This window comes from Momordica charantia (assembly GCF_013281855.1).
Source record: "Momordica charantia cultivar OHB3-1 chromosome 6 unlocalized genomic scaffold, Mcharantia_2.0 BLBB01000006.1, whole genome shotgun sequence".
NCBI lineage: Eukaryota > Viridiplantae > Streptophyta > Magnoliopsida > Cucurbitales > Cucurbitaceae > Momordica > Momordica charantia.
In genome coordinates, this window is record NW_028275164.1 from 20244602 (window position 1) to 20316690 (window position 72089).

General features: G+C 35.7%; 4 protein-coding genes and 1 long non-coding RNA gene across 24 annotated transcripts; 3 read left to right on the plus strand and 2 right to left on the minus strand.

Annotated features, from left to right (window-relative positions):
* Positions 1–1961: 1961 nt before the first annotated feature.
* ZDS (zeta-carotene desaturase) lies at positions 1962–8813 on the plus strand. Its single transcript, XM_022302949.2, has 14 exons — positions 1962–2489; positions 2623–2747; positions 3487–3621; positions 4118–4190; positions 4304–4377; positions 4655–4759; positions 5043–5287; positions 5380–5467; positions 6528–6570; positions 6646–6802; positions 7317–7445; positions 7834–7906; positions 8272–8436; positions 8529–8813. The coding sequence occupies exons 1-14, from the start codon at positions 2333–2335 to the stop codon at positions 8685–8687; spliced, it is 1728 nt and encodes a 575-aa protein (XP_022158641.1). The 5' UTR covers positions 1962–2332; the 3' UTR covers positions 8688–8813.
* A 9953-nt stretch (positions 8814–18766) lies between these two features.
* Positions 18767–22195, plus strand: LOC111025095 (uncharacterized). Of its 20 annotated transcripts, none has more exons than XR_015791996.1 (7): positions 18771–19123; positions 19867–19971; positions 20377–20430; positions 20598–20631; positions 20770–20828; positions 21193–21391; positions 21944–22195. It is a non-coding gene; the product is annotated as an uncharacterized LOC111025095 (long non-coding RNA). The 20 variants fall into 20 exon arrangements; XR_015791997.1 differs by having other exon boundaries at positions 20780–20828; XR_015791994.1 differs by having other exon boundaries at positions 18772–19123; positions 20731–20828.
* Positions 22196–31507: 9312 nt separating this feature from the next.
* DRT102 (DNA-damage-repair/toleration protein DRT102) lies at positions 31508–32818 on the minus strand. Its single transcript, XM_088124801.1, has one exon. The coding sequence runs from the start codon at positions 32787–32789 to the stop codon at positions 31761–31763; it is 1029 nt and encodes a 342-aa protein (XP_087980927.1). The 5' UTR covers positions 32790–32818; the 3' UTR covers positions 31508–31760.
* A 6739-nt stretch (positions 32819–39557) lies between these two features.
* LOC148210898 (uncharacterized) lies at positions 39558–39950 on the minus strand. The gene has a single exon (XM_088125236.1). It carries the CDS (start codon positions 39948–39950, stop codon positions 39558–39560), a length of 393 nt encoding a protein of 130 aa, XP_087981362.1.
* A 14561-nt stretch (positions 39951–54511) lies between these two features.
* Positions 54512–55183, plus strand: LOC111025096 (Calcium-binding EF hand family protein). The gene has a single exon (XM_088126035.1). The coding sequence runs from the start codon at positions 54631–54633 to the stop codon at positions 55024–55026; it is 396 nt and encodes a 131-aa protein (XP_087982161.1). The 5' UTR covers positions 54512–54630; the 3' UTR covers positions 55027–55183.
* Positions 55184–72089: the final 16906 nt, after the last annotated feature.

A 72089-nucleotide genomic window follows, 5' to 3' on the forward strand; every position in this document is an offset into this window, starting at 1 on the left:
AAATAAAGGATGAACTTGAAATAAACAAAGTTTAAAACAATAACAACTCAAGACTTAAAGGTAAAATGTAAATAAGTTGAGAGTATAGTGTCTAAAGCTGAAAATGATCACTTGAAGATGATGAATTAAGAGAGGGAGATGCCCTATTTATAGGGAGCTTCAAGTTGGTTAGGCGGTTGAGGAATTTATGGAGAACCATCCCTTTACAGCATCTTTTAGTTGGTTTGTTGTTGAATTGGCTATCATCAATGCATAGAAGATACGTGGAGGGGCTTGAGGAAGCTTCAAAACACACAAAAACTTTCATTTTACATTAAGGGCATTCTCAGAATTGGACAAGGCGCCAGGTGCCTAGCTTAAATTTTTTCTATACAAAATTTTAATTTCCGTTAGAAATCAACTCTAAATGATGTAAAAATGTCCTATATGCATGTATAATATAAGATAACTCCAAATGAAAGGTTTTGGATACTAAACTAAGCTTAAAATACGGTTTCTGAGTGTAAAACAGTTGAAAACAGCACCTAACTAGTTTCTTTTTACCCTTGTAAATAAAAAAATCAAAGGCTCGTAAGAAATTTGAGAAACAAAAACTAACCAAGAGATCTTTAGTTAAAAAGAAAAATAAAGATTAATGGTCCATTTGGTATTCCTTTGAGGTAACTAAACCAAAATTTCCTAATCAAAATTTTCAGATTTCGAAGGATTTTATAGAATTTCAAAGTAAAGTACTTATTTAACCTATTTTAATTTCTAATTAATAAATTTAGATTAAAATCTAAATCAATAATTTTTTACTTTTTTTTTTTGATTTCCAACGAACATTGAAACAAATAAATTTAATTACATTTATTTCAAATCATTCTCGTTCCAAACAAGATAAATCATTTTAAATCATTTCTCAATTTTCAAATCACAGAATTTTAAGTCATTTGTTTAACATTCTTAACGTCAAACAGAGGGTATGAGAAAATATTGAATTCTATGAACTAAAAAGATTAACTTATCTAAACTAATGTTTTTGGTTCGGTGTGTTACTTCATTTTAAATCTAATCATAAATCTCTCCTCTTTCGGCTAGAAAAACACGCTCATACAATTTGTGACATTTTTTTCGTAGAATCTGAAATCATTAATAACCAAGATGTGACCGTGAAAAAAAAAAGTCCTTAATTTTTTTAAAAACACATGTAGAACTATATGTGACGTTTCTTTAATTTCAAAAATCATGCCTACCATTTTTCAACTGTCATGTAATGTCAGTGTTTTTGACTTTTCTGACATCTAAAAAATGTCATAAATTATTAAAAAGTTCACTGCAAAAATTGCCTCCACCATTTCATGAAAAAATTTAACTCTCATTAAATCAAGATTTTTTTTTCTATTTTTTGATAGTTATTAACGGTCATAAATTTATATAAATTCAAAAATTAGCATTATTCCTGCAAAAAATGTGCCTAAAGCAATTTATAACAATTTTTTCAGACTTTTTTATTGTTCACCATTGTCATAGAAGTCAAAGATTTGTTTGTAGTAATATTATTATGGTATAAATAGTGGAGGTGTACATCGATCCATCGATGCCAATATTAGGCTAAAATCGACACGGACCACCAATAAATCAATCTTCATAAGTCGGAGTTTGTTTTAGAAGACTCTACAACATCGACTAATGGACGATCGATTGGTCTTGACAAAAATGAGAGAGAATGAGGTGGAAGAAGAGAGAGAACGAGGAAGAAAAGAAGAGAGAAAAGGAGATGAAGAGAGAAGGGAGGAAGGAAAAAAAGGAGGAAGAGAGAGAAGTAAGAGAAAAAGGGAGACGAATAGAGAAGGGAAGAAAAGAAACGAGAGAAGAGAGAGTGAAGGTGGGAAGAGGGAAGAAGAATAAATTAAAAAGGAAAAAGTTTTGTTTTTTGTTTTATTTTCGTACCTTCTCTTCAGTCTCCACCGAGCGCGAGTCCCTCGTTTGGTGGCGCATTATCGTTAGCGGAACCACTTCCTTTCCCCGCGCGTCTCTATCTCTTTCTCACAGTCTCCCGCACACTTCTTTTTCTTTCTTTTTTTAAGTCTCAAAACCCATTACCAGAACCACTTTTGGCAACAACACTCGTACCCACACTCAACCCAACTTTGCTGCTTCTTAATCCTCAGTTACAGGACAAAATTCTCACCCAACGCATCTCCATCCCCCGGATACTCTCTTTCCATCGGATTCAGCCTTAAAAAAACAACCCCAATTCCCCCTTTTCCACAACGGGTGCCTTTGATTTTGTAAAATTCAGCCCCCGAAAGCTCAATTTCCGCCCCTTTTCATCTTCGTTTCTTCGACTATGGCTTCTGGGGTTCTGTTTCCTTCTGTTCCCTTTACGGGAAAGCGCGGTTTTGGACTTCCTGGTCGTGGGTCCGTCACGGTGACTCTCCTCAACAGCCCAAGATTCTTGGTTCGCTCGTCCTTGGACAAGGATGTTTCTGATATGAGTGTTAATGGTAGGTAATTCATTTTTTATTTTGCGTTTTTGCTGGAAATTATGCTGTTCGATTTTTAGGTCGAGAGAAATAATGTTAGAGATTTAATCATTTGGCGGTTTTAGTATAATCTAGTTAATGGTTCATCTGACAGCTCCCAAAGGACTGTTTCCCCCCGAACCTGAACGATATCGGGGACCCAAATTGAAAGTTGCTATTATTGGAGCTGGGCTTGCGGGAATGTCCACCGCTGTTGAACTTCTGGATCAAGGCCATGAGGTTCACTTCTTCTATCACTACTTTCTGGAAGCATCGGTGCTTCTCCTAATAGCAATATGTTTTTTTAGGGTGTGTTTGTATTAACTTTCTAAGTAATCTTGGAGGGAAAAATGCGTGTGTGTTCTTTTAATCTAGAGTGTTTGGTAACGAATAAAGATCAGTTTTGTTATAATCAAATTGGTTTTAAATCATATTTGGAGTAATCACTTTAGAGTTGATCCTCCAAAGACGAATTCTAGAATGATTGACTGAGAATCACTTTAGAATCATCGTATAGTAATTTGAGATGGGTAGAATCATTTCTAGATGTAGTGCATGTAAACAAACAACTGATTAGAATCACTTTTAAGACAATGTAACTAAATACACAAGTATTTTAATTAAACCATTTTTATTGGAAGTGTTTTAAGAAGAAATATTTTTTTCAAAAGGGATTAAATTAGAAGGTATGTCAAAATCTCTCTTAGCGTCTTTAGAATTTTCAAAACTACTTTTGATAATTTGACCAAACATTATGAAAATTTTGAAAAGTGATTTTAATGGGATAACAGCACTCTTTCCAAAATTCATTTTAAACTCACCCTTACCGGATAAAAGAAAATAAAAAAACACAATCAAATTTTAGATTCGATTTCAATTTGTGTGAATGTAAATGTTTACCTCTTAACTTAGCATTTTATGATGCTCGAATGATATACAATGCTACGATATTTATCACATGTGCCTTTTATAATTTCAGGTTGATATATATGAATCAAGGACCTTCATTGGTGGTAAAGTGGGATCATTTGTCGATAAACGTGGAAATCACATTGAAATGGGACTACATGTATTCTTTGGTTGTTACAACAATCTTTTTCGCTTAATGAAAAAGGTGAAGACAGTCTACTTTATTGATTAAGAAATGGCATTTGAATATTTATGATTCTTTTTCCCTCGTTAACGTTGACTATTAGGAGAAACTATTAAGCACACCAAGCGTTGGAAGTACAATCTCCTGTTCTATGTATTCTCTGGTCATCCAAGAGGCTTTATGTTCTCTTATAATCCTTATTCAGTATTTCATATTAGTGATCTGTACTTAACTCGAGATGAATTAGTTTTGGTTTGGTTCACATAATAAGTAAAATACCATGTTTGCTTTTATCAAGTTTGCCTTTGGGTTGTCAACTGGAATCTATTTGCATTTAGTTGGTCTATGTAGAACTAAGAACTAAGACTTTCAAGAACATATATGGCAGCGTTTTTTCCGCCCTTCAGCTTGTTTTCAATGATAGTAGATGCAATTCTCCTCACTAGCAATCTTATTTTATATTCTATAATTCAAGACAGAGCGAGCTGAAGTTTCTGTATTCTTTACTTGAGATTAGGTTGGCGCGGACCAAAACCTACTTGTGAAGGATCATACTCATACTTTTGTAAATAAGGGAGGTGAAATTGGAGGTAAGGGTTTATTTCTTATTCTGTATGTCATGGAGTTCAATTTACCACTTGTTAAATCAACTTTATATTTAAACCGTGTAAATATTATTGTGACTTGTTTCTAATAACCTCAGAACTTGATTTCCGCTTTCCCATTGGAGCTCCAATACATGGAATTCTTGCTTTCTTGGCCACAAATCAGCTCAATGTAATGTTTTCCATTGCCACTCGAGTTCTTTTTCCCCATGCCATCGTCTTGTGGAACCTTGAACATCTTTTTAATGCTAGATATGCTTGTTGTTGTGACCTATTTAACTTGGAGTTTCATAAGGTTTTATTTTGCTTAGCATTGATACTGAAGTGATGTCAATATTTAATCATCTCTGTTACTCATAGTTTTTTCAATGATGAATAAAATGATCTCATTGTCTAGCTTCATGGACATCTTTTTCTGACATTTTTTCTAAAACAATCACCAAATGCAGACGTATGATAAAGCAAGAAATGCTGTGGCTCTCGCCCTTAGTCCAGTTGTCAAGGCTCTTGTTAATCCAGATGGAGCAATGAAGGATATCCGAGATTTGGATAGTGTGAGAACGCTCTCTTTCTTATCCTCGCATACCGGATCTTATAATTTCTTTCTGGTTCAACAAATATCATAAATTCTCATAAATATTAAATGTCTTTTATTATGGAAAATACCTCGTTACCTGTCATGGGGAGGAAAGGAACGCTGCTCTCCTCCAGTGTTTCATGAATATATTGGCCTGATTTTTATGTCTTTATTTCCTTGAACCTCATGATAAGTTATGATACAAAGAAAATATTTGATACATCTTTATGATTCTAAATGCTGCTGTTTCAAATATACAGATAAGTTTTTCAGAATGGTTCTTGTCGAAAGGTGGCACACGTGGCAGTATACAGAGAATGTGGGATCCGGTTGCATATGCTCTTGGATTTATTGATTGTGACAACATCAGTGCCCGTTGTATGCTTACTATTTTCTCGTTGTTTGCTACTAAGACTGAGGCTTCTCTATTACGCATGCTGAAAGGTTCTCCAGACGTTTTCTTAAGTGGTCCCATAAGAAAGTATATCACAGATAGAGGGGGCAGGTATGCATGGCTTTAGTTAGGTTTTGTTTCAGTACTTGTGGCTTGTATCTTTGTTGCCTCTCATTTGGACACTTTTTTACCTTCTAGAGCAGATTCCATCTAAGGTGGGGATGTAGAGAGGTACTTTATGACAAATTTGCAGATGGAGAAACTTATGTAGCAGGACTGGCCATGTCTAAGGTCAATTGCTGTTCATGTTTTAATTTTCAAAATCTATACTAACCTTTTAGGTTTTTCTCGATTCGGTCCTTAATCTTTTAAATTTCTCAACTTTATCATGAGGTATTAAAAATTCTCAATTAAGTCCATCCATAAAAAAATGTTAAAAATTGTTAATAAAAAGTTGACGTGTCATTAAATTATTGTTGTGTTAACATATTTGGATATATGGACATGTCTTTTGGTGGACTTTGTTGATGAATGGTCGAATTTTGTTAATGAGAGAGTTGAGTTTCGTGTGTAAGTAGCATCCGAGCGACATATTCATGTGTTCAAAATGTTAATAAAATAACTTTTTGTTAACAAGAGTGACATATTAATGTGTTCAAAATGTTAATAAAACAACTTTTTGTTAATAAATTTTTACAATCCTTTGGTGGAATGACCTAATTGGGAATTTTTTATTCATTAGGGGTAAAATTGATAATTTTAAAAGATTGAGGACCAAATTGAAAAAAACCTAAAAGATTAGGGACCTAGTTAGCAACAAAAAATTTTGTAGGTAGGACTTAGGAGCCTTAAAATGGTGTTCAAATGTAGCAATCTGCATATCACTTTCCGGGGAATCTCTGCACCCGTTAAACACCTTTTGCTTTATCTTCACTATTCTAGATTTATAGGTCGTATGTATAAAAATTAGATTTCAAGTTAAAACTGGGTAGTGTATGAAGATGATGTTTCGGTACATTCTAATGCATCTCAAGTCGCCATTTGTGATCAAAGATGGAAAACCGAAACATGGGAATCTTGTTCACTATTGAAAGAAAATACCTTCTTTCAATAACAAGTAGAAGTAAACCAAACCAAGTGATTTTGCACTAGACATGTCAAAGGGAATGGCCATTTGACCATTTGAGACTCTTTGCCGAAAACATTTACATTCCCTGAATTGTGTTCTTCTCCAGAGAGGAAATTAAAAAACAGACTCGAGTTGGTGAAGAATAACTCTGAGATGTAAAATATAGACAGAATTCATGGGACTGATAATTTTTGCTTAATGAACTCTGTTTTTTTGTCTCAGGCCACAAATAAGAAAATTGTGACAGCTGATGCTTATGTTGCAGGTTTGTGCCTTGCTATATTTCTTCCCTACCTTTTTGTTTTTAAAATTTTAAATAAACTATAGCCCTTGATGACAGCATGTGATGTCCCTGGAATCAAAAGACTGATCCCACCACAATGGAGAGAATGGGAGTTCTTTGATAATATTTATAAGCTAGTCGGAGTTCCTGTTGTCACTGTCCAACTTCGATACAACGGATGGGTGACCGAGCTGCAAGATCTAGAACGTTCGAGGTGATTGTAACTGATTTCGTTGTTTTTGTCTTGTGGATGAAATTTATAAGCTATGTTTGATTAATTTTTTTGTTTTTTCAGATTATCATGCTCGTTTAGTGACATTATTCTGTGTTTTCTAATCTTATTTAAAAAAAAATTTTGAAATCCTTATCAAACCTTGAAAGAAAAAAGAAATAGTTTTTGTTTCTAAAAGGTTCAAAAACACTTTTGGTCATTATACTTTTATTTATTGAAATAACGATTTGGTCCTATACTCTCAAAATGGTAACAAGTTAGTCCATGAACTATCTTTCTTTTTTTTTTTTCTTAAGTTCAAAATTTGTAAAGATTTAGCTCATACCATGTAAAATCTTGTTACTGTTTAATGAGGTTACATTCTTATACACATGTAGATCAATAAACCGCTTAGGAATCAACCGTGTTTATAAACTAAAAGCACTAATTCGTTACGTAGAACTGTAAAAGTTATCGTTCTATATCTTGATGGATGTTCCTTGACTTTTGAGTGTAGGCAGTCAAGGAAAGCTGTGGGGTTGGATAATCTTCTGTACACACCAGATGCAGATTTCTCTTGCTTTGCAGATCTAGCGCTTACCTCCCCCGAGGATTACTACGTTGAGGGACAAGGATCGTTGCTGCAGTAAGACTCTTGTTACTCTTGACAGAATTTTGGTAATTTTTTATTGTTTATTTTATTGGAAAAAAAATAAAAATGTGTTTGGTAATAATTCTTTTCCTTTTTTTTTTGTTCTCTCAAACTTTTAATTAAAAAATTTTAACTATTACATAAAAACTATTATGTTGTATTTAATGTTTTAAATATTTATTTTACTTTTTGTAAGAAAAACGTGAAACCGGGACAGGTTATCAAATGCATGTGTTTCTACAAACTAGAAAACGAGAAACACGGACGTTATTAGAATGATGAACTTGATTTTACTGGTGTGCTTCTGGGAAACTTACTTTGTTTAATCATTAATGTCATTTTGCATTTTATGTTTTGATTTTAAAGCTACCTTAATTTTCAGATGTGTCCTGACGCCTGGGGATCCGTACATGCCATTGGTAAATGATGAGATTGTAGCAAGAGTGGCGAAACAGGTGTGTTATTTTTTCATAGACATAGCCAAAAATTTCTTTCAATTATGTATCCAAATACGTGAGAATTTTCTTTTTAATTGGTTAAAAGCTCTTTTTGATCCTTCAAAAGTTTCCGAACTCTTTAAAGAATTTTTTTTTTCCGTAGAAGTTTAAAAGAACCTTTTGATTATATAACAAAATATCATGAAAATTTTGGAACATGTTCTTAATTAGAAAAAGTATTTTTCGCCCTGAATAACTTTCCTCGAGAACGAGATAATTTTCTATGATTTCTCCAAAGTCTACTTTTGCTATAGATATATATATATATTTGTGTGTGTGTATCAACATAAACATTGTATCGTGATTTTCACTTGTTACATCAGGTCTTGGCTTTATTCCCATCGTCGCAAGGTCTCGAAGTTACATGGTCATCAGTTGTCAAAATCGGACAGTCTCTATACCGCGAGGCACCCGGTAGAGATCCATTTCGACCAGATCAGAAGACGCCGATTAAAAACTTCTTCCTTTCTGGATCGTACACAAAACAGGTATTTCTAAACTGAAACGAAAGTTGATTTTATGACGAGAATGAATCTGAATTCGAATTCCATAATTTTGTTTAAATATTTGTGCACTGCAGGATTACATAGACAGCATGGAAGGAGCAACTTTATCAGGGAGGCAAGCTTGTGCATATATATGTGATGCTGGTGAAGAATTGCTGAGGCTAAGACAGAAGATTGCTTCCATTGATTATTCTGAAGCTCCCAAAATAAGTGATGAGCTAACTCTAGTTTAGCATTAGCTCATCATCATCCCAATTACTTTTGTATGCTCTAAAAATATATGTATAATGTATTATGTAATGTCACACCATAGTCAAATTCTAATCCCCCTCTTAATGCCATTCATACCATTCACCCTCTCTCTTATCTCTAATTGCAAATTGCTTATTACTAATGTAATTGCAATGTCCATTCTTTTGAAGAAGGAATGAGAATGGAAATAAAAGGATGGGGCGGATCCATGTTAGGTTAAATGCACATAAAATATCTTATGATTCGTTGGCTTATACATGCCATTGGATTCTTAATCTCTTGTCCCGGGTTTGAAAGTGTCAAAGATGGTTTACAAAAAAAAAAAGAGTATATATTTGTCATTTTTTAAATTAAAAAGTTTCGAAGTTTTATTCTTTTTCATTTAAAGTAAATAATTTAGACTTTTATATCCACTGAGTTTAGGCCGTAGACCTCGGTTCTTTTAATGATTTCCAATTCATTAGTAATAAAAATATGAAATAGTGATAAATATATAATATTATAATTTTTTGTTTTAGTCTCTCTTTTCATTTTTCAACCATTTATATGAAAAGGAATTTAATTTTATTTAAAAACTTTTGTTAAATATTTCAAGTTTTATTATATTTTTTTCTATATTGATATAGATAATTTAATTATATTTTATTTAATTAAATATTTCTGTTCCCCACCCTTTGATGCAATGTTCATTCATCGAATAATTAGGGGTTTTGGCGTGCGATTCTGGTAGGATCGGAACAGAAAGATCCCCTTGTAATGAGGAACAAATTTCAATTTGTTAATCCCACCTCACCGCAACTCGCAAACCTATCACCCATTTTAAAATCTCATATGGACTCCAAAATTTGAATCACACCGCTTCAATTTTTTTTTTCCATTTTTGTTATTGAAGTCTAATGTCAACGAAAATTGGACGAAACGCAGAAAAAATTGCTTATTCCGTTTAAATCTCTGGTCTGCGTTGTCATTACTTGAAAGGGTGGGAAAGATCTTTGGTTTCTGGTTTCTTTCTTTTCTAAAGCCCTAAACCGACCCATGAACCAATTTGATCTTGAAACAACCCATAATTAGCAGCCACATTATAAAATTCTGTTAAGTTTAACCTAATATTTAACGGCAATGACTAAATTGTAACTAATTTTAGAGTACAAAGACTAAATTGCTACTTTTGAAAATTCAGGACCAAATGTGTTTTTTAACCAAAAATATATTACACAAATAATGTAGATTTCCAAGTAACATCAAAAGAAATATAAATTAATTAAGAAATTTCAACACTAAGGTAGGTATGAAAACTATGGACAAAAGTAGGGTAGGCATCGGTCAAAATAAAAAAATTGCATCATGTTCTGCACAATTTAAAGATTGCCACGTTAGATTGGAAATCGTGTACATTGTAGCCAATTTCCAGAAATTAGAGTATAAGGCAAGTGATTCTAGGGAAATTGCATACAATGTACCTGATTCAATTTTGTAGTTTTTTAATTTAAATTAATATTTATTATGGAATCTAGATTTTATTTATATATTTTATTAGTATTTTAGTTATTTTCAGTAAAAAAATTACATTATTAAAATAAATCATACATAAAGTTATTATAAAAAAAATCATACATAAAGTTGTAATTTTTAATATTCTATTTACAAGAACTTTTAGTATTTACACGGTTCATACAAGATTTTCGGAGAAATCTGGTTCGTAGAGTTAGAACTTTGATTTTGTTCTATGTTTGTGTGGTGGATTCAATCTCTAGTCTTTATTTTTCTAATTCTTTCTCTCGAACTTTATTTGAAGGTTGAGATGTTTGTTCTTTTAATCGAAGTCGTATGTGCTTTGAAAGTCTTCTGCTCTTCAAAGTCTTTGAGTTCATAAGTCTTCAAGTCTTCGAGTTCTTAAGTTTTCAAGTCTTCCAATCTCAAGGGCTTCCGAGAGAATCTTCAATTTGCTTTTGAATTCTTCAATTTATGAACTTGTTAAAAATGGAGAAGACTCTTCTATTTATAAAGTTTACTACAGACTTTAATGGGCTTTTGGCTTGGTAATTTTGGACCTAACCAATAGATTTAACTCGTCATGAGCCCAATTTAATTTTCGAAAATATGGGCTTAGTGATTTTGGACCCAACCTAATTATTTAAGTGGTTTTAGACTTATTCAAATTTCACTATCAATCCACCAAATGGTCTTCTGGTAATTTGGGTTTTGAGTCAAAATATCATGGGGCAACTAGAGGAGTAACTATATTAAATAATTTGATTTGAAAAATGGCCAAAAGAATCAAATATCAGAGAAATAGCTCAAAGGTGGTTAGAGTTGAATTAGAGAATTTTATGTGGATAAATATACCCTCCAATCAAAATAGGTAATTTATCTTGTCATTATCCCTATAAATTTGTAGCGAAAATACCCTTAAAATAAAATAGTGAATCAAAATTATAAAGTTCAAAAATTTTAAATAACATCTAGATTTAGAAATTTTGAAATTTGTAAGATAAAATCTTTTAAATGCATACTTTCAAATTATATATATATATATATATATATATATTAAGATTGAATCAAAATGTAAAATGGACTAGAAAAACATAAAATCAATTTAGAAAAGTGGAAAATGAATAAAAAATAAGATTGAAAAATCAAATACTGTTTTTAAAACTATGAAATGAGTAGCTACATTGGGAGACACAATAATTAATACCAAACTCACAAACCGTCTCATTCTCCCCAAAAAACGTAAACGATAATAAAAGAACCTACAAAATAGGTTACAAATCAAGGTTAGGACAAACTAGAAACATGGTGAAGCACTTGGACGAGGATGAAGCTTAGGTATTTTCTTATTCATACGTTGTATATAATAATACTTACGTGGTACTGAAAGTAGTTTACTTACACCATAACGAGAGACTTGCTTGCATCATTTCATTACTTAGTCTTTACATGGTTAAGGATAATCACTATCTAATATAGGGTAAATTCGTGTATAGACAATAAAAACAGAGTAAGTAAAGAGGCGTATAGAAAGAATAAAGACAGAGTAAGTAAAGAGGCACTAGACAGAATAAAGATAGAGCAAGTAAAAAGGTACAGTGTATAGACAGAATGAAGACATAGTAAGTAAAAATACATACGGTATCTGAATTTTTCTCAATCAGCCCGGCTGCAAAAGACATAATGAGATCATGTGACTGCTCATTATGACTACAATGTCTCGTGGGGAAGGAGACATATTTTCCTTTCCAATCATCTTCTACTACCTTCTCTCAACTCTTAATAATTATATTACCTTAAATATCTATTCATTCAATGTTTGCTTCTAATTTTTGCAAATTAGGATTCAAATGCATAAATTAAAATGGAGATCGAGTGACACATTTTGTGGCAAAAAACTATCAAGGAGAGAAAAAAATTTTCAATTCTTCCATTGTTGAATTGAATTCTTCTTATAATCCGAATGCTTACTAGATGAATTTCGATCACGGAATTGGAGGCTCAAACTTTACAAGTCATTATCTGCTCGATTTGTTGATCCCTCAATGTCTCGAAGAACTTGAGATTGTTGGGTTGATAAAAAATGGGAATTGATGAAACTTTTGTAAAAATATTTAGGAGACACCGTATTTAAGATGATGATTGCAATGAAATTTATTGCCCAATTAGTTAGGTTTGTTATAGATTTTAATTAAATACATTGGAGACAAATTAGTAATATTTTTAAAAATTTTGAATGATATAGGTAGATTTGGTCGTTTGATAATTTAGATTTGGTAGTTTCCGAGATCTTGCTGGTTTGGTTATGGAGAGATTTTAGGGATTTGACGGTTTGATAATGTGATTTTTGGGATGTGTGTAGCTGAAAAGTGGACGGGTAAAATTGAGAAAGAATGCAAGAGCAATATCGCATGAAATGTGTGTAGGGGTTAATATGGAATTCTACCCCTCCCTTAAAATTTAGGAAATCCAAGTATGACCATATATGCAATTTACGAAAACTTTGGCCATTTTTCATTACGATATCTTGTACGTAACCATTACTCATGATTTCCCAAATATCATCTAATAGATTTGTGAACTAATTTGATTATAGGCCCAATTTTATATGCGCAATTCGATCAATTGAATCGAGAAATTAGTACATTGATAGGCTATTTAGAGACTATAATTACATAAAAGGATTGAAATGTATAAAATTTACATTTTTGTCATGAGACAACCTCATTTAGGATGATACCCATCACTCAATTTACTAATATATCTTTTTTTATCTCACCTCAATATTAATTAATTTTTAAAATCCAAAATTAGCTAGGGAGGTTACATTTTAAATCCCTTGAATTTTGCCTAGACCGTCGAAAAGTGAAAAATATCAAATCCCTAAAATCCTCCATTATGGAAAAAATTTGAAAACCTCATTCCTCCGACTTTTATTCTTCTTCTATCGTTCTATTTCCATCCATTCCTTCGTCTCCGTCTCCGGCCGCCGTCTGCATTCCTTCGTCTCCAGCCTTGTCTCCGTTCTTCTTCGTCGTCGGAACAATTCGTCTAGCTTTCCCTTCGTCTCCGGCCGCTTGTCCATTGTTTCAGTCCGTTTATCCCAAGGTTTCTTTTTTGTCGTCGGCAGCCCGTCGATCATTCCAACCCTACGTTTATCCCGGTCATTGTCTAGTCGCGACCGGAAGGTTTGTAGATTATTTGCTTTGTTTGTTAATTGTAGAGGGATATAGTCGTATATACTTTATAGCCAGATATAGGTTATATCTCTATATAAGTGTATGTTATAATGACTATAGATTATATCACCATTGTTAAGTGTATGTTGCTTAAATTTATAGCTGGATATAGTTTATATTTTCATATAACTGAAAGGATATATATATATATATATATATATATATATATATATATATATATATATAAAAGTGTATGTTATAATGATTATATTATTGAAATTTGGTCAAAAAATATAATAAAATGAAAAAATATTTGTAATAAATTTCATTATTTAGTAGAATATATTAAGGAGTAAATTTGAGGATTATGATAATAATTGAATATTTTGTAATAAATTTCAGTAAATTAGGGAATTATGAGAATGATTGATTTAGATCTCACAATAATTTAATGTTTACAAAATCAAATTTGGAATATTAATCTTTTGCATTTAAATAAAAGACAAATTATAATAAATTTTATGCCATAAATAAGGACAAATTTGACATTTGAAAAAAGTTTTAAATCCACAAATCTAAAACTGTAAAATTTGTAAACATTGAACCATTTGTGAAAATAAGTTTGTAAAATAGCTTATCGAACACATTATCTCTTAAATCTAATCCAAATGGCCTAATGAAAGACATTGACATTATTTGAGAATTGTCATTTTTGTTTTTAATTTACAGATAATTTATAATTGACTCCAAATAAAATATAGTTTTGTTAATAATGACATGCGTGTTTATGATTAACTCCAAATTTATGGTTATACAAATGTTTTTTTATCAAAATTTATGTCAAACATAATTGTAGATCAACTTCGAAAATATTCTACAATAAAAAATATGAATTTGGATCATAACTCTAAAAAAAATTTACGGTGGACTAAAATATTACTGATAAATTACACAATTTAATTTTAAATTCATATGAAATTTATCATTGTAATCCAAATTATCTTAAAAAAAAAATTACTTTCAAGTTGATCTTCTAATTGAATTTATATTTATAGTTCAATTTTTTTTTCTTTTATCAAATTCCAAAATATGACGTTTATCCAACTTAATTTAAAAGTCATAATATAATTCAAATTATATGGGATAAATTTGAAAATTTAGAATTTATAAAAACTCTAAATTGAACTGGATTATGGTTCAAATTTAAGTTTTGGATCAAATTCGAAAATGTGAAATTTATCCAACCTATTTTAAGAAATTTAAAAATCGAAATATAATCCAAATTCAAATTTGAGATGAATTTGAAAATTTGAAATTTATCCAACTTTTAATTGAACGTTGGATAACACAAATGTGGGCTTTGATTTGAGTCGTATTCGAAATTCAACAAAATTTCAAGTTCGAAATTGAATAAAAAATCGTATTTAACTTAAAGTTGATATGAGTTTAAAATCCAACAAAATTTCAAATTTGAAATGGAATAAAGAATCATATTTTAATTGAGATTTCATTTCAATTAATTTTGCTAATTTGAACTCAATCCTTTGTCTATAAATTGAGATATGGGTTGTACTAGTAGAAGCACAGAAGAACTCTAGCGAAAATGTTGTTTTATAATTTTCTCTCTTCTCAATTTTTCTTTTCTTCTTTGACTATTTTGTGATTATCTTCTTTCTTCATATAATGCGATCCGACAACTTATTTCATCCATCAAAGGTAGGCTTCTTTACTCGTGGACGAAAGAAGAATTTGTTTATCAATTCTTATTTTTTATTTTTTATTTTTTATTATTTATCTCTATTTTTGTTATCTATATGAATGTAAGACCGCAATAGTTTTTTTTTTCCCTTTACCCCTTTTCTTCCTTTCAATTAAAGGTGCCAGATTTTTTTTTTTTTTTTTAATAAACCTCCTGCCTTCAATTGGTTTATTTTCCCTTCTTCAACTATTTTTTCTCATTCTTTTCAACTTAAAAATCTTTTTTTCCCTCTTTTATTTTGTCTTTTATTAACAACACTCCAATTTTTTTCTCTTTTCTTTTTTACAAGTCAGACTTTATCTTATAATTTCTTCAATCGTGACGTAAACCTTCACTTATCACCTAATCATCAACGTTTATCTATGATCTCTCTTTTCTTTTTACAAGTCGACTTTATCTTATAATTTCTTCCATCATGACGTAAACCTTCACTTATCACCTAATCATCAACGTTTATCTCTTATGATCTTCGTTCTTTTTTTTTTCTCTTTCTTGCAATAATAATACCTCCAAGATTGGTTGAGTATATTAAACTATCATCTTCACGGTGTGAGGGATGACACGTATCATGTGAGAACAACATCTCGTTCCTTCGTTTACCATCTCTATTCCCATCCTTTTGAGGATGACACCAATATGAGGGACCTTATTGCAACTTAGATACTTCTAAGATTGGTTGAGCATCTTTAGCTATCATCTTCACGGTTGGGGGATGACACCAATCATGTGGAAATTACAACACTGTTGCGCCTCTACTTAATAGCTCGAGGGTAAGTGCAAGTGCACACTGTAATCATCTGGAAATAATCAAAGTTCGTTTCCACAAGGACTAGTTTTCTTTTAAAATTAAATTTGTAAATCACTTAGATGAGCAATCGAGTTTGGGATAAAAGTTGGTGAATTTGTTGTGAACGTGAATTAAAAACACAAGGATTAAAAAGGCAACCCCCTACTAACATTTAGTTATAAAAACACTACTAGAAAACTAGGCTTTCATGACAGTTATGAATAGTAACAAAGGTTGAAAAAAAACTGTCATGAGTGTTGCCAGCGCGAATTTGGTGGGAAAAAACGCTGATTTACAGACTTTTTTTAAATTGACAGTTTATAACTGTCATGAAAACTGAAAAAAATGTTAAATCAATGACAGTTTTAAACTGTAATTAAAAAGTAAGCGCGATTTTAAGGGGAAAAAATGGAGACTCACGAATTTTTCTATGTTTTATGACATTTTATAAATGTCACGAAATGTTACAATTATTTTTAAACATTTGCATGTCATTTATGACATTTTTTAAATGTCACGAAATATCGTTATTTTTTAACTGTCACGAAAGGTCATAATTGTTTTTCAAACATATTTATGACATTCTTTAATTGTCACGAAAAGTCATATTGTTTTTCTTGTAAAATCAAAGTCAATCAAACGAAATATTAACTCAAACGATACAATAGCATAGTAATCAAAACAATAATAGTAACTATGGATTACTCAAATATCAAGCAAACAGAGATGAAAAATCAATGAACTTAAAGTAATAAGTAAAGGAGAGAAAGAAGAGAACCGATTTATAATGGTTCAACCATAAAATCGATCTACATCGGGCCCTCTTTCATTATCTTCTTGATTGAATCCATAATCTCCTCCAAAAAGATAATTGTGATATTTCTCTCATTGATATTTCGAACAAGCTTTTACCAGCTCCACTTGCTCTCTGTCACACTCATACAAAAATCACACCCCAAGTACACTCAACAAAAAAACCCTCTCAAATTGTCCTGAATGTAAAGATTCACACATGCCAAATTTGATTCACACGCTTGCCAATTGAAGACCAAATTTCAAATTGATTTGGATTAAAGTCAAAATTTTAATTAAAGATTAAAAAATCAAATTTCAATCTTATTCCTAAACTTATATTTAGATTTCCTATGTCGTGAGGATTGAAGTTCTATATAAAGAAGGCACTACAACAATTGTCATAATCAATATCTATTGGTAGTTTATAAATAATAATAGTTTTAAAAAACCAGATCTACAATGTCGGTTTAAAAAAAGCGAATCTTTAATGTCAATTAAGAACCGACATCAATTATGAAGATATGATGTAGATTTTTAAGCGACATCAAATGTTGGAAAAAAATAATAAATAACTAAGGTGAAGGAACTTATATACAATGTTAGTTGAAAAACAACATCAAATATAGAAAAGTAAATTTAATTAAAAAATAATTGTACTCAATAATGTTGGACTTTTAATATCGGTTTTACCACTAAGGGCCCCTTTGATAACCATTGTAATTTTTGGTTTTTCTTATTTTTAGTTTTTGGTTTTTTGTTTTCTGTTTTTAAAAAACAAAAATCATATATGCTTGATAACCATTTTTTGTTTTTTGTTTTTAAAAAGTTAGAAAATTGAAAATACGTATTAGAGAGAGAAAATTTTATGTAAAGTAGAGATGACAATGGTGTGGGTGCGAGTGAGGATGCTCTCCCCCATTCTCGGGCTCGTGAAAATTTTTAGTCTCCGTCACCACCTCGTTCTTGGGCCGGAGAGATGTTCTCTAGAAAAATTATCAGTTATTTAATTGTTTTTAATTATTTTTAGAATTTAAGTATAAAAAAGTGTAATAAATATATATTAATTATTAAAAAATGGAACCGGGGACGGGGAAGGGACTGGGGCGGGACATGTATTTTCTATTTTTGGGACCCGATCCTGCGGAAATTTTTGTCTTCCCTAGAGACATGAAAATAGAGATGTAAATAAACTTTTAGAAGATAAATTTTAGAGAGATAAATAAAAGTATTTAGAAATAAAAAGTGAAAGAAAAGTTAAAAGAAAAGATATGTTAAAGGAAAAAAAATTATAAAGAGAGAAAAATATAGTCGAAACAAATTTAGAGATATAAACAAGATTCAAAATATACTTTTTATAGAAAATAAATAAATCAAAGTTACAGTGAAAGAAAATTGAACGAGAAAATAAAATATAGTTTTTAGAGGAAAAACTATATTATGAAGATAAAGAAAAAGTTATAAATTATGAAATTTTAGAGGAAAAAAGTTATGAAAAATATTAAATTTTTAGAGGGAGAAATGAAACTAATTTGTTAAAAAAAACAAAAATACAGAAAAATTTGGAGAGAGACAAATACCAATAAATATTCAAAATATAAAAATTTTAGAGAGAGAAAAATAAAGTTTGTAGAGAGAAATTTAGAAATAAAAAAATTTAGAGTGAAAAATAAATTTTTTAGAGATAAATATAAGAAAGGAATAAAAAAGTTGAGTATTAGAAGAAAAAATGAGATTTTGAAAAACAAAAACCTGTAGTTGAAAACTATTTTTTTTTTTTTTGAAATTTACCTACATTTCAAAATGGTTTTTGAAAAGAAAAAACCGAAAATTGAATTGGTTATCAAACTACTATATTTAAGAACTAAAAACCAAAAACCACACATAAAAAACAAATGGTTATCAAACGGGCCCTAAATATTTGAATATTTGGATACAATGTCCATCAAATGTTAAAAAATAAAACCAAAAAAAGAACTCCAACAAATATTTGGATATAAGTTTTTTTTATAATAACTTTTTGTAATAGCATTTAAACAAAATGCTATCGAAAATTAGGTAAAAATAAAAAGTGGGCTTCACACTTTCACTTTTCCGTCATCTCTCTCAAACCCTACACCCGTCGGGCACACCCTCCCTTCCCTCCTCACAATATCTTTCGGCAAGACCTTCAACGCAATAGCAGCGGAGCCACGACGAGCTTTCCTTTCCAACGACGACCCGCGGACGATGTCCCTCTCACCCAGCGGTCCAAATCTCGAGCGAGCGGTGCTAGATCTATACTACCCATGGGCCACTCGATCTCCATAGACCTACGAGCACCACAAATCCTCTTCCGCCAGCGAACTCTTGAACGACGAGCAACCAGTAAACAAAGAGGGGACCCACGGACCACCTTGAGCTCTTCAGGTACTTGACGAATGTTTAAGTTTATGATATTTTCGTCGTATTCGCTGTTCTGTTTCTAAATATTGCGAATGTATCACAAATTATGCCTGGGTCTGAACTCTTCCGTGCAAATAGTGTATAGTTACTTGTCATAGATGACTCTCTTGACGTTATTGAATTATATGTCGTGCCACTGCTGAAGATTATAGAAAGTAATTTGTTAACACTGATCATACGTTCCCGTCTTGAATGAAATGAGTTCTTGGAGTGTGACCATTACTCGAAGCTCTACAATTAATCTAATTCGTTTTGCCTTTTCTGTACCGTTAAAATTTTATTTAATGTGGTTGGATTTTTTTTTTTTAGGTAAGAGAGTTATTTGCTTATTTATTTGGATTCGATGGCGCCATTGTAAGCCCATTACTCCATGGAATGTCTGAATGTTTAACCATTTATTATTGAAACTCATATTTATTGGAATTTGGACATTTGTAATAAATTGTAAATGCTTTATGTATTTACTGTTAAATATAATTTATTGATTAGATTGTTTTCTTTCAACTCTGATAGATTATGAAGTCTGAACTAACAGGTTTGAGCATGTAGCTATTTTGCACATGGACTTCATGAAAATGAATTCATTCCCTTTGCGTTTATTTCAATTGTATATTCACATTATTATCTTGAAAATGAATTCATTCCCTTTACGTTTATTTCAATTGTATATTCACATTATTATCTTGTATAATACTATATTTGTACAGGATGTTGCCAGTGGAAAATCAATTCTGTTCACTCCAAAGCTACTTTCTAATTATGCTGTATGGTCCGGAGAAAGAAAGCTTTGTCCAATTTCAAGGTGGTGTATGGTAACCAACACGTGGTGCATTAGACCTCTTTCTACTTATTTGAATATATTTTCTAGGAAAAATATATGGTCAATATGGTATATTTTACCAATGAAATTGCAGCTGTATTTCCCCAATGGCACGAGTTTGCAGCTGTATTTGCCTCATTTATCAGTTTTACTGAGTTTGATTGTTGGTTGTTCTCAGTTTTGTTGATTAAAAAATTAATAGGTATCATTACTAAGATCTTTTTTTTTTTATTCCATTTGAGTGGATGAACTCCAAAAATGAGCTTATGTATTTTGTTTTCTAGAACACATCCAATTTCATGTAAATTTTTGTTGGTATTCATTGATTTCATTTTTCATAATGCCAAAACTTTCATGGCTTTGTCTGATTAGTTTTTTTTCTCTTTCTTTCTATTAGTGGGTGCTGCATTTTGTATCCGTGGAGGTCCTAAAAGAGACAGTGGCCATGGAGGTATATCATTCAATTATATTTTCACTTTATTTTCACTCAAAACTAGAATTTATTTCCTTGTCCTTTTGAAGTTGATTAGTATATTTTTTCTTTTATGTGTTTCTCGGTTTCTATCATTTAGTTAGTGGCATCGAAGAATCATTAGAATGAAAATTATTTTCTGTCAGTTGGATGGTTATTGAAGCATCAAACAAGATCAAGGTATGTGTAGTGGAGTTTTTTAAATTTTTGGAAAAGAAAAAAATTAGTAAAACATTATGCTTGTTGACATGGTGTACTAACTACCACGATATTGATAAGTTTTGATGACCACAAATCATATTGACATTCTTGATCAAGCTCTTCTCAGACCTGGACGAATTGATGGAAAAGTTGAGTTCTCAAATCTAAATGAGGAGGTATGTAACTGTGTTAAATATCCTGGTTCAACTATTTACTCTCTTGTATTTTGAGGTTGGGGCTTTAGCTGGATTTTTTCTCAAGATCTTTTTGTTGAAACATGGAATCAAAACTTATTTTTATGAGTAATGTGTTTGATCAAAGTTAAATAGAATTGAGTTTTTTAGTTGTAGAGTATGCATTCTATTGAGTTCTAGTTCTTCCATCTTGTAAGAGATAATTCTTGCAAGTTCTTCTTTAGTGAACTTTTTCTTTTGCTTTTGTATCTCTGCATTTGGTAGAAAGCTCATCATTTGAAAGTCATAAAATCCAAAAAGATTAAGTGACTAAGTTTTTTCTTGTTATTATATTTGCTTCCTTAAGCTTGTGGTCATTCTTCAAGAGCTTGAAGCAACTACTTAAAAGGAAAAGCTTGAAGCAACTACTTAAAAGGAAAGTTGGAGATAGAGGAACTTTTCGGCACGACACAAAGAACTGCCACTAGATGTGAGTTAGATTACACACTCACCCATCACATCCCTTGTTTAGAAAGCATATAAAGATGGACATTCACCATGCCCAGGTTGGTTTACTGCCTTATCTTTCTTTTTTACTTGAAATTTCAGCTCTATCTTTATATATGTGTGGTTTGATGGTAAGAGTTAACGATCAGGTTAGTTTGAGTTTACATATGAGTTCATTTTCACATAATATATAATTTTCTCTTATTCATTTAGCTAACTTGATACTGTTTTCTTCTTTACATATTGCACGAACTTAAAAAAGTTAAAAACCATGATTGCAACTAATTGATTTATGGACTTTGTTAGGTTAGTGTGTGAAACATATAAATGTTAGTTAGATGCTAACATTTTACCCCTTCAAATTTATATATTGTGTGTTGATTTATATATTTGTATAAGATTGATATATGTTGTAGTGAATATTTCAGATTCATATATCTATGCAATTGTTGTTCTTTTTATCTATATCATTGAATCATCATAATGATTGTTAAGGAAGTTGTGTGATTATCTATTACTCCAATGTAATGCATGTTGGAGTTAGAAAGAAATGTGAGAGTTGATATTAGATATTTTCTTAATCGTTCGTTTTTATTTTGTTGGAAGAGTAGGTTGGTGGGAGCAACATTTTGAGAAAGGGGAATGTTTGGGGAAGAATTTTGGCATAGCTTCAACATGTACAAAGTTGATGTGATGTAAATATAGTTTGTTAGGTTAGTGTATGAAACGTAGGTTTCTTTCTCTTATTGTAGTTATAGGTATTTGTATAAAGTATAATGTACACATTTGATCATATTTAGTTTGTATATGTATATGAAGACTTTGACCTTATTTTATGCAACTTTGTTACAGTTTGGAATTTACAGGTATAGAGAATTTTGAACTGTCAATATATATCTTACTACATGAACACTTTATTTATATACTTGGTTCATTTACATTTGAATATAGTTTAATAATGCACGAGGTTGATGTAAGACTATATACAATTTTGTATGTGAAATATGTCATAATGGATAGGTACTAGCTATAGTTGTGGAAAATAATTTTAAAAAACGTGTCATCATAGATTTTATTTAGTTATATGAAAATTGTCATCAATTTCATAGCTATGATAGTTAAAAAAGTGCAATAAATGTCAACAACAAAGATTTAAATTGTCTTTGTTAAACTTCTTTTGACAATGTCCAAAATCAACTATTGTCATGGTTAAAGGTTTTATGACAGTCGTAAAAGTCAACAAAAAAGATTTAAATTGTCACAAAATAATTTTTTGTGATTCTTAAAATATGTCGTTATTACATGTACTATGACAGTTATTGATTGTCGTTATACAAGTTTTCATGACAATGAAGAGAATGTCGTTATTAAATATTTCATGACATTTGTTAAATTGTCATACAATTTGTCGTGACACTTGAAAAATATTGTTGAAAGGATTTTCTTGACAATTAAAAATTGTCATGAAAACCTCTTATTAGACTGAGATACGAGATTTTTGCTCTATTTCATGATAAATATAAATTGTCATCAAATATGTTATTCGTGACCGTTTTTAACTGTGATGAATGATTCATTTATGACAAACTATAACAGTCGTTGTAATTGTATTTATGACAATTTTTTCAAACTATATATTGCTTTTCTTAATGCCTTAAAAGGTGACAATGATTAAACTGTCATAAATGATGTCTATGACAATTTATAATTGTCATTGAAGGCCATTTTTCTAGTAATGAAGGATGAATTACACCTACTAAATGTGCTTGTAATTATGCTCGATTTATGCAAATTGGTTCAACTCCTATTCCATACCGCTTTTGATTTATTTAGAAACTTAGGCTAGTGTTTACATATGTCTATTCAACTCTAGAATCTTAAATAAATCAAGTTTCAACTTACGTTTTAACGGGTAAGAGAGTCTATGTCTAGGATCTTGTTTTAGTTCATATTTCTAAATAACTTCCAGTTGTACCTTGATGAGATCCGTTTAACTCTAACATTCTCATAATTAAATTCAAACTAACGTGATTCAAACAAGTGACCAGCAAGAAAATCAATTGGATAAATTGTATCAATCAAGATAAGCAAATAGAGCGTTATATGTCGTGCTCACTGATAGATGTAATTTAAAATAGATGAACTAAATCATTTGTAGAAGGGTTGAATAAACAATTTAGCTACTCATGGAAATGAAAGAAATGAAAATATAAGATGAGATAACAAAAGAATGCATTTTAATTGAAATTTGAAAGAAATTACAAAATGGAACAAATTGAACTGCAATGAAATAAACAAGAGTAATTGCAGAAAAGTAATTGAAAAACAAAACTTAAAAACTAAAGTTGATAACAAATAGAAAGGAAGAACAAAAGTATGGAAAAATGAGATGTCTTGATGATTGGGAGCTCTTTTTATAGGCCATGGAGGTAACAAGATGTTGAGAAATGATGGGAGGTTGGAACCAAATGAGGTTGTAGAGATTTTAGGAACTAATAACAAATCTTGAATCAATTACTTGGTCAAAAGTTGTTATTCTCGTTTTGACAATCTAGACATTTAATGTGGCTGAAGCATTGTAAAGCTGGAATTTCAAAGTAACTTGGTTGGCTCATTCCTCTAGTAAACTAGAATTTCTGGTCCTACAATGTGTCTGACGCATTGTGATCATAAATCTTCACTTTTCCTTACAAAATAAGCATATTTATCCAAATTAGCCTTCATTTACCTATAACTGAATTCCAAAGTCCCTAATCACAAATTATACACATTTTTCCTAAATTATATGCATGAACATACATGTTTCATCCCAAATAACCGTCAACTAAGCATACAAACCTACCATTTTTAGCCTTTAACCAAGTCTTATCAACTATGCATGCAAACCTACATTTTTAGCCATTAATCAAGGCTTATCAAACACCTAACTTGGTGACTTGTTCCTTTGGTTATCATCATCTCCATTATGCCAAGACCACCAACTTTTGTGACGTATGTCCTTTATTACCATCCTTTCGAGGATGACACCAATATGAGCGACCTCATTGCAACTGAGATACTCCCAGGATTGATTATCTTCAGCCATCATCTTCACGTTTTGGGGGATGACACCTATCATGTGGGAACAACACCTAACTTGGTGACTTGTTTCTTCGATTACCATCCTCTCCATTATGCCAAGACCATCAAATTTTGTGACGTATGTCCTCTATTACCATCCTTTAGAGGATGACACCAATATGAGTGACCTCATTGCAACTGAGATACTCCCAGGATTGATTGAGTATCTTCAACTATCATCTTCACGTTTTGGTGATGACACCTATCATGTGGGAACAACACCTAACTTGGTGACTTGTTCATTTGGTTACCATCCTCTCCATTATGTCAAGACCACCAACTTTGGTGACATATGTCCTCTATTACCATCCTTTCGAGGATGACACCAATATGAGCAACCTCATTGCAACTGGTATACTCTCAGGATTTATTGAGTATCTTCAGCTATCATCTTCACCTTTTGGGGGATGGCACCTATCATGTGAGAACAACACCTAACTTGGTGACGTATGTCATCTGTTACCATCATTTCGAGGATGACACTAATATGAGCGACCTCATTGTAACTGAGATATTCCTAGGATTGATTGAGTTTCTTCAACTATCATGTTCACGTTTTGGGGGATGATACTTATCATGTGGGAAAAACACCTAACTTGGTGGCTTATTCCTTTAGTTCCATCTTACATTATGCTAAGACCACCAGCTTTGGTTACGTATGACCTTGGTTACCATCCATTCAAGGATGACACCAGTATGAAGAACCTCATTGCACCTGAAATACTCTAGGATCGGTTGAGTATCTTCAGCTATCATCTTAACGGTTTGGGGGATGACACCTATCAAGTGGGAACAATACCTAAATTGGTGACTTGTTCCTTCGGTTACCACCCTCCATTCTATGTCAAGACCACCAACTCTAGTGACGTAAAAATTTTGAATCAAGCTACAATGAATCAATTTTTTTATATCATTTCTTTGATTCGTCTTTTATTAAACTCATTTCTTCTTTAATGTTTGTCCTTTTATTGCAAGACCATGGTATATTTCACAGGGTATTTCTTTCGGTAAGAAACACCTCATTATCTTAGCACATAAGAATCAGTCTATAAAAAGTGGAACCAACTTTCCAGTGGAGGATCAAAGTCTGATCAACTTTCAGGGTCATGGCCTCGTTTAGATGATCTCGCTCTTATGTCTGAGTGGTCTATGGAAAAGTGTCTGAGTCATGATTCGTCAAGCAAAACATGGATTTTCTAGTCTCCAATTCATAACGAGGTTTCTGATTAGGAGTTGGGATTAACATTTACACGTCGTATAATAAATGATGAAGTTCAATGAGGGCCTATACTGAAGATCCATGTGGAATTCTATTATATTGATTATTATTGGGACTGGTTAGAGGTTGTGGTTGCTAGTTGTAAGAAAACTCTTTGTGATGCTCATATATTTGATGCAATAATGGCTTCTCAATATACGTATGACCATAACAACGATGTGGTGCGAGCTTTTTGCGAGGCTTGGTGTCGTTCAACACGCACTCTACATTCTTCTACTGAGTAATTGTCCATCTCTATGGGATTTGTGGAAATTTGGAGGTTTTCCTATTATAGGGAAATTCTATGAGGAAGTTATTCCTAGTTATAAACAGTTGACAGAGTCTGGTAGGCAAGACAGTTGTCTCCTAAAGGGCTATCGGTATCTCTTTTAAAGTTTATTACATTCTGGCTTCGGCAAAGAATAGTCATTCTCATGTTGCCACCAGTTCTTGGATTTTATTCTGGTTCAAAGGCGACCTAAAGTATGTTAATCCTCTTGCTCTAAAGCAAGAAGGATGTCTCATTCCCGTTAGGCTTATAATCCTACTGGTACTTCATTTAGCGCTTGTGAATCGTCAAGTAAGGAGAAATGTTTGTTCTACGAACTTAATATAGATGATGAGTTGAGAGAGAAAACGCATCTAATTGCCTTCATATCCTGCTGGTTATGTTCCTTTGTGTTTCCTCACAAGAACCTCAACTTTCTTCACCTTGGAGTTCTCAAAATCGCTGGCCTAAGGGCCGACGGGTAACATATGAGGCCGTTTAATTTTTTAACTCATCTGGGCTAGGAGTAACATGAAGTTTAGACTTTTACGATCAAGTTATAAGCATATGTTACCCTATATCTTCCCATTTGGTGAATTGTGTTCAAACAACATCGACAAGAAACATAACCAGGCTAGCGATTTTGAAAACTCTAGGGCGAAGAAAGTTGAGTTTTTTGTGAGGAAATATAAAGGAACACAACAGTAGGATATGAAGACATCTAGATACATTTTCTCTCCCACTCATCATCTTATATTAAGTTTGTGGAACAAACATTTCTCCTTATTTTACCATTCACAGGCTCTGAATGAAGTATCAGTAGGATTATGAGTCGAACGGGAACGAGACGTCTTCCTTGCCTTTCAAGCAGAAGGCTTGACATAATTTAAGTCACTTTTGAACTAGAAGGAAGTACTAGTGCCAACATGAGATTGACCATTCTTCTCAGAAGCCAGACCGTAATAAACTTTGAGATAATCACAACTCATTGGGAGATATGTCTTTCCTACTAGATTCTATAGGAATAACTTCCTAATAAAATTTTCCTATAATCCTCTAAATTTTAACAAATCCCATAGAGAAATGGACAATTCTTCAGCAAAAGTATGCAGAATATTGGTTGAAGGGCACCAAACCTTGTAAAAACCTCGAACCACGTCGTTATTATGGTCGTACGTATATAGAGAAACCATTATTGCATTAAATATATGAACATCAAGAAGAGTCTTCTAACTACGAGCAACCACAACCTCTAACCACTCCCAATAACAAGCAATATAATAGAATTATTCACGACAGATCTTCAGTATAGGCCGCCATTGAACTTCATCATTTATTATACGCCATCCAAATGTTAATCATAACTCCTGATTGGGAACCTCGTTATGAATCGGAGACTGTAAAATCCATATTTTGATCGACAAATTATAAATCAGATGCTTTTCCATAGACCACTCAGAGATAAGAGCGGGATCATTTAAACGAGGTCACGACCTTGAAAGTTGACCAGACTTCGATTCCATGACTAAAAAGTTGTTCCCACTTTTTATAGATTGATCCTTACGTGCAAATATAAGGAGGTGTTTCTTACTAGAAAAAAGAGTGCCCTAAAATAAAAAAAGGAAGATAAAAGGACAAATGTTGAAGAATAAATGAGGTCAAAACGAATCAAAGAAAGGATATAAAAAAATTATTCGTTGTGGTGTGATTCAAAATGTTTACATCACCAAAGTTTGTGGACTCGAACTGTGAAAATGATAGCGGAAGATATTCAACCAATATAGAGAGTATTTTAGTTGCAATGAGATCCCTCGTATTGATGTCATCCCCAGAAGGATGGCAACCGAGAGCACACGCCACCAACGTTGGTGGTCTTGACATGAATGAAGTATGGTAATCGAAAGAACAAGTCACCAAGTTAGGTGTTGTTCCTACATGATAGGCGTCATCTCCCAAACTGAAGATGATAACTGAAGATACTCAACCACTCAGTTGAAATGAAGTCCCTCATATTGGTGTCATCCCAAACAATGGTAATCGATGGCATACAATACCAAAGTTGGTGGTCTTAAGTTAGGTGTCGTTCCACATTATAGGTGTCGTTCCCCAAACTGTGAAAATGATAGTTGAAGATACTCCACAAATATTGAGAGGATCCTTGTTGCAAGAGAAAGAAAGAAACAAACAAATAAAAAAAAAAAAGAAATCAATATCATCAGAGATAAACCTTCATCAGACAAAGGAAGAATGACATCCCAATAGAAGAATTTATAAGATAAAGTCAGACTCCTATAAAAGAGAAAAATAAAGGAGCATTGTTAGTAAATGACAAAATAAAAAAAGAAAAAGAAGATAGAAAAAGATTTTAAGAATGAGAAAAAAATGGTTGAAAAAGAAATTAAACAAATAAATAAATAGCGGCAGGGAGGTCTTAAAAGATTTTTTTAAAAATTTTTAATCTCTTTCTTTTTTAAATCTCCCTACCATGTCACAGGAAGTTGTGAATAGTTAAAAAATTAAATTGATTTTAGAAAAATTATCTTTAAATCCTCCCTGACATACGTAGGGAGGTGTTTTACAGAAAAAAAATATTGCCTCAGAAAAAAAATATATTCGTTTTTTTTTTATAGAAAATAATTCGATTTAGAATCATCCCTATCGCCTGCCGGGGAGATTTCTATTAAAAAAATAATAATAGTAACAATAATTCCCCCATTAATTAAAAAAGAAAAAGGGTGTGTGCTGTACCAACATGTATGGAAAAAAAGAGAAGAAAAATCACTACTACCGACGGTACATCCATAAATATAACAAAGAAAAAAGAGAGGAAGAATTGCTCCACGAATAATCTCTCTTCACACACAAACAGTACGTAAGCCTACCATAGGTGCAATAGATAGTCAAAGAAAAAGAAGAAGAAAGAAAAAAGAGATGGAAAGAAAGAAGAAGAGATTAAATTATGAGGCGATTAACTTTTTAGGAAGGATGGAAAGTAGGGATGAATTAAATTGTTTCACCAACTTAATAACCTATTTATAGTATTATAATTCCGAGACATAATAGGGATAGGAAATCTAATTAAATAATATAGGATCGCGTTTAAATTAGCAAAATAATTGAAATCAAATCTTAATTCGAATAGGATTTTTTTATGCAAATTCGAATTTAAAATTTAGTTGGATTTTAAACTCAAATCAAATTTCAATTCGAATACCATTGTTATTCAATTTCGAACTTGCAATTTTGTTTAATTTTGCATCCGACTCACATCAAACCTCATATGTGTGTTGTTTGGGGTAAACGTACCCGAGACACGTGGAGGACCCTTATTAGTGTTTGAAGAAACCGAATAAAAAGGATTGCTTAGGTCCACCTCGGCCCCGTCGAGGTGGCCGGGTTCGCCCGTTATAAAAGACTAAGTACAGGCACCAAGGTTCGACCTGACTAGGGTCCGACCTGCTCGGAACCCGACAGGTCCGATATGAGAAAAAGACACATAACCGCCGGTCGTGTGTACTGTCGGATCCATTATAGAGGACTTCATTTCACGCTCAGGTATCGAATCTCACCTCGAACTAAATAAGAAGTCCGATCTATACTGACTTGAGCGTCGGAGTGCTTACCCTCTTGTGCAGGTCCACTCTAGTGTTCAGGTCGGAACCGAAGACCGGGTTCGAACTCGATTCGTGAAGAACCGTTGTGCAAATTCCTGCATAAACATGTGTAATCTAAGGTTATATAAAAAACTGTATAAATTCTAAATTTTCAAATTAATCTCTGATCATTTGAATTATATTCTGACTGGGATAAATTTCATGTTTGAACCATAATCAAAATTGAATTAAAAGATTAACTTCACAGTTCGAAAGTATAATTTGAATTTTAATAGATAAATTTTAGATGCCTTTTAAATTAATTTGTGCAATTTGTTGTCGATTAAGGCCAAAATAATATTTTGGTCCACCATAATTTTTTTTTTTTGAAATACTGTGACCCAAATTCATATTTTTTATCACACAAAATTTTCGAAATTCATTCATAGTTATCTTTGGCATAAATTTTGAAAGAAGGCAATCCGTAAAACTATAAATTTTAAGCCAATCATAAACAACCACATCCTTATTGAAAAACTATATTTTATTTGAGATCAATTATAAATTATCCCTAAATAAAAGTTAAAAGGAAAAAATGGCAATTATACGTCTTTCATTGGGTCAATTGAATGGTATTTTGACTTCGAACCCAAATTAAAACATTGTGATAGATTAATAGTGAAAATTTGAATAAGATCAAATTTATTTAAATAATTGGGTTAGGTCCAAAATCACTTAAGTTCAGATGTTTCGAAATTAAATTGTGCCCATGACCAAATAAAGTCCAATTGAGTCAAAAATCAACCCAAGTCTAACCCCCACTAAGTACTAACCCATGTGATAAATAGACGAGTGGGGTTTAGAAGTAGGAAAATTTAAAAGCAAATTTGAAGACTCTCTATGAATCCTACTCGAAGACTTTGAAGAGTTGACTTTGGAAGCACATAGGACTTCCTTGGAGAGGATACACAACAAAATATACCCTTAAACTAAATAAGTTGTATTCATTTTCACAAATTGAATACTAAACTTGGATAACTGTCAGCACTATTAATTAAAAAAAATGCAAAAATTCAACCAAAAAAAAAAAAATCATACTTTAACAAAGATCAAGCTTGTCTCAAATTAAATTTGATCACAAGTATAAAATTAATCATTAAATAACTTTGCTACAATATACAAATTTATATAAAAATCGAGCTCTAGTGTTATTTTCGTTTAAATTTTATCAATTTCAGATTAAATATATGCTGTATAATTCATTTCACATGTGGAACAATATTTTTTTCAACAATTTCTTCGATAAAAGATCAATCAGAGAGAAAATTGCACAACTTTAAATAGTTTAAGGTTAAGATTTCATATTTATCTGAGTCTAAGGTGCTATGTAATCAGATTAAAAGTTTATGGAAAAAATTGATACACATCAGATACTCCAAAGTTTTTCCTTTGGGTTCTTTTCCTATTAATTACGTTGTTTTTTAATTTATTTTTTACCATTTTCCAACAAAGCGTAGAGTTGAAATTAGGTTTCAACCAATTCTTCTAAATTTTCTTCCTTTCCCTATTTAATCTCTCCCTTAACACAAACTTCACAACCTCTCTCTCCAACGATTTCTTTTTTCTTATTTTATTTTATTCATGGCAGAACTTACAAAATTATAAGTAAACTCCAAATATTTCGACCCAGGTTTAGTTCCGGGGATTTATGAATGTTCATTTTATCTCGTACTTGAAATAAAAAAAAGAAAAGAAAAAAGAAAAAAAATGGATATGACTTAAGTAAAAACCTTTGTTTCCAAATCATTCTTTTAGCCTTCTTCATATTTCAGGCCACACCAGTTCTCCCTCTCCCTCCACCTTCCTCCTTTAATTCTTAAAAGAATTGTGACTAACATTCAAAACTGGTTCATATTAATATTCAAAAACTAGCTAATTGATCCCCAAAATCAGATGATAATAAAATTGAAAAAGCATTCATACTTCTCCCAAACACAAACCCTCTGTATAGCTTCAAATCCACATGACATTTCGCATCCTCAAGTAAAGTTTCGAGAACGCATAGCAGCCAATTTGAACATCCTGAGTTCGAATCCCACCTCAAATACTGTAATAAAAAAACACACCCATTCCACCACAACACAGGACAACACCTGATATTATATTCACGACATAATTACACAAACATTTCAGAGACAGGGCTTCTCCAATAACTCCTTACAAATGGCTTTGTTAGCAGCATCAAGATCCTCATCAAAAAACATGTCCCAATGTCCATCCCACTTGATGAAGAACTCAGTATCCTCATGGTATTTGACTCTATGAACATCCCCAGCCGGAGTGAACAGAAAATCCCCCACCCCCAAATCAAACCTCTCGCCTTTACTCACATTCCAGACGCTCTTCTTCCCTTTCAGCACCACCAGATCATGCCCAAACGTGTGGTGGTGCGCCGGCTCCACGCTCCCCGCCGCGAACCTCACCACCGCCGAGGTCGGCGTCTCCCGAAGGATCTTCATCGACCCGCCCGGGATGATCCGGATCGGGTCCACCTCCCGGGCCTTCGCCAGGCAGCAGATCGAGCAGGCGTCGGCCGCCCCCGCCCCCGCCCCCGCCCCGATTTTGGGGATTTCGGAGAGGGAATTGTCGAAGAAGGAGTCGATCTCCGGCGGCCAGGGCTGGAATCCGGAAGCGGGGCAGGGGGATTTGAAGGGGGTTTTGAGCCAGGCGTCGAGGATTTCGACGGCGGCGGCGGGGGAGGTGGACATGCCGGAGACGGCGAGGACGTTGGAGTTGTTGATGGAGCGGCAGTTGATGGCTTCGTCTTTGGTGAGGCAAGTGGCGGCGGTGACGGCGGGGAACTTGTTGGCGAAGATGGAGACGCCGACGCCGGTTCCGCAGGCGAGGAGGCCGCGGGTTTCGAGGGGTCCGGGAGCGGAGGAAGCGGAGGACACGCGGCGGCCGACCTCGGCGGCGATGGAGTAGTAGGAGGAGACGCCGAGATCTTCGACTTCGATGTTGAGGGAGCGAAGGTGGGAGAGGAGAGCGTCTTTGAGGGAGCAGCCGAAGGAGTCGGCGCCGGCGATGATTTTGAGGGAAGGAGAGTGCGGCTGAGCCATGATCGGGATTCGGGAGAACGATGCTTTCCAGAACCTTATCCAATGCGATTCTTGAGGTGGGTGAGAGATTTTTCTGTTGCTGCTCACCACGTCACTCATTCACTAACTTCAACTATTTTTTTTCACGACAAAATATATGTTTGATCTAAGTGTCCGTTTGGTTTGGTCCTGAACCCAAAAATAGTTTTAAATGATTTTTTTTATCGTTAATTAACTAATATTATAATCACGTGACAAATTGTAATTAAATTAGTTAGTGTAGATGTTGATTTGATAAATTATATTAATTAAATAATATATGTGTAGGTGATGGTACTTCCTCCCTTCTCTCCTCATCTTTTCCTCTATCTTTCTCTTACCCTTTTCCAACGACCACCACGTCTTTGCCGCCACCGTTCGCCATTCATATCGAACATATATCTTTTAATTAATATAATTTGTCACATCAGCAACTACAATAAATAATTTAATTGCAACGTGCCACATCGTTATAATATTAGTTAATTAACAGTAAAAAAATGAGGGACTATTTAGAACTATTTCTCAAACTTCAAGGATCAAAAGCGTTCATTTTAAAACTTCAGGAATCAAGTTGACACCTACTTTAAACCTCAAACACAAAAAATGTTCATTTCGAAACTTTAGAGACCAATTAGACACCTACCTCAGGGATCGAAAGTATTTATTTTGAAATTTCATGGACCAAATAGACACTTACCTCAAACCTCATGGATCAAAAATGTATTTTGCCCTTTTTTTTATTTGTCGAATGTTTTTTAAAATTCGTAAATTTTAAGGAAGCTTTTTAGAAGGGATTTTTATTTTTCTAATATTGCAAACAAAAATTAACTATTTCAAAACTAATTTATAAATAATTTGGGCATTTCTTGAAGATGCATTATACTCAAAAGTGGCAAAAAATTATCTCTTGAAGAGATGAGTTAGTCACACGTATAGCAAGGTTATCACTTCAAGAGAGAATCTAGCTACATGTGATACAAAATCGTCTGAAGAGATGATCTTGCTTAAACGAAGGTAGCAATATTATTCAAATAGACAACTTTTTGTCACTTGGACACGTTCGTTTCCAATGGTGGATCCAAGATTTAATGTCTGGGACACATAATACATTATAGAAAAATATTATTTTTAAACATGAACTTGGTAAAATTATCAATTTTTTTATCTGAAACTTTCTATTTCATCAAATTGTATTTCTTTTTGTTTCTTAAAAGGAGGTGTTTATCATTGGGCCACGTGGCTGACATTGAGCATATATGTTCAGGAGGAGCCTATGAGATAAAATTGAAACCAAATACAAGAGTTGCTTGCTGAATCACCATGAAGAAGAGAGATTGCCCTTAGAGTGTTTGATTCAACCAATAACCGTGAACAACCTATGGATTGAGCCATACGGATGCCCTTAAGGACGGCTAGGAGCTTAGCTGACAGAGGAAGGTGTGAAATTTGTGTATAGAATGAAGTCGCAACACGAATTTACCCAACAGAATCGTGAATAATGAGACCCAAATCGATTCCTTAATGAGAGTTGCCACAGGAGGCATTCATGATCAACTTGAACCAACCCATGGAAGGTTCCAAGAGATAGTCTAGAATGCCCAATCGTGTGATTTGTGATAGCTCGAGGCTAACAAACAGAGTGAGAATAGGAGGTAATTCAATCGCATTTCTAATTTATATTTGGGATACGTTTTTGTTGGTTGACATTGTTTCTATCATTCTACATCGATCAACAAATAATGCCTGCCAAGTCAATCTCCTTAGTAGAAAAATCTCCCAATGGTACGAGGAAAAAATGTTCAGTAGGAGGAATAGGAACAGTAGGAAGGGCAAGGTTACATATATTCTGGGCCCGTTTGGGATCACAGAGAGCAAGAATTTTAGTCTTAATCGAAGCATGGCTGCAAAGGCAAATGGAAGACATCAAAACCTTTATTGAGTAAGTTGTGCATAGTAGGTAAAAAATCATGATTATCCTTCCATAAGAAAATTATGATCTTTGTTGGGATGTTGAGTTGCCAAATAGTCTTCCATATATTGTCATTCATAGTAGAGCTGCTAGGTTGAGAAGATATATGTAGATTCATGAAAAGTTCGTATGTGCTTTTAATACTAAAAATACCTCTTTTGTTATAGTGCCAAAACCAACGATCATTGATGTTAAAAGAGTTTAGTGGTATTTTGAGGATCGAATCAATATCCTCAGGATAGAGAACAGAGGAGAGAAGTTGAATGTTCTGAACCCCTTATGGATGAAGTTTGAGACCAAGGGATTCAAATGTGTAGATGGCTGTGATAAATGCTGAAAGGATTGCTTCCTAGGAAGCCTAGGGTCTGAAAACATCTGAATGGTAGCGTCATTTCCAACTCCATTCCTTAAGACATAGGTTAGAAGATCACGATCCCACAACAAACTTTTCCATAAGTAGGAAGAATTAGTAATATCGCTGGCTTCAAGCATTTTCCTTAAGCCATTTCCATCTGTGGTAGATGGCTGTGATAGATGCTGAAAGGATTGCTTCCTAGGAAGTCTAGGGTCTGAAACATCTGAATGGTAGCATCATTTCCAACTCTTTTCCTTAAGCTATAGGTTAGAAGATCACGATCCCACAACAAACTTTTCCACAAGTAGGAAGAATTAGTAATATCGCTAACTTCAAGGATGGACGAATCTAAAAAGTATTTGCGTTGCAGGATGCGAGAGGTCAATAAGTTTGGATTTTTTAGAAACCTCCACACATGCTTAGCAATTAAAACTTTATTAAAACCTTGAAGATCCCTAAAATTTAGGTCACCTAGCTCATTAGGTAAGTACATTTTCTTCCAGCTCATCTAGTGGATCTTCTTGCCATAATTTGTGGTTCCCACCAAATCCTAGAAAACATACGAGTAGTCATCATAGAACTCTTTAGGGAGACGAGAAATGCTCATAGCACATGAAGGAATGACTTGGCCAATGATTTTAATGAGAATCTCTTCGCCTCTTGAAGAAAGAAACTCCTTTTCCAGCATTGCATAACCTTCCAAATCTTATCTTTAAGAATGGACCAGTCTTTCCCTTTACATTGATAGAAAGACAAAAGCAAACCTAGATAGTTCCCAAAATCATTAACAAAGTTGAACATCAAGTAAAGATTGTAGGATAATTGCTTTTCAACATGCACATTCATAGAAAACAACAAAGAATATTTTAAGAAGATGATTCACTGCCTCAAAGCTTTGTCATAAGCCATTAGGAGATTTTTAAGATGTTGTTTATGTAAGTATTTGCACAACGGTTCTTTGCCTAAAATCCGGTCCTAGCTCCGACTTGAAAGACTGGGGAGACTTGCACAAGAGGGCAAAATCTCTCTCGCTCAAGTCAGTAAGTAGCTCGGACTCACTATTATGTTCGAGGAGAAAATCGATACCTGATGATGAAATGAGGCCCTTTATTTATAGGTTTAGGTCCTGACAGGGGTCACGATAGGCAGTTACCTTGGTCAGTTTTGAGGTCGGATATGTCGGGTTCTAGTGGGTCGAGCTCGGATATTTTAGAGGTAATATGATTAGAAGTAATGAGCTTCCCTCCTCGGAAGGTTCCAAGGATGAGCTTTGCAAAACGACTCTTGAAAACAATCTCCTCGGACTGCCAATCTCTGTCCTCCACGTGGCCATTGGATATTTTATCCCCGAACATCGGCCCCCTCTCTGCCGGGTTCGATCTTGATCTGGTAGAGAAGTTTCGTTATTATTCCAAAGAGACCGATCCACGTGGCGACGTGAGCATTCAATTTATTAATTGTGTCGTTGGGGGACCTCGAAAGTGGAACAGGCGTTCGGCATGCACTCGAGTACTTAGGACGTTCGGAATTCTTCCGATCTGTGACGTCCGTTTTCGGACACGTGTGTGGTTCAGATTAAACTTCGGGTTACTATAAATACCTCCAGGGTTCTGTTTCCACTTTTTACGGTATATGAAATCTTGGAGTCCGACCTGATCAGATCGGAATTCTTGCTCTAGGTCAGTCTCGTTCTTTTGAATTTGTTTCTCTTATTTTCTCCTTTTACTTTTCGAGTCATGTCAGAATTCTCTAGTTCGTCCTCTCTTAGTAGCCCATCAAGTGACCTAGCTCGGAATTGGGACTCTTTACCCAAGAAAGCTGATTCCGTAGAGGAGTTCGCTAGTAGGTTAGATTCCGAATTAGAGGAGGAAGAGATAGAAAATTTTAGGTTCTCGGATGACGAAGGGGATGATAGTGACACCTCTACCTCGGGCTAGGGTTTAGAATACCCTTCCCAAATGCCTAAAAACTACCTTGGTCCTCTTTGTAGGAGGTATAGCATTCCAGATGACATCACCCTTAGGCTTCCCAAGAAAGGGGAAAGAGCTGACAATCCTCTAGATGAGTGCGTAACCCTTTACTTGAAAATGTTCGAGTATGGGTTCCGACTTCCCGTTCACCCTTTAATGTAGCAGTTTTTGTTCTGAACTGGACTGGCTCTTGCGCAGGTGGCCCCCAATGGATGGGGAGTTATCTTTGGTCCGCTGTGTTATTCTGGCCTAGGTGTAAGGAAGTTGATGACTTGACCTCCTCGGAGTTGATCAACTTTTGGCCTGCTTTGAGGTTAAACGAATTTCTAGAAAGCCAGGGAGGTACTTAAAGGGTGAAGTCTTCCATTGCTTTTGATTCCCTTTCTTCATGATCTAATCTTTGTTCCTGTCATTTTTAGTTGCTATTCAGCCGATTCCCTAGCTCTCCCAGCCGACCTTCAATGCTTTGAAATACTTCAAAGAGCGATTCAAGAGTGGCAAGCAGATTGGCACCCTTATAACAGACACGTTCTTGCTTACTTCTAGGCTACTCGACTACAACCCTTGCTTGTCTTCACCTGAAGCCCAGAGACCGGACTCCGAACTAGGTAAATTGCCCTTGCTTGATGTCCTTACCAGGCGCTTTTTGTATCCATTGACTCTTACTCACGATTATTTTTCCTTTGCAGCGATGATTTGTGGATTTTCTCAAAGCATGAAGTGCAAGCGCCCTAGCGCTAAAAAAGCTGCCAAGATCATCGAGGCATCCAACCCCTTAATGGCCGACCAGGAGGTCGAAGTGGCCGATGCTGGCCTTACTGCTGTCCCATCTCAGGGAGCAGTCGCAGCTGCGACTTCGCAGGATCAGGAGATCCTCGAGATTTCTCCCCTTAGGGAGATCAGGGAGAAGGACTCTCCCAAGAACTCAAAAAAGAAGAAAAGGAAGACCCATCACTCTGGGGAAGAAGTGAGGGAGATGGGTGCTGGCCAGCGGGTCAGCTCTTTTGGGAACCTGGTCGACGAACCTGAGGCCAGGATGGGTGGCACTTCCGACCTCGAGATGAGGTTCAAAATTAAACCGTCCAGTGATAGGGTGAGGGAGAAAGCCATGGAGATCTCCGGGTTCTGCTTTGATCGATGCTGGAGGAGAGCTTCCAAATCTGTCAGCGCTTCGGGATTGGCCATCAAACAATTGTTGGACTACACTGCCGAGGTACGAGCTTGCCTTTTTCTCTTTTTCCCAAGTTTTAACGGCGTCACCTTAGGAGTTTCCTTTTTAACTCTTTTCCCTCTCTTTTTCTTTGCAGGCTCATGTCGCAGCCTGCCAGACGGTCCTCATAGTGAAGGCTGAACTAGAAGGGTGTGACCTGCGTGAAGGAGCGAGAAGCATCCTCTGCTGCTTTGGAGGCTGCTGCTGCTCTGGAGGGGGAGCTCAAAGAAGCTCGGGCTGAAGCCCAGGCATGGAAATCTATTTATGATGCCGGTAAGGCCAAGCTCAGAACTGCCCAAGCAGAGGCGGCCCGTCATCTGGAGAACTTGCGAGGTGCGCACGCCGTGGCCAAGTGCCTGGAGAAGGAGAAGTTCGCGCTGATGAAGCAGAACGACGACCTTGAACGTCTCCGAGATGACTTGGAGGGCGAACTGAAGGCTCGAGATGTCGAGATGGCAGAATTGAGGGCCAAGCTTGCGCTATCTGAGTCAAGGCTTAGCAACGGAGTTCTGTTGGAGGAAGCTTTCCACCAACACCTTGACTTCGATGGGTTTGCCAAAGATTTCAGCGATGCTGGCTTCAAGTTCTTGATGAAAGAGGTCCATGAAGTGTCTCCCGAGCTTGACCTTGCACCCATTAAGCTGCGATATGCAGAGAAGTGGGCTTCGGGTCCCAATGGGACCCCTGGCCCCCAGCACCGCGTTGATCAGTGTCTGAAGGACCTTGACTCCGACGCTGAGCTCGACGAGAAAGAGGACGATGACCCTTCTTCCCAAGATGCTATTGAAGTCCTTCCTTCTACTGTCGGTGCTAACTCTTCCCAAGAGGCAGGGGGGACAGACTCCCAGGAGGTTGACATTCTTGGGTCGCAGGGAGAGCTCGGATCACACCTTGGAAGCAGCTAAAGCTCCTCCTATTTCACGGCCTTTATTGTACTTTGCTTTTATTTTATCTTCCATTTTTGTACTCGGTAACGAGGCCTATACACCTCGGCCAACCCTTCACTTCGGTAATACTATACTCTATTCTGTTTTGAATCCATTTCTAACTGTATTATTCATTTCGTGCTTGCAAATCTTTTGAGGTTCAAACACATTCTTAATAACGAAAATTCAAAGTCTCAACGACCTACTTTAGCTTGCCTCTTACTTTGGACTCGTAAATCCTTTTCTAAAGGCTTCGAGTCTCTTTAAGTTTAAATCCCCACCTCTCGCCCCCATTTAATTTCACATCGAACTTAATCCCTTAGAGACATGAAATTAAATTATACGGAGTCCTTCATTGGGGTTGTCACTTGAAAGTTTTTACTAGTCCAGCTCATTCTTTAGACCATTTCAACATTTCAAGGGTAATATCTCTTCAAGTGCTCTACATTCCATGGATGTGATAGTAGCTTTCCTTCGAGGTTGACAAGCATGTAGGTTCCAGGTCGGACGATGCCCTTGACTTCGAATGGCCCCTCCCAGCTTGGTTCCAACACCTCGACGTGCTTTTGCACCTTGCGAAGGACCAGATGTCCTACCTGAAAGCTCCGAGGTCGGACTCTTGAGTTATAGTGTCTTGTCATTCGGTTTTGGTACTCGGCCAAACGTAACTGGGCCATCCCCCTTTTCTCATCAACGAGGTCTAGGTTCAAGAGCAACTCCTCTTCATTCTTCATCTGTTCGTAGTATTCAACTCTTTCGGTTGGCATACCGATCTCGACAGGTACGACGACCTCGGAGCCGAAGGTCATAACGAACGTGGTTTCCCCAGTTGACTCTCGCGGGGTAGTTCGGTAGGACCAGAGTACTTCAGGCAGCTCCTCTGCCCACCGTCCTTTCCTTGCGTCGAGCCATAATTTAAGTCCGCGCTTGATAATCTTGTTTATCGATTCTACTTGTCCGTTGGCCTTGGGATGAGCCGGGGACGAGCAGAGATGACTAATTCCGAGCTTGTGGCAGAAGTCTTTGAACTTGGCGTTGTCAAACTACTTGCCGTTGTCTGTCACGATGGCATTAGGTATGTTGAAGCGGCACACAATGTTTATCCAGATGAAGCTTGTGACCCTAGTCTCCGTAATTGTCGAGAATGCTTCGGCCTCAGCCCACTTGGTGAAGTAATCTACTGCAACGACTGCGTACTTGACCTGTCCCTTGCCGAACGGGAAGGGTCCGATACGGTCAACTCCCCATTGTGCAAAGGGCTAGGGTGTTGAGATCGGGGTTAGCGGCTCGGCAGGCTAGTGGACGAGGTTTGCAAAGCACTAACAATTGTCACATGCCTTCACGAGCTCCTTTGCATCTCGATCCATCGTGGGCCAGTAGTAGCCTTGACGCACGAAGTTTGCCGACAAATATCTAGCCCCCGAATGGTAACCACAGACACCCTCATGAACTTCCCTAAGAACATACTGTCCATATTTTTTGGAAATACACTTAAGAAGGGGTAAGGAAAAGCCGCACCGATACAGGGTTCCATCTCGGAGCAAGTACCGAGCTGCTTTCCTTGTCATCTTCTTGGTTTCCCTTGGGTCTACTGGAACCTTTCCCCCCAAGAAGTCTTTTATCGACTCCATCCACGACGGGGGGTGGGAGTCGATTTCCATCATGTCTGGCTCCAAAATAGAAGGATTATCCAAAATTTCCACAGGGACCGACCTCGCCAGATTGGTCTCGTTTGCTGACGCTAACTTGGCCAAGGTGTCGGCATTGGAGTTTTGTGACCTTGGAATCTGACTAATTTCATAGGTTTGGAAGTAGGCGATGTGCGATCTGACCTTTCCTAGATACTTCTCCATCAGAGGGTCTTTTGTCTGATAATCTTCCCTGATCTAATTCACTATTAGTTGTGAATCACTGAAGATTAGAAGATGGGTGGCCCCCAGCCCTCTTGGCATGCGCAGTCCGGCCAGCAGGGCCTCTTATCGGCCTCATTATTTGAAGTACGAAAGTTGAAGAGCAGGGCGTACTCAAAACGCATGCCATCCGGGGCGAAGAGGAGCACACCTGCTCCGCACCCTTTCTCATTCGAAGACCCGTTTACGTACGCCGTCCACGGCTGACCAGGCGTGAAGGTTTAAGTTGGTAGAGGAGCGAGCTCGGATATGAAGTCTGCAACGACTTGTTCTTTCATAGCCGTTCGGGGCTCGAACTTGATGTCGTACTCGCTTAACTCTACTACCCACTTCATTAAACGTCCCGACGTTTATGGCTTGTGGAAGACCTGCTTCAAGGGAACATTGGTGAGCACGGTCATGGTATGAGCTTGGAAGTACGGTCTTAGTCTTCGTGCCGAGGTGACCAAGGTGAGGGCAAGCTTCTCCATCCGCGGATACCATGTCTTGGCCTTGGTCATGGCTTTGCTCCTGTAATAGATAGGGCTCTGCCATGTTCCATCTTGCTTAACCAGGACCGAGCTGACCGCGCTCTCTGAAACAGCCAAATACAAGTGTAATTTATCTCCTGACATTGGCTTTGCGAGTAATGGTGCCGAGGAGAGGTAGTTTTTGTGTTTTTCGAAAGCGGCCTCACACTCGTCTGTCCACTCGAATGGCCCTTTCGTCCTTAGCACCTTGAAGAAAGGAATGCACTTGTCGGTAGACCTGGAGATGAACCGGTTGAGAGCGGCGATTATCCTATTAAGGCATTGTAGCTGCTTAAGGGTCTTTAGCGCCTGCATTTCAAGAATGACCTTTATCTTTTCTAGATTGACCTCAATTCCACGGTTATTAACCATGAAGCCTAGGAACTTGCCAGATGAAACTCCAAAAGCACACTTGGCAGGATTCAACTTCATCTGGTATCTTCGAAGTACCTCAAAGGTCTCGGTTAGGTCGGCCAAGTGTGACCTGAACTGCTTGCTCTTGACCAGCATGTCATCCATATAGACTTCCATATTACGTCCGATCTGGTTAGCAAACATCTTGTTCACCATTCTTTGGTAAGTTGCCCTTACGTTTTTTAAACCGAAGGGCATGAACTTGTAGTAGTATAAACCTTGATCGGTTATGAAAGAAGTGTGGGCTTGATCTGACTCGTGCATCTTGATTTGGTTTTATCCTGAGTAGGCATCCATGAACGTGAGCAGTTCGTGCCCGGCAGTATCGTCGACGAGCTAGTCAATCTTTACAGTGGAAAACAATCTTTTGGACATGCCTTGTTAATATTGGTGAAGTCTACACACATTCTCCACTTTCCGTTAGATTTTTTAACTAGGACAACGTTAAAGAGCCACTAAGGATATAGAATTTCTTTTATGTATTCTGCTTTTAAAAGCTTGTTCACTTCTTCAACAATTACATCACTCCTTTCTCTATTTACAGGTCTTCTTTTTTGCTTAACAGGTCGGAATGATGGGTCAATGTTGAGGCGGTGAACCATTATCTTCGGATCAATGCCCGGCATGTCTTCATGAGACCACGCAAACACGTTCGAGTTCGTCCTAAGGAAAGAGATGAGCTTCTCCCTATCCGCGGCCCCCAGCTTGGTGCCTATGCTCACTTGTTTCTCCGGGCTGAGCAAGGGGACAAGCTCCAACTCCTCAGTGGGTGCAGCTGCTTCGCGTTGGATGGTCCTAGGCAGCTCGTCCTCTGGAGTTTGTATCAGACTTGGAAATTTCTCCTTTTCTTCTTCTTGGGCGCAGACCGCTGGCCCCCTATCGGGAAACGGGGGTCCAACAAGCACTTGCTGCAGAGGGGGCCCATAAGCACCCGGCCCGCCCCTTCCTTCTTCTTCAGTAAAGCCGACCTTTTTTTCGCCAGTGCTGACGCAGTGCGCACGTATGACGTAGAAGAGCCCAGATTCCAAATGAATGAAAACGTGACTGAATTGGTCCCGGTCACTCTTCGGGACGGAATGGAAGAAGGGAGGAGATTCTCGAACATGACCCCTTTAGAACTGAGGTGTAGCATTCATGTGATGCTCTCTGTTCACCCCGGATCATGCCAACCCCATTGATTGTAGAATACTTCATAACTTGGTGCAAAGTCGATGGAATGGCCCAAAGCGAGTGAATAATAGGTCAGCCGAAGATAGCATTGTGGGCCGATCTACCATCTATCACCACAAACTCGGCCATTTGGGTGACTTGAGTGTCACCTTGGCCAATGGTGACGGGAAGATCAATGCAGCCCTCCGAGGTGACATATTCACCCGCAAATCCCCCTAAAGGGGTCGGATTCTTCTTTAACTGCACCCTGGTCCACCCTAACGCTAGGTAAGTAGTGAGAGACAGAATGTTGGCAGAGGCGCCCCCATCCACCAGCACTCTTCTAACCTGGACGTGGTCTACGAACGATGAGATTACCGAGGCATCATTATGGGGCAAGTGTACCCCTTCCAGGTCGGATTCAGAGAAGGAAATTGGGCTGGTCGGCTTCTGCTCTTAGATGGTGCAGATTTCCCAACGAGCCTCCCTAGCCAACTCCTTCATTTTGTTCCCGGACTGGCCCCCACTAGGGCCGCCGAAGATGGTATTGATGATTGTAGGTCGGTCATCCTTCCGAGGTGGCCTCCTTAAACGCTTCCTCTCTTCTTTTTTCACCGTCGAGCCCGAGCCCGACTTACCATCGTATTTTTTGAAGTAGCCATCTTAAATGAGGTCTTCAATTTGGCGCTTCAATTCCAGCAATTTGACGTATCATGACCGTGATCCCGATGAAAACGGCAGTACCTATCTTTATTGCGTTTTTCTGGGTCTCCTCTAAGCTTATCAGGTCGCTTGAGGAGTTTATTCAAACCGTTCTCCTCGATGTTGGTTAGAATCTCGGAAATCGGAATAGTGGTTGGGGTGTACCTTTCATAAGGCCCCCTCCAGTGGGAGTCCAAGTCGGATCTCCTATAATCAGATCGTTCCTGGGAAGATAATCCTTTGTCCTTAGACTTAGAGTCAGATTTCCCTTTTTCTTGGCCTCCCCTGTAAGAGCAATCTGGAAAGCTCGACACTTAATGGCATCTGATGCCGCTTGGAAGTCCATGAGGCCTTCGAAGATCTCAACATATTCCTTCGGGTCTTTAGACCCGTCATAAGGCTTCATCGCGGGCGTTTTAAATTTTTTAGGAATAGGGGCCTCCAAGACATCCAAAGTGAATGGCGATTCGCCTATCTCGCCATCATCGAACGGGTTTTCCTTTCTTTTGTAATTAGCCTTAAGTGCTTCGACCTGTTCGTCGAACCTTTGCTTCATCAGGTCGAACTCTTCCCTGGTGAGGCCCCCAGACCTCGTGAGGCCTTCATCTTCTTGTCAACGAGATGTTTCCTGAGATCATGCTCTCTCAAGCTATAGTCGATCCCCTCATTAATGGGGATGGGCTCACGATCGTCAGTGTGGAGGAGTGGATCTTGATCTTCCCCATCCTCATGCATGTCGTCCCCGCCTGGGTTTCTGGAAGGAGATCCTATTCGGTTAGCCCGTGTCATCTCGGTATACATCTCCTCCATAGTGCGCACTCGATTGCGCATGTCATCTAACTCCCGTTGGAGGGTAATAAAGACTTCGAGGTCTATGGTTGGGGCAGCCCTTTGGGAGGTCTTTTTTGAGGTCCCACCTCGTCCTCGGTTGGCCTTTGAAGGTCTAGGGTGAACGGGAGGTCGTTCCTGATTCGCATGGCGAGCAAATCTCCGCGACAGACCTTCCTCTTGCCCGGCTCGGACTTGATCCTCGACTATTCTAGCGTCGAGGTCACGCTGAGTGCCATTGTCAGCGTTCACCTCTCTCCGTTCTATTGTATTGGTAGAGTTCACTGGCTGCACCATTCTTGGACCACTTTTTTGGTTATTGGGATGGCCTTAAATGTCTCCCCACATACAGCGCCAAATGTTTTTGCAAGTATTTGTACAATGGTTCTTTGCCTCGAACCCGGTCCTAGCTCCGACCTGAAAGACTGGGGAGACCTGCACAAGAGGGCAAAATCTCCGACGCTCAAATCAGTAAGTAGCTCGAACTCACTATTAAGTTCGAGGAGAAAATCGATACCTGATGGTGAAATGAGGCCCTCTATTTATAGGTTTAGGTCCCGACAGGGGTCACGACAGGCAGTTACCTTGGTCGGTTTTGAGGTCGGATATGTCAGATTCTAGTGGGTCGAGCTCGGATATTTTAGAGGTAATACGATTAGAAGTAATGAGCTTCCCTCCTCGAAAGGTTCCGAGGAGGAGCTTTGCAAAACAACTCTTGAAAACAATCTCCTCTGACTGTCAATCTCTGTCCTCCATGTGGCCATTGGATATTTTATCCCCGAACAGATGTAGACATTGAAGCTCGTTTGCCTTAAAGAAAATAATACTGTCATTGGCGAATAACATATGAGAGATTATTGGGCCAATTAGAGCAAAAGAAATACCAGTGAGATTACCCATAGAAGCAGCATTATGAAGAAGCACGTACATGATCAAATTAGGGATTCCCCAACCAGATCGGGTTGTGGACATGACCCAGCAGGTTCTCTTGTTGCCATCCCTAGTTGTCTCTCTTCAAGAGAACACACTTTTTCTCCCAAATTAAGCATAATAGGTTGTTTTAATAGAGAGTCTACTTTATTGTGGCTAGAGATTTTCAAGAGAAAATCTTTTGTTCGTCGAAGTGGAGAACTCTTGTTTAGCTTGTCTAGTTTGTAAAATATTATGGGTATAACAACAAAGGTAAAGGTTGCAAAAAAAAAGACAGAGATATAAAACTATTTAGGAACTGTTTCATTAACTCTTGAGAGAGACAGTAAGTAGAGTTAACTGCTCAAATTTACATTAGTCAATGCAGTTATTAGCATGCTATAGCACTTGTTACACCATATACGGGAATTCAAAATTTGTTTAGTTAGACCTTGCTCTCCTCATTGTGTGTCAACGTTATTTTTGTAATTATGTTATTGTTTACTCTTGTTTGTTTTCTATTATCTTTCATTTGATTTTATTACATAAAATTAATATTTCTTCCGGCCTCCATTTCTTTAAGGCATTGTTTTAAAATCAATTCAATTGTTCTTTATAGAGTCACTTAAGATAATTGGAATATTTACTTTATTACATTGATGCAACTGTTGTTGGGTTTTATGTCCTAAGACTCATAGTTTGAAAATGACAGATATACTTTTATCATTCAATAAAGTTGTTATTGAAGGTTTTAATCAATAAGTAGTTATTGATCCAATAAAATGTTCTTACTATATCTAAATCCAATAAAATAAAAGATCCTAGACTGTTACCTAAGACTCAAACTCTATGTAAGAGACATAAATATGGATCAAGTTTGAGTTAACAGTCTAAATGGTCTATAGTATAGGAATAAGGTTGGGCGCCTTATTTTGGGGACACTATGGATGCGGCCCACTTTGTAGCTAGTACAAACGATGTGATCCTAATTCGTTCATGTGAAGACATGCGAGTGGGGGTGTCCCGTGCAAAGAGTTTGCATAAGACCGGACCATGAGATAGTCACTTTTACTTTATATCACCGTTTACTGTTTGAAACTGACTATCTCAACTTTGATGGCCTAGGTAACTCGATCTTAATCCTGAGCTAACTATGAACTTCTATTTACTCGGGATTATCCTTAGATCTGCATGGGTGAGAGCAGCTCAACAGCGCTGGCTCAATAAGCCTCCCATTTCAAGGGTAAGACCCGGTAGATAGCTAGGGACATAGGGTGCAAGAAGGAATTCACTTCTACCCAATTTTGGGATAGTAGAGAGGTTGTTCTCTTAAGGGCTGAATCCAGGTCTTGAACAATTGGCGCCACCCTCATCAAAAGGTTTGAGAGAATTTTTTGATTTGATAGTTGGACTACAAATCATTGTTCATCAGAGGATTAGTGGGACTTAAGGAACAAGAGGTAATTACAGGGGTAAAGTGGTATTTTGACCTAGCTGTAATTACGAACAACCTGTGAAGGGTCGACTTACCGATCATGGTTATATCAAATGGACATAATATATCTACAGTGAGGAGAGTGCAGCTACGGGCTTTAGTGGAGTGACCGCGTAGTTAACGATTGTTGGTTAACTAGGTTAAAGAGTTTAACCGGTTAATCTCAGATCGTTGGAGCTCATGATCTGTAGGTCCATAAGGTCCCCTGGCTAGCTCATATAAGAATAAACTTGGAATAATTTGAAGGAATAATTCAAATCGTACGAATTAGGTTAATCATATGAGATATGATTAAGTAATTGATATATGATATCAATTTGAGAAATTTGGACAAAATATTTAAATACGATTTAAATATTAAAATTATGAATGCAGATTCATAATCGGAGGCATGAATTTCATCAAACATCGGATTTTGGAAAAAGTTAAATAGTTGACTTTGACCAGAGAAAGTCAAAGGTTGACTAAAGTAGATTAAAATAATGTTTTTAACCAAGTTGGTGGAAAATTCCACTAACTTGTTGAGTGGAACATTTAAATAATCTCAAAAATCCACTTTTTGACACAGAGCCATGCATGCATAAGTGGAATGTGTGTTGTAAGTTTTTTGTGAACTTAAACATGCATTTTGACACTTAGCCATGCCATACATGAGTGAAATGTGTGTTGTAAGCTTTTGGTGAACTTAGACATGCATTTTGACACTTAGCCATGCCATGTATGAGTGGAATGTGTGTTGTAAGCTTTTGGTGAACTTAGACATGCATTTTGACACTTAGTCATGCCATGCATGAGTGGAATATGTGTTGTAAGCTTTTGGTGAACTTTGACATGAAAGAGTTGCATGTAATTTGCCTATTTAAGAAGGATTTTGTTCAAACATCAAAAACTCTTGGAACCTTTGGCCATTTGATGTGTTTTCAAAAAGCTTACATAACTCATTTTAGCTCCACTTTTCTCTAATTTTTTCCTTTTCTAAAAAGAGTCCCACCACTCTATTCCAAGCCTTGAGAATAGCTAGGAAGATCTTTTGGTGGTCCTTCATTGGAGCTATTTGAAGATTTTTGAAAAGCTACAAAGGTTTGTATTTTTCTCTACTTATCTCTAAGCATCATAATGTATGACCATGCATGTTTAATCCTAGGTTGTATTATGCATCTAGATTGTTATTTCGATTCTTGCTCACTTCCGCTACGCATGTATGTATTTTTTCCATCAACTGTGTGCGTTGCATACAGATTTGCTCGTATCAAAGGAGTACATGACACTCGCATGACATATACGTGGCACCCGCCCAAAAAATAGAATTAACAGGTGTTCTTGAGGAATTTCAATAAAGAGATCAAATTCAAAATGAATGAACTTGTATTTGTATTTATGTACGTAATGTTACAATCTCGAATGTATGATCCTCTGATGCTTTCTCTCGGATGCAAACTTTGATTTGAGGGTTAATAAGCTCATTCTCAAATTAATGAGGTTGACGCCTTCAGCTTTAGCTTGTTGAAGGATCGTTGAAGTTTTTGCCTTTGAGATCGTTGAAGATCTTTGGTTTGAAGAAATTCTTAGATTTGTAGCTTGTTGGAGTAGTTCTTAGGCTTGCAGCTTGATGAAGTTCTTCAGCTTGTTGAAGCTCCTTGACTATAGTGCTTGATAGAGTTCTTCAATGTTGAAGGGTAAAATTGACTTAGATACATGGACCAATCGTCTCAGCTCCTTAAGCTTGATAAGATCTGCACGTCTGAAAGATCAGGTCCAACCTACGAAGGGGATCGACCTAAAAAGTCTAGAAAATCAACTGGTTCTCTTAAGTACAAACAACCGAGTTGAGAAGATTTTGACCTAAAATCTAAGAGTCTATTACTGCCTAACCTCCTATCGAAATGGCTATAACAACTTGCACCCCTACAACTGAAGTATGCAATTATGTTTGAAGTTGACTTACTGAGCTCGAATCCTCACTAACTTGAGCTTTAGAATGTGTTTTCTTTTTGTAGGTCTCTCCTCAAGTAGCTTGCTACTCCATACCTCGTTCAAGTTTGTCAGAAGCTGATCTTCGACAGCTCGACAGAATTCAGCATCAACATTCGCTTGAAACTTGATGAAGTTCTTTGGCAATGCAGCTTGATGAAGTTCTTCAACCTGGAGCTTGTGAAGAGTCTATGAAGTCTTCGGCTTTGAGCTTGTTGAAGATCTTCGGCTTATTGATGACAAAGAGAAGATTAACTTTTTGAAGTCTCGTAGTCTTCGATTATTTTGAGTCGTCAAGTCTTCGCGGAGTCTTCTTGTGCTTTCTAAGTCTTCTGCATTCGTCCTTCTTAATGCTTGTAAAAGATTTTGAATTCTCGACTTTGAATTTGACATATTCTTCGTGTCCTCAAATGAGAGGTGATTTCTTATATTTATAGAGTTTTGGTGGGTCTTATGTATGCCTTATTCTCATGGGCTTACATGGTTTGAGCCCAATCTTTGTATAGACTTATCTAATTAGCCAATCATCGAACGATTATGAGAAAGACATACGATATAATTTGATTTGTCGATTTTAAAATTAATTTAAGGACCCATGTAAATTTGTGATTGATTCTAAATATAATTTTAAAATAATGACATGGCTGTTGAGAAATTAGATGATCCAAAATAATTTTCACTTCCACGGTTATCCAGTTAACTAAGCCAATCACACAACACAAAAGAAATATAGAGAAAGTAATAAAACGACACAACAGATTTATACCACCTCAACAATTTAAGGGCTACGTTTAGTCTTCTGCTTAGATGTGGGTTACACTATATTCAGATTGGATACAAGCACTCTCAAATATATCTCCCTAAAGATATTCGCTCTCTGGAGGTCCCAACAAAATACTCTTAGTTTCTAAGTATTTAACACAATGATACTGTAACGCCCTAGGAATTTCACCATTTCCAAACAGGGACCGTTACTAAGCCTACCTAAAATTTTCGCATAAACAAGAGAATTTTCTTCACAACAACACTAAGCAATAAAACTACCACGCTTCTGCTGCGCTACTCTGATTCCAACACTCAGAGAGCTTGAACAATTAGAACAACAACACTAATGTTTTAAGAGAAACTCACATCCTATACAGATAAACCATTTAATACCGACTTCACATTAACCAAACCCTTCAAGGAAACCTTACTAACTATAAACCATCCACTAAATGAATATTAACATCTCTAATGACAATGAAGCAAAAGCTAATTCAAGTACGATCAACTTAAACAAATGTATTCATAAATATCCTAAGTAGATTACAATCCCGTAGTTCAAGAGGCTACAAAATTAATGCTCTAAAAGAATAATGAATCGGCAACCTTACAACATCCTTTAGACAATAAAACTAAACAAAACCAACCACTACCAACTCAACTACAACATTAAATGGCTACAACTATTCTAACTAAAAGAAATTAATTGCACACAGCATAGCTAATGGTCTTTCCGATCAAGTCTCCTCTTCGCCATCACCATTCCAAGAGCTAGCTCGATACCTGCAAACTGGAGGGGAAAGAAGAGGGATGAGTACAACCACAGTACTCAGTAAGCAGCCCTTATCTGAAGGGTCACGCACAAACGGCATACTTATCAAGGAACAACATGTCATGCTTATTAAAGAATCAACACACACACATCATGCTCAACCAAATCATGAAACATTCACAGTCATGCTTTTCGTCACATTATGCATTCAAACATAGACACATTCTATAAACTTCGGTGACAACCACAACCAGTAACACATTTACTATCAACCTCTAGTCTCCCTAACATCTCAAGTACCTCTACGCTTATCACAGCTTCTCTAGCCTTCCACAGTTAACTCCTTCGAGCAGAGTCGGCCCCTGACCATTTATACCTAGAGCCCCGACACTGCTCCATCGGCCCTCGACCATTTATACCCGAGGCCCTGATGACTTCACCATCTATCGGCCCTTGACCATTTATACCCAAGGCCTTGAGCTCTGCATCGACCCTCGACCATTTATACCCGAGGCCTCGATGTCTTACAATCTATTGGCCCTTGACCATTTGTACCCAAGGCCCCAATAGTTCTCCTTTCGAAAGGCTCCTCGCATCGACCCCCGACCATTTATACCCGAGGCCTCGACGCTCATCTTTATCCAATATTGGCGTATCGACCCCCGACATTTATACCCGAGGCCTCGATACCCAATTAGTGACGTATCAGCCCTCGACCATTTATACCCGAGGCCCTGACACTCACCCATTCACTTCGTAACTTTCATAACTCCACATATCATTTCTAGCCTCCAACCAGGATTTCTGTACTACTTCCCTAATAACAGCAACCACCACAACGCCCATCACGACACAACCACTAGTATGATTTCAATGCATCACAGATCTCAAAAACACAAAGTTTGACAGCAACCAACCTGATCACAACATAGAGCACACGAAAGCTTCAACAAATAACCCTATGGCATGCTTCACAACACACTTTTCACATAACGGTTCAGAAAACTTTTAAGAACACGCCCAACACAATTCATCCAAACATTTAATATCCAACATTCGAAGAAATCATCCAACATCAGTATTCAATAAGCATTGCTAGACATAAATAAACACATCAGACACGCCAAACATCTTATGCAAAATTCAGACAACAACATCTCCACAATAAGTCCACTTTAACGAGCATTCCCTACAACATACATCATTCCACATCAGATCTCAGCAGCTCAACAATACAAAATTTCCACTATTATCACCGACGGACATGCAACACTACTCAGGCACATAAACCAACATAAACAAGAGTTACACTGCACAATAACGTATCGAAATCAATATTAAACATCACAAAACAGCACAACGGCAACCAAATAATAAACATCAACGCATGCACCCGCCCCTCGTCTACAGACTTTTCATTACTCGATAGGCCACCAATTCCAATCTTTCAAATGCATCGACAAGCCATTCACACATCTAATCAAAACACAATTATCCAACATGCTCTTCATCGTACAAAACAAGAAAATAATCCCGTAGCTTCCAACTAAGCAAACATAAACTAAATAACATAAAACTATCACGTGCATTTTCAATCCCAAGACATGCTTTCAAACATCAAAGCTTAATCACTTCCAGTCATACCGAGCAGCAACTTTCAAGGCACATCCAATAATCATGACACAAGATATTTTCCTAATATGTAAAAGGAAAGGAACAAAAGAAACAACAAGGATGCAACCCAATAATAACAACTAGAAGTCCTCAAATGATGCCCAACAAACTCTAAATACATGAGATATTCAAGTATAGCAAAGTTAAGCATGAAACCATCTCAATAACACCTATTAACTTACATATTAATAAATAATAAACACACCGAAAGTACCACACAATTCATACATATTCAATCAACAAACATCCCCCAAGTAAGAACTACTTACTACAAAGTTCTAATGCGCTACCAAGTTCACCGAAGGGTTCCTAAATCCAAAAGCAAACCAAACTTGATTAGAATTCATGTTAGAAACACTTAGTTTGCATCGAAAGTGAGTTTAGATGATCTGTTACCTACTATCTCACCATAAAACCTCTTGGGTAAGGAGTGGGTCGACGCCGAGGAGGTTCGGGCATCCAAAACTGAGCTCGAATGTCCTTATGCTTGCTGTTCCAATGTCAAAAGCGATGGGTAACGTTGATTCGGGTCCAAAAAGGAGTGGGTCACTGCCGAACGTCCTAAAACACTACTGTATTGTAAATTCCCGTTGGAAACTGGTCGCTCGTGGGTAACTTCTGTTCGTCAAGTACTATCGCGGTTCTTTAGCCACCACCACCTATTGCTGCCGACCCCAAGCCTCAGCTGCTGCAAGACGCGCCGCCGCACTGTTTTCGCTAGAACTGGCCGCGCGCAATGCCGAGTCATCGGAGAATGCCCAAATCGTCGCTGCCACTGGTTCGGGTCGTGGGTACTCCGTTATGCAGTTGTGGCTGCTGCAGAACTCGTAGCGCCGCCCCTACTGTCGGGAAATCGCGCCGCCGCCGAGGATGCGTCGCTGCAAACGACCGCTGTTCGTGGGTCTACTCGATGTCAGCCGCCGCCGGAGAAGAACCTAAACTCATGGGCGACGCCGTCGCTGGAGGGCTGGGTCGCCGGAGGGAGCTGTTGCCGGTGCTGCTTCGCCGGAGAAGAAAAAGCAAGGGGAGGGGCGGCGGCGGCTCCAAAACGAGAGGAAGAAGAAGAAGAAAGAAAAAAGAAGAAGAAGAAGAAAAAAAAAACAAAATAGATTTAGGGTTTTTTTTCTTTATTTTGTTTTAAAACCAATAGCCCAATTCCCAAATCTTAAATGAGGTCCAACTAAAACTACAATGGTCCAGAACAAAAGCCCACTAATTATGCTTTAGAAATAAAATAAACCCCCCAACAACCCGAAATAAAATAGTTAACTTAAACTCTAAAACCCAAGAATAATAATTCAAAGAAAAGTAGAATTTAGGAAGGAAAATCCTAAAACTCGTGAATTTAGAATTTAACTAAAAATCTCCTACACAGGTCGAGAACTTAAATTATCATAATCGAAAGAGATTAAACTTAATTCTAATTTAGCCAAAAATTAGAATTTCAAAGTTAGAAAATCCAAGAATTAAAGTTATCAACTTAGGGAAAAATCCAAAGACACTATTTATCTCTTAAAATAAACGAGTCAGAAAACGCGGGGCGTTACAGATACTTAGGTTCATAATAATTGAGGACTAATTACCCCAAAATATCGATCTCGATACCCTCTCTGTAATTACTGCCAATACCCGAGTCGACGCCTCTGATAAGCCACACAAAATTCCCTCAAAAGGCTGCTGATAGCAGACCCATTGCTGTCCCTTTTGTTTTACGACTCATGGCTGCACCCCTTAATTCGGCTAAAAGAAAACCGAAGCAAAATTTTTTCTTTTATAAGAAAACACTGCAACGTTGACACGCGGCCCATAGCATCTCAATGCTGCGAACTTGGCAGCATCAATTAACCGTGCAGGCCATTTTTTTCTTCTAAATTTTTGTTGCAATGCCGCGATGCTAGCATCGTGCACATGACCAAAATTTACATCGTCGATTTTCACTCGTTTTCATTCCTCTTCGTCCCGACGCGTCTTGACTAGATTCCGACTCATTCCTAACCTGTTTTGACGTCAATTTGGCTCCACCAATCCCAACAGTGGCCTTAATAATTAACTAAATTTTATCATTCAAGAGCAATATTCTTTCCTAATAAGTTGACTAAGCTAACACTAATACACCAAGAAGAAAAGATGCCAAATCCTTGAGCGTGCACCGTGGATGTAGGAAAGTCGTCCCATGATCGTAGGTTCAATTATAGAGAGAAAAAAATGCCAAATCATAGGTAGAAAATAATTAGGCAACAACAATCATATAAACTCTCTATTAGAACGGCTTATCAATGGTTGCAAAATCCTCTAAATATAGTTCCAAAAATTTCTCTTTAAATATGCTGAATCAAACCAAAAGCACAACCAACTCAAAATTTTCTCATTCTCTCATTCTTATCTTTGAAGATGAGTGTGGCTTTTCTCAACGACACAACAGTGATAGATTTTATCAATGATACAAAGATATTTGACAACTGCGTGAAGGAAAGTTTCCAGAAACTCGACATTGACAAAGATGGCATCCTCAATGCAAATGAACTTCTGGCCGGGTTTCGTAGTTCAACGGATCCAGTAGATGATCTTTCTCAGACGGTTTGTCGCAAGTTTAATGTGGAAAAAAGTGGTGGTATCAATGAAAATGAGTTTAAGTCGGTCGTAACGGAGATTCTTCTCGCCATTGCTTATGGGATTGGAAACTTACCTCTCCAAGTTGCACTTCAACAAGATGGCCTCCTCATGAAGGCCGTTGAACATGAAAGGGCCAAAGAAGAAAATTGTAGGAAAAATATTTCGAAAAAATAAAATTGTTAGTTATTTCATCGTATGTTATGATTTTATGTAAATTGTTCAGCTTTAAAGTACTCCAAACCTTTTATTTGTTAGATTTGACCTTTGTGATTGAACGCATATTTGATAATCATAATGTTTAATACTTGATGTTTCTTCATTGAGACCAAAGCTATATTAAGGTAAAGCTCGAGACAATGAATGTTATAAAAAATTTTGGAAAATTTAAATGGGTGTGCTCGATTAGTAAATAATTTTTATATACTAGTTTATTACCATGTGCATGCAATAGTACCTAGTATATTTAATTATATTTTTAATAAAACATATTTATTTTTGTTAAAACTAATATAGTTTAGAAAATAAAATTGATAAAGTAATAATGTTTTGACTTTGTTGTCATTATTTTAAAAATAGTAGAAGTACAACAAAAAATCATGTTAGATTTGTATAAAATTAATTAGTGAAATATTAAATTAACACATTTTGATCATAAATAAACATTTAAAATTAAAAATGACATTAACTATGAAAAGGGGTAGCAAAGGAAGATGGTGAGACTTTTGCATCACACAATTTTATAAGTAGAATCCCACCCCGTCACACACTTTTTTTATTGAAATTCCATAGAATTTATTAAAATTTTTATGCATGAAAATAAAACTTTTTGCATTTAACCATTTTACATTTCCTTCATTTATTAAGGATTATGGGTGTATTTAACTTTTTATTCTTTCAATCTCATTTTAAAACAATTTTAATTATTTACAGTTAGTGGTGACATCAAAGCCTAAATATATCGCACAAATCTAGTCCAAAATTGCAAATCAATGAATCGTGCAAGAAGGGCTAAAGTTTGAAGGAAGATCTAGCTCAAGAACTATATAACCCAAAAGCTGATCGGGTTTAAGGTCTGGCCTGTGACCGAGTCAACTAGCCAAGCCAACTCTCAGTCGAGTTGACAATCTCCAAAGGTTGAGCCAACCAGCACCATGAGTTGATTCAGTCCATGGTCAACCAACCCATAGGTCGGCATATTCCAATAAAACTCGTGGCTATTATCCACTAGACGGCACAAGGATGCCCTTCAAGTACGATGGTTCCTAGTAAGATTCAAAATACACTTATATTTCATAAATTTATTTTACATTTATTAGTTTATTATGATTGAATATTTAAATTTAACTATAATTTAATATTTTGTGACAGATTGAAGATATTAAAAAATAATAATTGAGACGTACAATTTTAGAGAATAACGAAGACTTCACAAATTGGAGAGAACTTAATGAATAAAGTGCAGGTAGACATACTTAGCTCTAGATTGAGAATTATGAATTTTAAAGATATTTTGTAAATAGATAAATGTAATGGAATTTAAAATATGGCATAAATTTCCTAACTTGATTAGAACCATTTTTTTTTTCAATTAATTCTCTTTCAAGTAGAATTTTCCAATTAGTTAGAGATTTTTTATTAGCGATAATTCTTCGTTAAAAGAGTATAAAATACTATATAAATAGATGAGCCCTCCTAAAACATCCATCATCCATCTCTGTCCTCCTAAATTCAAATCTTCTTCATCTATTATGTTAAGCTTTAATTATTCACATTCAAGGATGATGCAAGTTCGATTATAAGTTTGGGAGGTCAGATTAAGATAGGGATTTATTCTTTTAAAAAATCTATATTTACTGTTTTGTTGTTTATGAAATATTGATAATAATTAAATTGACGAATTAATTCATATTGATTGTTCTACTGCTATCCATGAGTTTGTGATCCGTAAATGTCATGAATTATTGAATTAAGTAGCAAAGAGTTGCTTTATGTGTGCGTATTTATAGCATTTCCATGTTACATAACTTGCATAATAGAGACTATATAGAAACAACGGAACAATTTAATTAATTTGCAGCAATCTCAAATTAATTGGTTTTGACTTAGTCATTAAATTAGGGGATTTAAAACTTACCATGGAGTAAGGACATTTTCGTCATTTTGGGTAAAAGAAAATGTCAAAATTTTTATTTAAAAATGTGAGAAAGTGGAAAATGAGGTGCATGTGTGTGATTTATGAGTAGACACGTGGTATAAAAAAAAAGGAGAAAGAAAAGGAATATAAAGGAAACAAAAAAAAGGGAATCCTTGGCATAGTGAAATAGAAACAGACGGAAAGTGGAAGAAGCCGATGGTGATGAGCAAACAAGGAACGGGAGAATTTTGAAACTGATTTGAGATTTGAGACCTAGATTCTGGTAAGTTTTTCAGATTTAAGCCAAGAATCCTTAGAATATAGAATCCTTAATAAGTTTAATTTGTGGGTTTTGTTAATCACCAATTTATTTGAGGTTGTGAGTATTCTAAGGTTTTAAGAACTTAGAATAATCCTGACCCTTGTCTGTGACGGGGGATGACTTGTGTTAATGGAAGATTTGTGAATTCAAACCTTGAGTTCTTGAAAAGAAGAGGAGTGTAACGTTAGCAAATAAAGGGGTATGGATTGCTGTAGAAAGAAAGGTTAGAGATTGTGTAAATTTCTTGCTGTGATGGCTAAAAAATGGGTTTATTTTTGATAGCACAGAGAAGATTTTCGTGGGTTGAGAAAGAAGAAGATGAATCGGTTGAGGAAGAACAGAGAGAAATGAATGTGCTAAATTAAACAAGAAAGAAAAAGAATTGTGGGAAAATTGGGGGCAATTTTGGGAGATTGGGATTTGAATGGTAAAGAAAGTGGGTTGTGGGTCCCACCGCTAAGAAAAGATGAGAGAGAAAGATGGTTGGTTATGGAGAGAGAATGCAGTTGACTGAAAATTATGGTTTAATTTAAAGCATCGTAGTTTTAAATTGGAATTAAATGTGTATTGAAACTTGGCTGATTATTACTCCAAGATAAATAGAAATCGAAGCAACCTACAATCCAAATTTACCTTATTCATAAGATTTGTGAATGTTATTTTACTAAATGTTTTTAGATATTTATTATAAAATTTTTAGAAAATATATATTATGTATGTTTTATCATTTTTGTTGAGAATTTAGAAATGTTTTTGAGAATTTATGAATGTTTCTAAGAATTTAGAAATGCTTTATGAATTTTGAAAATTTAGAAACGTTTTATGATTTCAAAGAAATTGCGGTATTTAATGAATATGGTTAGAAAGAAATATTTTTAGAAGTGATTTGACAAATAAAAAAAGAAGAATTTTAGAACTTTTTGTGAGATTTAGAATTTCATGTGGGGAGTAGTTCTCAAACCACCATGTTATTGACCTAGGAGATTACTCATATAGCATATATGAGTGTGTTTCTATAATATAACCAGAAGTATAAGGTATTTGAGATCATTTTACTCCTAACGTTGAGAGAATTATTCTGCTGCGTATATTGAGATTGCTCTATGACAGTAGACTAAAATTAGAATTATTTTACTGTGCGTATTGAGATTACTCCGCACCAGCACCAGTAGACCAGAACAGAATATGGGTACACATGTAGTGTTGAGTTATCTTAACCTGTTTTATGTTTGAAAAAATATATTTTATATGTATTTAGAAATTGATTTTAGAAACTGTGTGTTATTACCAGTTCTTATTATAAACCTTACTAAGTTTTAGTTGCTCAAGCTTTATGAAGTTTTTTTATGAGAAAGTTTTTTAATTTTGTTTCATAATGTTAAAAAACATTGGAAATTCCAGTTGTTTTTGAAAGAAGTTATACGAGATTATTTTCTTATAAAATTGTCACTCACTGAGCTTCTGATCTCACTGTTTATCCTTTATTTTCTCTACCAGGCTACACCTGAGTTTCAAAGACATAGCCGACCAGTTTCTGCCACTTAGCATCATTCACAACTTACATATCATTTTGTATGTACATTTAGAATGAACTAGAATAAATTAATTGCATCTTTTGTAGTTGTTATGCATGTGTTAAAAGTTATGGAAGAATAGTTATTTCTATATTAAATTATGTCACACTTTGTGTGGTATATATGTTAGGAAATAACTTAATTTAGTTTTAGAAAGATTTAGAAAGAACTTTGACTATAGATTCAGTAGTTGGTTGGGGTCTGTGGTAGACACGGCTTGTTATAGAACTTGTAGATGTTTTGGGGCGAGTCGTGTCAGGTCGGTATCAGAGCATAAAGATCCTGCATAACATGAATAAAAGATGCATTATGGTTTATGTAATAATTGTCTGATATGTATATCATTATGTAAATCTTATTGTGTGAGGGCAAAACGTGTAGGTTTAAAGAATTTGAAGCTCAATAGGTCCTTGGTAGGAAGAATACAATGGAGGAAGACGTAGTTGGTGAGTCTAGCCACCAGTCAGTAGATTCACATGAGAATATGAGTGATCAAGATGAGCGTGCAATGACAAAAATTGTAGCACTAGGAATAAGAATGTTGAGAAGTGATCCAAGAAAAACTTCAGAATTGAGTGACTCAAAGCTTTAGGGGCAAGTACATTTTCTGGGATGGCAGATCCAGCTTATGTAGAGTTGTGGATGAAAACGCTAGAAAAATGTTTTAATGTGATTGGGTGCCCGGATGACAGGAAAGTTAGGCTGGGTACATTTCTACTAGAAGGAGGAGTTGGTAATTGGTGGGAGTCAGTTAAAGGGAGAAAACGGAAATCGGAAGAATTAAACTGGGGAGAATTCAAGAAATTGTTTAATGAAGAATACTATCCACGATCCGACAGAGATGCGAAAAGAAGTGAGTTCTTAAAGTTAGTACAGGGGTCGATGACTATGCAGAGTATCAGAAAAAATATATAGAACTCTCAAAATATGCCACAACTATAATTGAGGATGACATTGATCGATGTCGACGATTTGAAGATGGGTTACGTGAAGAGATTCGAAGTTGTATTACTACATCTAGGTGGCAAGAATTTGGGCCCTTGGTGGAAGTTGTTGCAAGGGTTGAGAAGAGCTTGTTAGATAGGAAAAATCGGAGGGAGATGTCAAAGAATGTACGTGGCACTTTTTCTGGTTCTACCAGTACTTCAGGTGAGAGACAGTTTCAAGGTAGTAACAAAGGATTTACGCCTGGGGTGTTGAGTCGAGGTAGTTCTAAACCTAGATTTCGAGTATCACAAAACTTTAGAGCAAACGTAAATTTTCTGCAATAGACCATGAGTGGTTTAAGCCAGTATAGAAGACCTTCTGAAAGTCAGCAAGTGGAGTATGCTTCTAGCTATACTAGATATCCTGTATGTAAGAATTGTGGTAAATCACACAAGGGTGAATGCCTTTGGGGAGCGAGTATTGTTTGTTATAACTGCGGGCAAGCATGACATATGAGGAGGGAGTGTCCTCAGTTGTAGGAGGAAGGTAGTGCATCCCAAGGAGCTTCTTCGAGACTGACTGTATAGGGACATTCAGATTGACAAGCAAAACCTGTCAGTAAAGGGCAACCAAATACAAGAAGTTCTAGTGGTGTAAAGTCGAAAGGACAGGTAAGCAGACCTCATATTAAGGGAAAGATAATGACGCTGGATGAGGCTGAGGAACTATCGGATGTATTTGAAGTTATGCTAAATATCTTTGGTAAAAACGCTCATGTTTTAATTGATCCGGGTGCTACACATTCATTTATTTTTGTCATATTCTCTGTTGGGATAGATAGAAAGTTAGAATTTTTACCTAGTGAGTTGGTAGTAGCTACACCGGTTGGTATATCTATGGTAGCAGATAGTGTGTACTGTGATTAGTAATCAAATTGGGTGATAAAAAATTTAACGTGGATTTAGTACCATTGAATATTCGTGAGTTTGATGTTATTTCCATAGTTATAATCATAGTACACACTATCTGCTATCAAAGATATACTAATTGGCATAACTACTATCAACTCACTAGGTAAGAATTTTAACTTTCTATCTATCCCAACCGAGAATATGACAGAAATAAATGAATGTGTAGCACCCGGATCAATTAAAACATGAGAGTTTTTACCAAAAATATATATCGTACCTGTAAATACATATGGTAGTTCCTCAGCCTCATCATGCGTCATCGCAAATGTCTTTCCCTGACTATGAGGTTTGCTTACATGTCCTCTCGACTTTACACCACTAGAACTTTCTGTATTTGGTTCTTCTGTACTAACAGGTTTTCTTATGAATCTGAACGTCCTTGTACAGTCGGTCTGAAAGAAGCTTTTTGGAATGTACTACATTCCTACTACAATTGAGGACACTCCTTCCTCATATGACATGTTTGCCCGCAGTTATAACAAATAATACTCGCTCCCCAAAGACATTCACTCCTATGTGATTTACCACAATTCTTACCTACAGGATATCTAGTATAGCTAGAAGCAGACTCCAATTACTTTCAGAGAGCCTTCCATACTGGGTCGAACCACTCATGGTCTGTTTTGGAAAATTTACATTTGCTCTAAAGTTTTGTGATATCTGAAATATCGGTTTAGAACTACCTTGACTCAACACCCCAGGCGTAAATCCTCTATTACTACCTTGAAGCTGACTCTCACCTGAAGTACTGGTAGAGCCAGAAAAAGTGCCACACACATTATTTGACATCTCCCTCCGATTTGTCCTGTCTAACAAACTCTTCTCAACCCTCGCGGTAACTTCCAGGGCTCAAATTCTTGCCATCCATATGTAGTAATACAACTTCGAATCTCTTCACGTAACCCATCTTCAAATCGTCAACATCGATCAATGTCATCCTCAATTATAGTGGTGGCATATTTTGAGAGTTCTATATATTTTTTCTAATATTCTGCCATAGTCATTGACCCCTGTACTAACTTTAAGAACTTATTTCTTTTCACATCTCTGCAGGATTGTGGATAGTATTATTCATTAAACAATTTCTTGAATTCTCCCCAGCTTAATTCTTCAGATCCTGGTTTTCTCCCTTTAACCGACTCCCACCAATCACCAGCTCCTCCTTCTAGTAGAAATGTACCCAGTCTAAATTTTCTGTCTTCCGCACACCCAATTACATTAAAACGTTTTTCTAGCTTTTTCATCTACGCTCTACATCAACTAGATCTACCGTCCCAAAAAATGTAGTTGCCCCTAAAGCTTTGAGTTACTCAATTCTGAAGTTTTTCTCGAGATCACTTCTCAACATTCTTATTCCCAGTGCCGCAATTCTCGCAATTGCACGTTTATCTTGATCATCCATATTCTCCTTTGAATCTATTGTGGCTAGACTCACCAACTACTTCTTCCTCCATTGTATTATGCCTACCATGGACCTGTTGAGTTTCAAATTCTTTAAGCCTACGCATTCTGCCCTCACACAATAAGATTTACAAAATGATATGCATATCACACAATTATTATATAAACCATAATGCATGTTCTATTAATGTTATGCAAGATCTTTATGCTCTGATACCAACTTGACACGACCCGTCCTAAAACACCTACTAGTTATAGAACAAACAGTACTGACCACAGACCCCAACCAACTATAGAGTCCATAGTCAAACTTTTTTCTAAATTTTTCTAAAACTGAATTAAGTTATTTCCTAACATATATACACCACAAAGTGTGATATAATTTAATATAGAAATAATTATTCTTCCACAACTTTTAACATATGCATAACAACTACAAAAGGTGCGATTAATTTATTCTAGCTCATTCTAAATGTACATACAAAATGATATGCAAGTTGTGAAAGATGCTAAGTGGCAGAAACTGGTCGGCTATCTCTTTGAAACTCAAGTGTAGTTTGGTGAAGAAAATAAAGGATAAATAGTAAGATAGGAAGCTCAGTAAGTGACAATTTTATAAGAAAATAATTTCGTATAACTTCTTTCATAAACAACAGAAATTTCCAATGTTTTTTAACATTATGAAACTGAAGTAAAACTTTCTCATAAAAGACTTCATAAAACCTAGTAAGGTTTCTAATAAGAACGGGTAATAACACGCAATTTCTAAAATCATTTTCTAAATACATATAAAATATATTCTTTCAAACATATAAAACAGGTTAAGAAAACTCAACAACACATATGTACCCATATTCTGGTATGGTCCACTGGCGCAAAGTAATCTCAATACGCACAACAAAATAATTCTAATTCTGGTCTACTGACATAGAGTAATGTCAATATACACAACAAAATAATTCTCTCTATGCACGGAGTAAAATGATCCCAAATACCTTCTATTTTTTGTTATACTATAGAATCACGTTCATATAGCATATATGTTATCTCCTGGGTACAATAACATGGTGGTTTAAAAACTACTCCCCACATGAAATTCTAAATCTCACAGAAAGTTCTAAATGTTTTTTATTTTTTTATTTCTCAAATCACTTGTAAAATTATTTCTTTCTAACCATATTCATTAAATACTGCAGTTTCTTTGAAATCAGAAAACATTTCTAAATTCTCAGAATTCATAAAGCATTTCTAAATTTTTATAAACATTCATAAATTCTAAAAAAATTTCTAAATTCTCAGCAAACACAATTTCTTAGCAGAAATGATAAAAATACGTAATATATATTTTCTTAAAGTTCTATCATAAACATCTAAAACCACGTTCATAAACATACGTAATATATATCCTCCGCAACCTATTCTTTCCAATCTTTTTCTGGACCACCTTACCGGGCAGCCGCGACAATCCCGTTATAAGCATGAATTGATCCTTCAAGAATGTCAACACGTTGCCACCAATTAAGAAACTCATGCTGTCGTTACTGCTCCCAGCAACATCCCTTGACAGAAAGTGATGAACTACACCACTGCAGGACATCATCTCCAAGTCGACAAATCGACCAAATATTGTTCTTCTACGAAACATATCAAGTTGGTCCGCTGTGAGCTTATCCTTGATAAGCCTGTTGACATTGCTCAAGTGAGACATGTTGGTAGCTTGAGCCGGAAAGCGATCATTCTCCTTAATCCTCAACTAATGGTCCATTGTGCACCTGCAACAAATTGAACAAGATATATGATGACAAATTAAGAAGATAGAGAAACGGAAACACACAAGTAGTTCAAAAATTTAATAATTGAACATGATACATAATCACGGATTAAGAAGACAGGGAAATGGAAACACACAACTAGTTCAAATACAAAATGTAAAACACTGTAATGTTTCTCGATCTTGATGTTTCTCGATCTCGATGTTTCTCGATCTCGATTTCGCTCGATTTTGCTCTACCTATTTCACACCCTATAATTGCAAATCAATTGAGCTTCTCTCGTTCTCGATATTTCTCGCTCTCGATCTTTCTAGCTCTCGATGTTCTAGCTCTCGATTTTTCAAGTTCACTGTATCCATAACGATGATTCTCGATTTCGCTCTTCCTAGCACACTCACGATAATTGTAAATCAATGGAGATTCTCTCGTTCTCGATATTTCTTGCTCTCGATCTTTCTAGCTCTCGATGGTCTAGCTCTTGATATTTCTAGCTCTCGACTTTTCATGTTCACTGTATTTATCGATCTCATTTTTGGCTCTGGCTATTTCAACATCAGCCCCCCCTCAGTATTATTGGTTTTCAAAAACACGATTTTATCCTCCATCGATTCATTTCCATGGCGCCGATTACGTATTATTTTCCTCTTCTCCGAAAGCCCTAGATGTGCAGTGTAAAAAATCCACAAAAATCACAAAAGAGACAGAAGACCAACGTCGGGGTTGTACAGAACTTACGAACAATAGCTAAAATAGTGGAAATTAAAACGAAAATCTTAAGCAATTCGAGAGATAAATGCACTAACCCAAAGTTAACGATGAAATCTCCTTCGTTGTAATCTGCTACCAAAATCACTTCGTCTCACCGCTTGAAGACGACAGGGTCAGAGTTACCTTAACGAGTCGCAATCGAAATACGAAGGAGAAAGATAACGAGATTTAGAGAAATGTAATTTTAATCGCAGGTGAAGACAGTCAAATTTGATCCGAGCGAAGAATGCTACAGTGTGAGTGCGCTAAAGATGGAACGGACTATTCGTATTACCCAAGTAAGGGAGGATGGAAAAGTAAAATTTGGTACCCAAAGTAAGGAGGGGCATTGGAGGTCATTTGGCAAAGTAGGTGATGTCAGCAAATAATTAGAAAACTTGTGTTTTGAGAAGGGCGATTAAAAAACTTAAAAGGCCCCTGCAGGAGGCTTATTTTGTCAATTTTCCCATAAATAATTGTTTTAGGTCACAACATTTCTTGTAAGGGTATGGATATGGCAAAATTTGATTTGATTTCTAAACTTCCACCTACCACATCTATTAAAGGGATTATAGGCTTTTTATGTCATGCAGGTTTTTAACGACGATTTATAAAAGATTTTGTAAATATTTTAAAACCTTTATGTGTTGGAAAACTAGGCGCCCTACACAATATCCACTTCCACAGTTATTTTGCAAATAAAGTCAATCACACAACACAAATAAGAAATTAAAGAAAAGGAGAAAACGACACAAAGAATTTATATTGGTTCACCCCAATTATGGACTACGTCCCGTCTTCTGCTAAAATGGGGGTTACACTATTAAAGGATTAGATACAAGCACTACCAAAATGTCTCCTCCTAATATTATTATGTAAAGGTTCCAACAAAATCCCTCTAGTTTTTAGGTATTCTAAACACATTACTTAGGTACACAACAATTAATCGAGAACAAATTACCCCAAATACGTCGATCTCGATCTGCCCCTCTACTACCAAACACCCTTGAACCATTATCTCAAAATGCCACAAAAACTCTATCAATTTTCTGTTAAACCTACAATCAAAATAGGCGTTCCTTTTATAGAAATGTTGTAACGTTGAGACACTAGGTGCAACGTCTCAACACTACGATCATATAGTGTTAGACACCCCCAGTGCGTGCCTCCGCCTTTTTATCTAATTATTGCAACATTAAGACACTATAACTAGCGTCTCAACACTATCCCCTTAGGTCAGCAGGCTTCTGCAGAACCAACTTCAATTATTTTCATCCTTCTTCGTCCCAACTCGTCCTTGACTTGTTTCGACGTCAATTTAGCTTCACCAATTCCAACATTATGTAGATTGCTTGAACAAGATACACCTTTTGTTTTTTACGAGGAAGATATACTTGCTTTTGAAACACTAAGAGAAGCCCTTAGTACTGAACCTATTACAATTGTACTTGATTGAGATTTGTCGTTTGAATTAATGTGTGATACTAGTGACTTTACACTCTGCTCTATGTTGACGCAAAAAATAGGTTTGCATCATTTATATTATACTAGTAGACACAGAACCACAGATTTGTTAGGATTTATGCCATAAAACATCGTAGTTTGTTAACTTTCAATTATTTATGAATAAAGTAATCATTTTATTTTACTTTGTTATGTGTAATTATTATTCAATTTTGAGTACAAGGTCATAAATGTAATTTTGAATTGTATGTAGTTGACATACAAGAGGATCATGTTCAAGTAATAATTGAAAGAGTCTATAGTATATGAATTATATTGGGTGCCCTATCCTGGTAACACTATTGATATGACCCACTTTGTAGATGATATAGATTATTTGATCCAAATCATTAATGTGAAGACATGTGAGTATCAGTATATATACAATTAGTTTGTATCAGCTTGAACCTCAAAATATTTAATCTTTTTTTTTTTGTAAATCTATTAAAAGATAAGATAATTATTTCACGGAATGATCATATTTTACTTTATCTTAATCCTTAGTGATTTATGAACTCTTGCCTGTGAGGGCATGTTCTTTGATTTACATGGGTGAGAATGACTTTTGTAGTCGATTTAATAAGCTTACTATTTTGGGGACGTAACCAACAGAGAGCTGTGAACATAATATCACGAGATGGAATTCACTCACTCCCATTATAGGATAAGTAGATGAGTAGTTTTCTTAAGTGCTGATTTTGTGACTTGAAAAGCTTGACAGTGACTTAGTTTATCATTGGATCATAAAAAAATTGTTTATTAGAGGATCAATGGTACTTCGGTTACAAGATGTAATTACAGAGGTAAAATGAACTTTTGACCTAGCTGCAATTTTGATCAACTCGTGATTGATCGACGTGCATATTGTGATTATATGCATGGACGTGACCTGTTTTACATAATGTAAGAGTGCAATTCTAGGTTTATAGTGGAGTAACATTGGGTTAATAAGTGATAGTTAAATTAATTAATGAGCTTAATTCTGTATCATTGGAGCTTATAAACTCTAGGTTCATAAGATCCCCTCACTAGATCAATTAGAACATTAATGGATCAATTATGTTGAAAGAAAATTAAATTTGGAATGTTCAAATTCACTTTTGTTGTATTTTGATACATTAAATAATAAATCAAATAATGAATCGATGTATTTGATACATTTAAATGAAAAATATAAACATTTTATTAATATATAAGATATACTAATAAAATAATGATTTGAGGGCCAAATAATATAAAATTTTAATATGACATATTAAAAGATTTTTATTTGGCTAAAGATTGAATCTCAATTAATGTATTTGATATATTAAAAAGAGGAAAAAATATTTTATAAGTTAAAATACACTGTTGGTCACTAAGTTTGAAGATGTATTTCTATTTTGTCTCTAGGTTTTAGAAAATGATAGTTTGGTCTCTGACGTTTTAGAAAATAGTTATAAAAGGTCTCTAGAGTTGAACTTCTACTAATGAAATGCTGACGTGACATTGGTGGGTTGACAATTTTAATTGATGTGGTCATGTATTATTTCTATATTCTTTTTAACTTAGGTGTCACTTTTTCCTTTCCCCTCCTCTCTCTCTCTTCCCTCCACGTTCTCCTTTTATGCTTCATTCCCCTTTCTCTTGAGTATCTCCATTGTCCGTTTAGGTTTCTCTAGCTTCAATTTCCTTATGCTTCTCTTTTTTGCAATAAGCTAATCCTCTATTTTTCCATGGTATGAATGCAATGTGAAGGAAACTCAAGCACTCGTGCCCATTCCCCTTTTTGGGTCTTGTCCCTTTTTATGGATGCACGCTTTCATCTAGTGGGTTCTTACTTTTGTGGGGGCTTTTCTTCTTTGTTATTAGAGATTACTTTGTTTTCTTATAGGTTTATAGAAGAAGAAGACCAAGGCGGCTTTATACGAGTTGTTCTATTTTCTTAAAATCTATCCATACCAATGCTCTAAAATTCTTGTTGTTGAAAAGTTTCTTATACAAATTGAGGTTGCAACCCATGATTCTGGTCTGGTCTTCTGATAATTGAGATTTTATGGCACCTGCCATGATTTCATGAATTGGGTCATTGAAAATTTTTGCCACAAATGGGAGGTTAGTACTCCAATATTAAGAACAACAAAGCCCTATGCCTTTTAAAGAAACGAAAACAATCCATCAAATATAAAGAAACGAAAACAATCCATCAAATAGGCTACCGATTCGAGGTACGCTCTAGTCGCCGCCTATGTTTGTAATTACAAGCCCTTAAAAATGCCGACATTTCTCTCCAGTGTACAATAGAAGAAGTTGGCTTTTTGGATCCAAACGTTTTAAAAAGAAACTCTCTCGTAGTCTACAGATTTCATGCTTTCTTAACGAGCAATGCAAAAGGCTAGACAGAAAGGGGAAAAATGGAACACCGGGCATTTGGGAAGGTACGGAGAGAGAGAAAAGGGGAAGGGAAAAAGTGACACCTAAACTAAAAACTAATATAAAAATAATAAAAATTGTCATCTTACCATTGTCATATTTGCATCCCGTTAGTGTCACTAATGGAAGTATGACGGTAAGGATTTTCTAAATCTATTTTCTAAAGTCGGGAGCTAAACTGTCACTTTTTGAAACTCAATGATCAAATGGAAACATTGTTGAGTGTGTTGCCCTAAACTCATAGTTTGTATTTATGTAAAAATAGATTTATATTTAATAAATTTGTTGTTGAATTCATTGCAATTGTCTAAACCAATAAACTAAACATCCAAGGTCATTTTCATGGAATTGGGATAATATATATATTGATATATATTTGATATACTCTCGATATACAAGTGGATAATGTCCCTGGAATAACCTAAAGGGTCTATAGTATATGGATAAGGCTGGGTACCTTATCCTGGCAACACTATAGATACGACCCACTTTGTAAATGTTACAGATGACCCGATCCAGGTCGTTCGTATAGAGACATGCCAGTGGCGGTATCCTATACAATGAGTTTGTATAAGACCAGACCATGAAATAGTTAATCTTTAGATGTAACGCCATTGGTTAATAGATTACTATTTCATAGGATGACTAGGCAACTCATTCTCAATCCTGAGTGAGTTATGGACTCCTGTCCGTTAGGGCTCGTCCTTTGATCTTTATGGGTGAGAGTGGCCCGAGTTGCCGACTCAATATTCCTACCATTTTGGGGACGAGACCGAGTGGGGAGTTGGGAACATAACTTCACGAGATGGAATTCACTCCTCCCCGACTCTCGTGGAGTAGATGAGTGTTCTCTTAAATGCCGACTCCATGACTTGAACAAAGGGCCTCACTCTCTCATGGCCCGAGAGGGATTTCTGGTTATTGGTCGAACCATAATCGGGTTGTTCATTAGAGGAGCAGTGGTATTTAAGGAGTAAGATGTAACTCAGGGGTAACATGGTAATTTGACCCAGCTTGAGTTACGAGCACTCGTAAAGGATTGACTTGCCATTAATGGTCGTATATCCGTGGACACGAAAACATTCTGTAGTGAGAAGAGTGCAGCTGCGGGTCTTTAGTGGAGTGACCCGTAGTTAACGAATGTTGATTAACTCGGTTAATAAGTTTGACCGAGTAATCTCGTATCGTTGGAGCTTCTGATCTGTAGGTCCATTAGGTCCCCTTGCTAGCTCACAACGGGGAAAACGAGGATAAAGTTTTTTGGAAAATTTTGAAATGTTCAAATTGCTCAAGAGATTATGTATGTTGATACATTATAATATATATAGTTAATTCTGATTAAAACTATATATTATGAGAGAAGTAATTTGAATGAGATTTAAATAAAATTAAAATATGACTCATATTAAAATTATAGGTTAAAAATAATGTGCATAAGATGTACATTACAGCTATAAGTTATATGAAAAAATTGCTTTAGAATATGATTCTATTTTGGGATTAAATAATTAAATGTTTTTAGAATATGATTCTATTTTGGGATTAAATAATTAAATGTTAATTAATTATTTAATTAATATTAATTAATTAATTAATTGTTAATTAGATTAATAATTAATTAATTAATAAGATTAATTAATTGTATATTATTAATTATTAATATTAATATAATTAATATAATTAATATTATATTTATCACTCCCCTACTTAATTGCAGGGGAGTGGGTAGTTTGTGATGACGTGGGGTAACTCTCCACGTCATCTGGTTTTTTGCAGAATTGTTCTGCACCCAAAAAGAACAAACAAGAAAAAGAAAAGGATTTTATTCTCTCAAATGCTCCCTCTCAATTCCTTCTGGTTTTCCAAATTAAAGCTCCCAGAAGCGAGATCGTCGTTTCTAGGGAATAGCGGGAAGACTGGTGGTGGTGTTCGTTGGTGATTCCTTGAAGAACGGTTCTTCAAAGGTAAAGGAAAATTTTCCCCTGTATTTTTCCTCTTTTCCATTTATGGGTTTTGTTCCACAAAATTCAAGAACAAGATCTCTGTTTCCGCTGCGAGATTAACGTCATTTCAAATATATCCTTAAACTGAGGGACTAGAATTTTATTTTACCCTGCTTTATATGATAAAATATTTATGTGAACGAAACAAAATAAATGTTTTTAATATGTGATATTAAAAATTTGTTCCCGAAGCTTGTATAAATAGGACCTTTGGTTTCTCAAAAAAAAAAATAGGACCTTTGCGGTAAGAAAAAAAAATACTCTCATTCTTCATGATCACTTCTTCAAGGATATCCCCACCAACTTTAGTCCACTTTCGAATCATACCAAGGAAGGTCTTGTAGAGAAATTCTACAAAGGTATTTTACTTTCTTAATAAATTTAGTTTCTAACTATAAGGCCCTGTTTACTTTTAGTATGGGAATGAATCGGAATGAAAATCAATCAGAATCAAATCAATAGGAATATGAATGTTATTACTTTGATATTGTTTATAAAAAATTTTATGGAATTGGAATCAAAATTTGTTTGATGTTGTTTACTAAAACTGTTTGGAATCGGAATCAGAATCAGGTATATAACAATTACTTGTATACCCCTTTCTTCTTTCTAGCTAATTACAAACAAATTATTGTGCTAATTTTTGTAATAATAATAATAATACATTTTAATTTATTTTATCACTATATTACTGATAGTAAATTTTTTTTAGTACAAAATATATTTTTATTATAACAATTTATTTAATATTAATAAATCATAAATAATTAAAATAAAATTACATCCACTAATATTTGAACCATCATCATTTAATATAAAATATTATTAATTTTATTACTATAATATTTAATAATAATGAATTCTATTTTAAAAAAATGTATTGATATTAATTAATATAATAAGAAAGTAAAATTTAAAAAGTGAATGCAAATTTATAATATTTTATAATAAAATCACATCAACTAATAAAAGTTGTATAAATTTTTATTAGATGAAAAACTATTAGTAGTATAAATGAAAAGGAAATAAGAAAAGTATAAAACAATTAAATAAAAAGTTATGACCTTATTAATACACGGGAGGGAAAAAGTAAAAGTTAGAAAAATAATTGCAATAAATGTGTGGGGTGCATAGAATAAGGAATGAGAATGCTATTGATCGGGTGTAGGAGAGGAATGAGATTTCCCTCTCTAAACAATAAGAATGAAAAAATTGCGTGGATCTCATGATTTGATTCTCATTTGTACAATTTGGTAAACACCAAAGGAAATGAAAAAATTTATTCCTATTTCTGTATTCCCAAACATGACCTAAATTCAATGTTGGCCTATAATAGTTCCGCTGTAGAATAAATTCTTCATTCTATTGATTGAGCAAACATTGAGTTTTATTTGGATTAAAAATTTGGTGAGGATGTGATAGGATGTGGTTTGTAAAATTGATTGTTTAGGCTTATTTTGGCACTAGAATT

Coding starts and splice junctions, on each gene's coding strand:
- ZDS (XM_022302949.2), top strand. CDS start 2,333: ATGGCTTCTGGGGTTCTGTTTCCTTCTGTTCCCTTTACGGGAAAGCGC. Junction 7,907..8,271: donor TAGCAAGAGTGGCGAAACAG/GTGTGTTATTTT, acceptor TTGTTACATCAG/GTCTTGGCTTTATTCCCATC. Junction 8,437..8,528: donor CTGGATCGTACACAAAACAG/GTATTTCTAAAC, acceptor TGTGCACTGCAG/GATTACATAGACAGCATGGA.
- DRT102 (XM_088124801.1), bottom strand. CDS start 32,789: ATGAGTGACGTGGTGAGCAGCAACAGAAAAATCTCTCACCCACCTCAA.
- LOC148210898 (XM_088125236.1), bottom strand. CDS start 39,950: ATGACCTTCGGCTCCGAGGTCGTCGTACCTGTCGAGATCGGTATGCCA.
- LOC111025096 (XM_088126035.1), top strand. CDS start 54,631: ATGAGTGTGGCTTTTCTCAACGACACAACAGTGATAGATTTTATCAAT.